We start from the raw sequence: 72089 nt of genomic DNA, 5'->3' as shown, positions 1-72089 counted from the left end.
GTTTGCAAACTTGTTGCCATTTAGACGGCAACTCCATTATCCCCCTCTTATAAACCCCCCCCCCCCCCCCCTTATTCGCAAAAAAAACTCAGCCAGTCTTTGCGAGCCTCTGTTGAGGCCAATTTAGTAACACCAAGAGCGTTTAGCATGGACCGGAACAGATGGTAATCACTTGGTGTCAGGACCGGACTATACGGTGGGTGCGGTAGGAGATCCCGTCCGATCTCCCGTAGCTTCTGCCGGGTCATCAAAGATGTGTGAGGCCGAGCGTTGTCCTGGTGGAACAGAACACCATTCCTATTGACCCATCCTGGCCGCTTCTGGTCAATTGTCTGCTTCAAACGGTCGAGTTGCTTACAGTAGAAGACCGAATTGAGAGTCTGGCCATAGTTGAGCAGCTCATAGTGGATGATTCCCTTCCAATCCCACCAAACACACAGCGAAACCTTCCTGGCCGTCAATCTGGGCTTGGCGATGGTTTGGGCCGGCTCACCGCGCTTGGACCACGATATTTTTCACTTGAAATTGTCGTACATGATCCATTTTTTACCACCAATCACCATCCGCTTAAAAAATGGGTCGAATTCGTTCCGTTTCAGCAGTGCATCGCAGGCGTTGGTTCGGTCCAAGAGATTTTTTTCCGTCAACTCGTGTGGCACCCAAACATCTAGCTTTTTTGGAATCCAATCTTCTGCAAATAGTTCCAAACGGTTTTATGGTCCTTACCCAGTTCCTGGCCAATCGAGCGAATGCTCACATGCCGGTCTACTTGGATGATTTCGACGATTTTATCGATTTTTACGACGATTGGCCTACCAGTACGGGGTGTATCTTCGACATCCAATACACCAGAACGAAATCGAGCGAACCAAAGCTGTGCTGTGCGAATCGTTACAGTATCGGACTCATAAACTTCACAAGTTTTTTTGGCCGCCTTCCTTGCATTTTTACCTCTCAGGTAGTAAAAATGTAAAATATGACGAATTTCTTCCTTGGTGGACTCTATCTTTGACGCGCTATGACTTGAGATGGAAACGTACGATCATAAAACTGTCAAAGAGACACCAGTAGCGCAGATTGTCGTCTTCAAATCGCCATATAGCATGACCCGATGCGATAAGTACAACCTAATATATCCAAGGGCTGCAAATTGAGTAATGCATTTAGAGCTGTGGTGGATGTTTTGCTCATTGCACTGATAATAAATTGCGAGAGCTCGCTTCGTCTTTACCTGTACTTGTTTGTTCCATAGAAGCTTCTAATCTTAAAGAACTTCACCTACTTAAAGTATCATCAACACAATACCTTTGGCGGAATCACTACTTTTTTGGAAAGGCGTACACTGAAAAGCCCCTTTAATGTAGACGAATATTCCCATCGCGTAACTTTGAAGTGATTAAAGGACAGTATAGCAAGTTTTTTAGTTTAGTTGAGGGGAGAGACCCATAGCTCCGAGCCCTCAGACCTTTGTTAGGGCCATTGTACTATCCCCGTGAATCGTCTATTCAATGGATTCCCACTTATGACGTTCGCAGGATGTTGCGAATCTCAAAACATTCTCCAGAAGCAGAGAGTGTGCAGATTCGTTATTGAAGAAAACCTTACCGAGGTGTCTTCTTCTGAGCTCTGAGGAGGCCGGCAGCTGCATATGATGTGCAGGACCTTTTCTTCTTCCTCCCCACATTGGCTGCATATGACCGAAACCACCATACCAATCTTTCCTATATGGTAGTTTAAGGAACAGTGCCCACTTAAAAGCTCTACTAGGATTTTCATGTTCCACTTTTTAAGAGACAATAAAAGTGCAGCTCAAGCGGCCCCAGGTTCTTTCACAAGGATTTTTGGATGCTGGAAAGAGTTAGAATTTCTCCACTCGGCTGCGCGAATCCTTGCAATTTCACTCTTGAGTATCGACTTGACAGTGAGTGGTCGGATGTCAAAAGCTGGTTCTGGACAACAGTTTTTGTAAGCTGAAATATCCTCTGTTGCCAGCCAACAATTGTGCGCGGATTTGATCACCCTAGCTGTTATCGGTTGTGATTTTCGACGCTACATAAGAGAAATTATCAACGGTCTCGAAGTTGTAGTCTCGTATCTTTGTTGTTACTATTTGACCAATTCGATTTGATGTTGTTCGGTGGTTGGTTTTTGGAGCTGAAGCTGCCACCATTGATGTGCAGCCCAAGATGTCGCCCCGCCTGCTCGATCTGGATGAAAGCAGTTTATACGTCTCGAGTCGTTCTTCCCATGATGTCGATATCGTCAGCATAGGCCAGTAGTTGAGCAGACTTAAAGAGGATCGTGCCCCTCGCCTTTACCTCAGCATCACGGATCACTTTTTCTATGCCCAGGTTAAAACGGACGCATGATAGGGCATCTCCTTTTCTTAGAATGTTTTTGATGTTGAATGGTCTTGAGAGTGACCCTGCTGCTTTTATCTGGCCTCGCACATTGGTCAGGGTGAGCGTGAAGTCGATGAAAAGATGGTGCAACTGATGGGCATCCTTCAACAGTTTTTCCAGCGGTTGCAACTGAGAGAAAATCTGATCCCTTGATCATTCGCCTGGACCAAGCATGTTCTGCGCATATGAGGCTATCCGGCCTAGCAAGATAGCGCAGAAAATATTATAGATGGTACTCTGCAAAGTGATACCTCTATAATTGCTACGGTGCGTGATATTCTCACTTTTATGTATGAGACAGATAATGCATCATTGCCAATCCTCAGACATTGATGCGCTGTCCCATAACTTGAGTATAAGTTGATGAACCGCTTGTTACAGGTCATCTCCATCTTTAACCAGCTCGGCTGTATTTCCATGGGCTTCTGGCGACTTATAATTTTTAAGCCGATGGATTCCACGGACATGTCTATGTTTGACGGTGGAAGCAATTGTCCCCCATCGTTAGCTGGTTGTTGTTTGGTTTGGTGTGGTTGTTGAGCAGTTCATCGAAGTACTCAACCGCCAATATGCCCATTCTGTCGGAATTCAGACTTGCCTTTTTGTCTCAGCAGGATGAGCGAAGAGATGTATAAGGCTTTATCCTCCTGACTTGTTGGTAAAACTTACGCGCCTGGTGTGGTTGCTCCCTGTACTTCGAGTTCACAGACGGGTTTGTTCTGCCAGGATTTCTTTTTTCTTCTGTGAAGTCGAAGAAGTTCGTCATAGGTCTCTGTGCGTGCCTGCATTCTTTGAGAGCGCAACATTCCCCAGTACGCGGCATTCTTCCGTTGCGTTGCTAGTTTACACTCATCATACCCGGGGCAGGTTTCGAGGTTTCGCTCTATTGTCTCCTAGAAAGTATCCTTCTCCGGCTCTACAGTTTATTCTGAAGAGCCATGAACATTAATGAGGTTTAAATTGCGAAAATTTCCACGCAAAAGCAGAGTGCATATTCTCCTATTTATGTGTTCAAAGTCGTGTAGTGGCTCTTCTCCAGGAAGCCAGTCCCTGCCCAGCGCACCTAATGCAGCCATGTTATATAAGCCCTATATTGGGACAAGGTATCGGCTAGCTGCTTGACGGTTCCTATTCTGTTCCATGAGAAAATGCGGAAATCCTTATTCCGGTTTAGTTGCCCGGCTGGTCGTTGTGTTGTCAATCCAGCCCGAGGCTCCTTTTATGGTTCCGCGATTTTGGTTCTTCGTATAGGGTGTATCAGCCCTACCCAACCCTCGATCTGGAGGACCAATTGCAAAATTTGTCCCGTTTTTATGGGTGGGAATCTCGCCATCATCCTTCTCCGTCTGCAGTTTTTCATTAAGAAAGAACTCTCAGCGATCATCATGTTGGTGTTGGCTCAGCAGGCATTTCCCAGGTTTTATGCTCCATCACGGATACCTTTCCACGCTCCTCCCTAGGACCTATACTACCCTTTGACCGTCGCAGATTACTATAGCACCGGAAAATTCCTAAAATTAGTGAAATGAAATATAATCTAACGTGAACATAGTGCAGCCTGAAGACAACAATATATGCTTCGAATTTTTTGAAGTTATTATCTGTTTTCGACTGTGCTAAATGCTACATCGGGAACAGGAGGTAAGGAAGTTCAACAGACCGTAGCATAATTCCTCATACTACTCATTGAGGCACTGGATGTAAACAACGAATCAACCAGTAGAACTCAAATACCAATAAAACAAAATTACAGTCTGACTCGATACTTCAATTCTTCCAAAATATCGAAGATGTTTCTTCCAACTTTGGTGAAAAACTCGATATCACTTGGTGCACTAACAACCCTAAATTCATCTTTACTACTTTGTCCAAAAGCTACAAATGCAACTATCTCAACACTAACATCAAATTAAAGGAGGGGAGTGAATGAGAACAGATATGAAAACGCTTAAAAAGAATCAGCAAACTTGCAGAGTGATACTTGCCATCAAGGAGGACATACTGGCAACTCGTTCCAAAAATATTATTTCGGAAATAAGCAACGAAATAACGCCGGAGCAGCAAATGTGATGTTATAGTAGGTGCTCGTAGATGGCCAAGATGAGGAACCTTCCCGTTGGCGCCAGCTGGGAAACACTAACCGACAGAGCTCGTTGGCTTGATTAATCAGCAAATGCCTCCGGACACTGTCGTGTTGGCTATCAACGCCTCAACTTTTCAGAAAAATCTGATATTGTTGGGCTTTCAATTATATGTTTGAGAACTCCAATTTACTGGGGCTGAAAAATGCCCATCCCTTTAGGTGTACTAAATATCATATGTAGACATGACCCTCCAGGTTAGAGGTTGGGTGACGAGTTAATAGCTCGTCCCTGTCAAAAACACATTGTTTCGTAACCTGATGCAATGCCACGGTCGGGATGGATTCAGTGGCGACGATTTCGCAAACAAAAGGTGGATTAATCTTTGGTAACTTGGAATGTCCGACACAAAGTGGATGAAGTGATAAATGAATTAGAAGAATTGATAATTATCAATATAATATAATATATTGAATGACTGAGTACGAATGTAAGCACACAAACAACTCCTCCGCTAATGAAGTCTTTAAGATGAACAACGACCTTCATATTATCTATTAAGTTTCCATTCCTTTTTCCTCCTTTATGAAATTCCGCTCACATTCAGAAATATTTGCATATTACATCAACTTTCAAAATATGCACATAATTTAATCTACATTTAACTCGATATTAATAAATTTCAAAACCATAAGACGCTTTTAATATGATGAAAAAGCATCGCCATAAAAAATAAGATTAGTTCATTTGGTGAGCGAACGGCCTCTCAAGTGTATTCATCAATGAAATGCAATTAGCGACAAAAAATGGTCTTGAGAGCATTTAAGAATTCGATCGAGGTGGAAATGTATGCACGCAACTGCTCAATATGCAAATCTTACCGTTTGAAAACGCATGACAAAATGCAGTCAAGGTATCCTGACCTTGAAAGAATAGCTAAAATCCATTAATATGTAAACATTTATCATAAATTAGAAGAAGTGTAACAATCAAATAGTATTGAAAGATTTTTTTGTGCGCCTATTTGATTTTTTACATTTGCTCCGTTTAAAAGCTGACAGCTAATTTATTCTATTCAATAAGCTGGCAGACATAACTTTGCGCGAAAAAGGCTATGTGATGCGCCGATACAGTGGTATCCGCAAAGCTGTTCTCTTTCTCTCTTTTTCCTTGGAGAGATGTATTGAAACATAGCGACAACTTGCCAGGCATATATGCATATATGCAAATATATTATTCGGGGTGGCACAATAGAACGTGGATATTTAAAATACGTAATAATAATGAAGCAAAACGATTTATCTATTACTGGATCAACGCAGTTTATTTTCGAAAAAATCACCATCTAAATGAAGGTACCCGCGGTGTCCGTACTCTTCCAATTGAGAGCGGGGATTCGCGAAAACTTTTTTACAGTAACGTACTGTAACCTCATTCTACAAATTGTCTTTGAGGTGATCAATGTTCCTTGGATTATCACTTTTTGTCTGAGGTATCTACAAAATCGTTATCGAGGGCTATCAAATATGGATTACGTGGAGACCAGAAAATATCGCCTATTCTTGAAATCAGTCTCCTTGGGAATCTAGTCCGATAATCACTAAATCCTAAATAGACCCATGTGAAATAAAGCTTTCCGGATAGCGAACCAATTGCTCTCCGTGATTTATATGTGCCTGCCGAGAAGGCAAGGCTCTTGTTTACAAAGGCCGTTAGTGGTTTTTAATAGCCATACCCCATACGAGGTAACTTTGCTATTAAGAAAGTGCTGCGGATCTATGCTGAAAGCCGGAAAATACCTTCCCCAATCCAGGATTTTATATGAACCATGCCCATTGGATAGTTTGCAGTCAGAGCTAGCTGACTGTGTTTGAACTTTCTATGTGCGGCTGCTTCATACTCATGGGATTCAACTGAGTACAAAAAATTAACAAGTCCGAAAACCGGAAGCTCGGCGCTTCAGATATGAAAGGTTTTGTTTGCTTCTTCTGTGAGTATATTTGAGTTCAGAACTATCCCATTTGTATGTAGCCCGTTACGTATATGCATTTAGCACGTCACACTATTCACTTTAGTGTGATATTGTTATTTAGTTGCAATAAATTTACACGGTAAACTCAATTTTGAGCTACTGTAATTTTGTTAGTGATAGCATGATTTTGAACATTATAATCTATACTACTATAAACTTTTATAACTCTGGCATAAACTCAAGGGGGTTTTTACGCAATTTCCCCGAAAATATGGTAATATATTATACTATTATTAACTGAGTAGATATCCATATGGGAGTATTTCGAGGCATAGACACCATACAGAGGCAGCTTCATGATTTTTTTTCAGATTTCTCCGTTTGGTAGTTTCTGAGAATGGGTCCGTTAAAAAAAATCATTACTTTTCACCCCTCCCTTTCTAACGAACCTCAAAACTAAGAGCGGCTTCGAAAAGTACTAATCGAGACCATTGATTTGATACCCAACATGACTATATTCGGTGAAAAAAATTTCACACCCCCCTTTTGCATACATGCGGACCCCCCTCCCCCCCTAAATCTCAACGCAGAAGAATATCAGTCACTGCATGTCTGGGCCTTCACAGATTACACCTTTTCACCAAATTTTGTGTCAATCGGAGTAGCCGTTTCTGAGAAAAGTGCGTGTGACCGACAGTCAGACAGACAGACAAGCATTGAACCGATTTTAATAAGGTTTTTTTTTGCAAACAAAACCTTAAAAACAAAACGGATATAAAAGAAGTAAGTGGGATCCATTACCGCACATAGACTGGTCAATCAGGCAAGGACAGATCTACGTAATACTGCAAACCAGGTTCCTTCAAAGTAATTGCATTCAGGCACTACACACTTGTGCTAGCGGTTTTTCCAGTCCTCGTTGCATGCAAGATAGTCGCTTCCAGATATAGTCTCCAGAGCATGCGTCGACTCACGTTGAATCGAATCAAAACGATTTCCTCCAAGCGGCCTTTTGATTTTGAGGAACAGCCAATAGTCGCACGAAACTAAATCAGGCGGATATGTGGCTGGTTAGTAAAAAATCAACTCTTCGCAGATCTCTTTGGAAAAAATTGAGCAATTTCGGCACCAATCGAGACATTACCCGTCTAAAGCCCACATTTTCTTTTAAAATGGTATTTACCAATCCTTTAGAAAAATATCAACATCATCAGCAAGGTCCGTAATTGTCAATCAACCATTTTCGAGCACTAACCTTTTTATTTCCTTGACATGGGTATCGTCAATTAACGTCGGTGGTCGACCGGGTCGCGCCTTGTCTTCAACAAGTTCTCGCCCATATTTGAAATATTTGTGCCACTTGGCGACGTTCCTTGTCGATATTACCTGCTCCTCGAAGACCTTCAGCAATATGCTGAACATTCCCGCATACAGCGATGTATTCCGCAAACAAAATTGGATACACGATCTCTGCTCAACTAATTCAGACATTATAAAAATCGACGAACTTTCCGTCTTACAGAATCAAGCGTATCTCAACAACAAACGAAATTTAGCAAAGATACTGCCAACTCACTGGAACAAACTAAAAACAATACAATTTGCCTCATCATCATCAACGGCGCAACAACCGGTATCCGGTGTAAGGTTCATAAGGAACTCCAGACATCCCGGTTTTGTGCCGACGTCCACCAATTCGGTATCCCTAAAAGCTGTCTGGCGTCCTGACCTACGCCATCCCTCCATCTTAGACAGAGTCTGCCTCGTCTTATTTTTCTACCATAGATATTGCGCTTAAAGACTTTCCGGGCTAGATCATCCTCATCCATATGGATTAAGTGAACCGCCCACCGTAACCTACTGAGTCGGATTTTATCCACAACCGGACGGTCATGGTATCGCTAATAGATTTCGTCGTTATGTAAGCTACCGAGTCGTCTATCCTCATGTAGGGGGCCAAAAATTCTTCGGAGGATTCTTCTCTCGAACGCGGCCAAGAGTTCGCAATTTTTCTTGCTAAGAACCCAAGTGTCCGACGAATACATGAGAACTAGCAAGATCACTGTCTTGTACAGTAAGAGCTTTCACCCTATGGAGCGACGTTTCGAGCGGAACAGTTTTTGTAAACTGAAATAGGCTCTGTTGGCTGACAACAACCGTGCGCGGATTTCATCATCGTAGCTGTTATCGGTTGTGATTTTCAACTCTATATACGAGAAATTATCAACGGTCTCAAAGTTGTAGTCTCTTTGTTCTTCCCGTTTGACAGTCCGATTTGATGTTGTTGGTTGATTGGTTTTCGGTGCTGACGTTGCCACCATATATTTTGTTTTGCCCTCATTGATGTGCAGCCCAAGACTTAAAGAGGATCGTTCCCCTTGCAATTATCTCAGCATCACGGATTACTTTCTCGAGGGCCAGGTTAAAGAGGACGCACCATAGGGTATCCCCTTGTCTTAAGCCGTTGTTGATGTTGAATGTCTTGAGAGTGATCCTGTTGCTTTTATCCGGCCTCGCACATTGGTCAGGGTCAGTCTAGTCAGTCTTGTGGCGCGGCAGGATTCGCAGCATTCGAAATTTATTTCGAATGTTGCGAGCGAATAGATGGCGCGGATCTATCCACTTTGCGTGGCACACCAAGGGAGTGGAAGATCGCAGTAATTATGTTTTTCAGACCTGTCACTGAATTTAATTATTAAGTTGAAAATTGCTAAAGAATATGGAAGTCCTTTTTGAAAATAGAATTTGAGTTGAGTTTACTGTATAGAATTCGCGTTGAGTTTGCTGTATAAAATTCGCATTGAGTTCGCTTAAATATTTCAATAAAAATAATAAGTAATCATAATTACTTAATTGGATTACTTAATTGGTGACCCCGGAACTCGCACCAACAGCATCAACAACTGCGATCCCGAATTCCCAGAACCTGCAAAATTGAAAAACTCAAGCACATCATCATCCCCATCAACAAATCGCAGTCTGCGCAAGCACAATCGCCCAGCAGGCAGCCGCAACAACCGATTGGAGATAAATAAGAGTTCCGCAGCCGCAGCCGCCATCGCTGCCGCAGCCATTTTCGCCGCCGCACTCAACTCCACCATCGCCGACATTGGTGAAGTTCTATTAACGACAAAAATTCGTCCGAGCAACACGGCAGAAATAGAACTTCCAAGGACTGAGAAATCCTTCCAAAACATCAGTAGACCGTACGGCAAGCGATTTTCACGCGTTCGCATCTACAGTTGAGTGTGGAGTGCCGTGGTAAACATCACGAAAACGTGTCACATCTCCACATCCCGAGTCGGAGCAGAGGCAAGAAAGAAAAACGCGAGAAAACCTTCTCTACACAGTGTACTGCGCGACACACGTCGGACCCTCACCAGAAGTGGATTTTCACGCGACTTCCCGTACGCACGCCCTCCTGCACAACACCTTTCACGCACCGAACTAGTCATCATTACCACAACGATCAACAACGGCAACAAACGGACGTCCCCAGCACCGCCAACGCCGCAGCTACAGCCGACAAACAACGAGGAGTTATTCTTAAGAGAAGTTATTATTCATTTATATATAATATATTATTTATTCAGTTAAAAAAAAAAATAGTAATAAAAAAATTGAAATCGCTGCAAGAGACGGCGTGCAGGTGTTTAGCATCACGAGTCCTCCATTCTCATTGGTGGTGTTTTTGGTCTGCGCTGGATAGCGTCCGCTTCGTTTTTTCTCGTTTCGTGCGTGCATTTGTGGGTGCGGCCTGCCGTGTCGGTGTAAAGTTCACCGCGTTTCAGAATAAACTCACCGCGTTTGCATTTCAATCTCGTACTTTTCGTGAAACAAGATGTCTTTTGACAATAAAGACGCAGCAGGCCCATCGAACCCGCAAGTGACCGCCCTCGCCGTACGCGTTCCTCCGTTTTGGCGGCGGAACCCCGAACTGTGGTTCGTGCATCTGGAAGCACAGTTCCAAATGTCCGGCATCACATCGGACGCGACCCGTTTCAACTACGCGGTGATCGGCCTGGACGAAGAGTCCATACTTCTGGTGTCCGACGTGGTGAAGTCGACATCGTATGTGCAGCTCAAGAGCGAGTTGATCAGGCGCCTGTCGGCAAGCGAGTCGGCAAAATTAGACCACTTGCTGGCAGGTTTAACCTTAGGTGATCGAACTCCCAGCCAATTGCTTCGTGAAATGAGGCAATTGGGTGGGAGTAAGATCGGCGAAGACCTGATCAAGTCGCTCTGGCTGCGTCGGCTCCCGGAGGGCACCCGGGCGATCCTCGCTTGCGTCTCCGGTTCCTTGGAGGAACTGGCAGCGACGGCCGACCAGGTTCAGGAGGTGTACGTACGCCCAACCTTGGCGGCCGTTCAACCACCGTCGGATGAGGTGGGTGAATTGAGGCGCGAGATTGCTGCATTAACAGCCAGTATGGCCGAGATGCGGGCGACGTTGGACGCTCAGCGTTCGGGCGCCAGATCGCGAGCACGCTCGCGGTCTGCCATCCGAAAAGGGCGATCAGGTAGCAGGTCGTCAAGACAGTCCACGGACCCAGGGATTTGCTGGTACCACCGCAGATTCGGGGATAAAGCGACAAGATGTACGCTACCGTGTAGATTCTCTTCTACCGCAAAAAACTAGGTCCGCGGGGGGTTTTGGCGGCGGCCACCCAGAACGCAGCACCACGTCGCCTAACTATTTTTGACCCCCTCAGCAGGCGCAACTACCTCGTCGACACGGGTGCGGAGGTTTCGGTTCTTCCCGTACCCCAGCATCATCAACTTTTCCCTCAATCGCTCAAACTTGCGGCAGCAAATTCCTCCCGCATAAACACGTACGGGTATAGGCAAGTGGACGTGAGTCTTGGCTTGCGTAGGACGTTTTCGTGGCGTTTCATCCTGGCGGATGTCAGCTTCCCCATACTAGGCGCAGACTTCCTGTGTCACTATGGATTGCTGGTGGACTTGCAAAACAAGTCTCTTATAGATTCCACGACCAACCTTAATACGTCGGGACATATGGTATCTCACCCAGGCAATAATCTTTCCGTTCTTTTAGAAGACATTACCGACTCTCGTGTTCGGGCACTTCTCCAAAAGTTCAGCCAGATTACTACCAACTGTAGTCTCTCCAAACCAGTGAAGCACAATGTGCAGCACCACATTATCACTACTGGTTCCCCGATCTTCTCGAAGGTGCGTCCTCTACCATCTCAGAAACTGGCAATTGCACGGAAAGAGTTTGAACAACTCGTTCAACAGGGTATCTGCAGGCCCTCAAACAGCTGTTGGTCTTCCCCACTGCATATGGTCCCTAAGCCAAACGGCGAATGGCGCCCATGTGGGGATTACAGAAGGCTAAATGCACAGACTGTTCCTGACCGATATCCAATTCCACTCATCCACGACTTTGCGCATCACCTCGCGAATTGCCGCATCTTTTCGACCTTGGACTTAACCAAGGCTTATCACCAAATTCCAGTAGCTCCTGAAGACATTCCAAAGACGGCAATATGCACACCCTTTGGACTCTTCGAGTTCACCCGGATGACTTTCGGATTGTGCAACGCGGCGCAAACCTTTCAAAGGTTCATTCACTCAGTCCTGCGAAACCTCGAATTCTGTTTCGTATATTTGGATGATGTTTTGGTCGCTTCTTCCACTGAGTCTGAGCACTTAGCCCATCTCGAGTGCATTTTTCAACGTCTCCTTGAGGCCGGTTTAGTCCTAAACGTTGAGAAATGCAAATTCCTTCAACAACAGGTGAGATTCCTCGGCCATTTCATTTCCCCTGAAGGAATACAGCCCGACCCAGACAAGGTGCAAGCAATCACAAGCTTCCCGCGTCCAAAGACAGTGAGGGAGTTGAGGAGGTTCTTGGGCATGCTAAACTTCTACCGTCGTTTCCTGCCCAAGGCCGCCCATCTCCAGTCCATTTTGAACGCGTACGTGTCTGGCCCCAAAACTAAGGACACACGAGAGATCGTGTGGTCTGAAGAGGCTATCTGCGCGTTTGACAAACCTCGTCAACAACTGGCTGACGCTACACTCTTGGCATTCCCTCTGCAAGATGCACCCCTAGCCGTTTTTGTTGATGCCTCTGACATCGCAGTAGGTGCTGCCCACCAAAAGGTGGACCAAGTTTGGCAGCCGTTGAGCTTCTTCTCGAAACAGTTGAATCCCGCTCAACGGAACTACAGCACCTACGATCGCGAACTGCTCGCCGCATACCTGTCCATCAAATACTTCCGTTTCTCCCTAGAAGGCAGGCCGTTCACAGTGTTCACGGACCATAAGCCTCTCACGTTCGCTTTGAAACAGAAGCCCGACAAAGCGTCCCCTCGTCAGCTTCGACACCTGAGCTTCATAAGCCAGTTTACGTCGGACATCCAGCACGTGTCCGGGAAGGACAACATTGTTGCTGACGCTTTGTCTCGTGTCTCCGAAGTTAACATCCCCGCCTCACTCGATTTCTCGGCTATTGCCAAGGCGCAAGTGGATGACGCAGCACTTCAGAGCCTCAAGTCCAACCCCAAATACAAATTTCGGGAGTTGCCCATCTTCGGCTCAAACCTCTCGCTCTGCTGCGAAGACTCGGAAAAGGGACCTCGGCCATACATTCCGGCCACATTTCGCAAGGAAGTGTTCCACGCAGTTCACGACTTGGCGCACCCCGGCATCAGGACAACAAACCGGTTAGTCACCGGAAAATACTTCTGGCCCTCCATGAACAAGGATATTAATTCCTGGGCCAGAGAGTGCATCGCATGCCAAAAATGTAAGGTCTCCAGGCATGTTAGGAAAGAAGTGGGCTCATTCCCCCGCACTACCAAGCGTTTCCACACCATACACCTCGACATTATAGGGCCTTTGCGAGACTCGCATGGTTATAAGTATTGCCTCACAATCATCGACAGGTTCACGCGGTGGCCTGAGGCAATACCTCTGAAAGACATCACGGCGCAATCATGTGCTGAAGCCCTCTGTCGAGAGTGGATACCTCGCTTTGGCGTCCCTGCAGTGGTCATCACTGACCAGGGAATGCAATTTGAGTCCACCCGTTTCTCCGAGTTAGGCAAACTCCTTGGTTTTAAACGCCAGCGGACTACGGCATACCACCCACAATCCAATGGGATGTTGGAACGTTGGCACCGGACGCTGAAAGCCGCCATTATGGCACGCGACGACCCGTCCTGGACGCAAGTCTTGCCTCTCGTCCTACTCGGCCTTCGTACAACCCGCCGAGAGGAATTTGCTGCCAGCCCCGCGGAGCTGGTTTACGGGGAGAACCCAAGACTCCCAAGCGATCCGGTCTTCGACAAGAGATCGGGTCTCACGGAGTCGGGGTTGGTGCGTCTGCTGAGGGACAATCTCCGGCGCATCAAGGCGACACCACCCACTCGACACTCGTCCATACCTGCTTGTTCGCCCAAGGAACTGGACACATGCACGCATGTGCTGATCAGGACGGATGCCGTCCGGAAGCCGCTGCAGCCTCCATATGAGGGCCCGTACCGCGTTCTCGAGCGGGGAGAACATTTCTTCCAGCTCGAGATCGGTGGTCACAAAAAGGCGGTCTCTTTGTCCAGGCTGAAACCCGCGTGCGCCCCGAAGCAACGTCGTGTCCGCTTTGTGGATTAACGGCGAACGAAGTTCGGGGATCAGTCGCTGAAACCCCCTAGGTTTCATCTGGGGGCGGAGTGATGTGGCGCGGCAGGATTCGCAGCATTCGAAATTTATTTCGAATGTTGCGAGCGAATAGATGGCGCGGATCTATCCACTTTGCGTGGCACACCAAGGGAGTGGAAGATCGCAGTAATTATGTTTTTCAGACCTGTCACTGAATTTAATTATTAAGTTGAAAATTGCTAAAGAATATGAAAGTCCTTTTTGAAAATAGAATTTGAGTTGAGTTTACTGTATAGAATTCGCGTTGAGTTTGCTGTATAAAATTCGCATTGAGTTCGCTTAAATATTTCAATAAAAATAATAAGTAATCATAATTACTTAATTGGATTACTTAAGTCTTATCAATTTCGTCGGGAGACCGAATTCTCTCATGGCCGTGTACAGTTTTACCCTGGCTATGCTATCATAGGCGGCTTTAAAATCAACGAATAGATGGTGCAACTGTTGTCCATATTCCAACAGTTTTTCCATCACTTGCCGCAGAGAGAAAATCTGATCTGTTGATGATTTGCCTGAAGTGAAACCTCTTTGGTATGGGCCAATGATGTTCTGGGCGTATGGGGCTCCGGGCTAGCAAGATAGCCGAGAATAACCTATAGATAGTACTCAGCAAAGTGATACCTCTATAATTGCTGCACTGTGTGATATCTCCCTTTTTATGTATGAGACGGATAATGCCTTGTTGCCAATCGTCAGGCATTGATTCGCTGTCCCATACCTTGAGCACAAGTTGATGAACCACTTGGTGTAACTGGTCGCCTCCATATTTAATTAATTCGGCTGTAATTCCATTGGCTCCTGGCGACTTATTATTTTTTAGCCTATGAATTGCACTAATTGTTTCTCCTATATTTGGTGATGACAGTATTTGTCTGTCGTCTTCAGTTGGCGGGACCTCCAACTCGCCAATGTTCTGGTTGTTCAGTAGCTCATCAAAGTACTCCACCTATCGCTCCAATATGCCCATTCTATCGGAAATCAAATTTCCCTCTTTGTCTCGGCAGGATGAGCATTGTGGTGTATAAGGCTTCATCCTGCTGACTTGTTGGTAAAACTTGCGCGCCTGGTGCGGTTGATCCTTGTACTTTTCGAGTTCACAGACTTGTTGGTTCCCCCAGGCTTCCTTTTCCGTCTGTGAAGTCGCTTCTCTGCTCGACGGAGTTCGTGATAAATCTTTGCGCGTGCCCACGTTCTTTGAGAATGCAACATTAGTCGGTATGCGGCATTCTTTCGTTCCATTGCTAGTTTACATTTATCGTCAAACCAGCCGTTCCGACTTTATTTGCGGCTGGGGCCAAGTATCTTTGTGGCCGTATCAAAGATAACGTTCTTCAGGTGGTTGTGGAGATCATTTGTTGATGCTTCATCTCCAGGACATCTGTTGACTGCGGTTATTGCGGCATCCATTTCCCTGTTATAGGTGTCGCGGAGGGCTCTGTTGTGGATGGCTTCAGTATTCACTCTCACCTGATTGTCAGAGGGGATTCTGGGTGGTGTCGTAATTCGAGCTCGGAGCACCATGCCAATGAGATAGTGATCCGAGTCTATATTAGCCCTCCCCTATATGTTCTGCATTCATCAAGGCTTTGAGGTGGCGGCGTTCAATCAGCACGTGGTCAATTTGGTTGAAGGTGGTCCCGTCTGGAGAGGCCACGTATGTTTGTGGGCCGCTTTCCGCGCAAACCAGGTACTTTTAACAACCATTTCGTCTGACACTGCTAACTGAATAATCCGCAGTCCGTTACCATTTGTATTTTCGTGTAAGTTATGGGAGCCAGCGTATCGCCTGAATACCGGCTTCGTCCCTACTTAACTGTTGAAATTTCCAAGTATGATTTTGATATCATATCTGGGACAGGCTTCGAGGGTCCGCTCAACTGCTTCGTAGAAGGTATCCTTCTCCGACTCTGTAGTCTCCTCTGTACGGGCATGAACGTTAATGAGGCTTATATTTCTAAACTTGCCTCTAAACGCAGAGTGCGTAGCGTTTCGCTTATATTTTCAAAGCCGATAACAGCAGGTGTCATTTTTTGGCTGGTTAGGAAACCTACTCCGAGTACATGGTTTACTGGATTACCGCTATAATATATGGTGTAGCGACTCCTCTTCAGGAAACGGGTTTCTGTCCATCGCATCTCTTGCAACGCTGTTACATCAGCTTTATATTGGGACAGGATATCGGCTAGCTGCTCAGCAGCATTCGGTCTATATAAGGAGCCCACGTTCCATGAGAAAATGCGCAAATCGTTAATCCGTTGTCGTTGCCGGGTTCGTCGTTGTAGGATCCATCCTATCCGAGGCGCCTTTCGTAGCTCCGTAAAATCAGTTTTCCATGTAGGGTTGTCAGCCCAACCCCCAACTTGAAGGACCAGTTGGTACATTTTGTCCCGTTCTTAGGCGCGGGATACTCGCCTTCATCCTTCACCGTCTGCAGTTTTTCATAAAGAAAGAACTCCCAGTGGGAGCTGTGTTAGTTGAGCATGCGTTTCCCAGGTTTTATGCTCCATTGTGGGTACTAATCCACGTTTCGCCTTGGGAGCTATACTACCCTTTGACCATCCATAGCCCAAAGAAAATTGGCTGGTGATCGCTGTCGGTATAGCCTTCGCTGACTCGCCAGGATATAACATAACAATTGAGGAAGACCTTCTTTCCGAAACGTGTTAATATCACTTTCGTTGACTAGAACTATATCCAACTTTGTAAAAGCATCTAACAGACTGTACCCTTTGCATTTACTTCTTCGTTACGACTTCTAAAACCCCAAACATTGAAGTCACCACCAATTGCCTTAGTACTACATCTGCTGACGTTAAGAACAAGATTGTCAATCATATCCTTGAATTCAGACATTGTCAGACTTGGTGGGGCATAGCAGTTGTACACATATATCCCATTTATTTTCCCTGGCATAAGACTACCTAACTCACACTGACCGTTTGAGTATTGCCAAAGACCTTTCGAAAATTAATTGATGGACTGTGGTATTATTCCCAAGTGAGTTCTTAACTTGAGTGCGGAAGCCATCAATTTCGCTCAGACCAAACATGAGGTCACCCTTCAATTGCCTCGGGGCGAATTCTTATCTTCGTCTTGTTGTTTCTGTCACTTTGTCTGTCTGTCCGTGCAATTTTCTCTGAAACGCCTGTACCTTTTCACACTAAACTTATTGGGAAGGTGCTAACTATGAAAGCGCACGCTTGCAATTTTTCGTTTTCGTTAGCTTGTTGACGGACAAAAAAAGTAAAAGAAATACCCTAACCTAATTCTGCACTTTACATCTTAAAAAAAAAAACTAGTTCTAAAATTTAAATTTATTGTTAAGGCTAATATGAAAATTTATACAATTTATTTACCTTCAAGCAGCCCCCCAGTCAAGTCCCGGGATATTCTATTTTATTGCCGGCGACTCCCCTATCTATATGATACATTACCGGGCCGCCGGCAGAATCAAGAAATAAACTGTTCCTATCCAGATGTCCTGTCGTGAGACTTTTATCGAAATAACCGTCATTTGGATAGAACGGCTGCGAAACCTAGCGAAAGCGGATCGCACTATGTGATTCTGAATCAATCTAACGATAACTGTGTCGGTTCTCGGCACAACAGAATTTGGCCCGCTTATAACATAGCCCGACCACGAGAGCTCCTGCGCCAGACGCGTGCAAATGCATTCAAGATTACGGCGGTCTGCACGGGGCACTGGCCCATAGTGGACCATGCCGCTAGGCTTGGGATACCCTACAACTCGCATTGCCGAAGCTGGAGAGAAGGAAGGGAAACCCTCGTGCACTTTCTCTGTGATTGCCTAGCTCTGGCTAGATTCAGGCTGCGGACACTGGGTAAACTATTCTTTACGGACCTCAGAGAGATTTCTAGCTGCAGGGTGGGAGAGCTGCTTTCCTTCGCGAATGCTACGGCCTGGCTCTGAAGATCCGAGCCAGCTCGACTCTGCCTCCCTGCTCCCATAACAACAGTCACGGTCTTAGGAGTTTGTGGCATCAAAACGGCGCACCAAAGTGCTAATTGGGCTCCTCGGAGCGGCCACTGATACCTACCTAACCCCACCTCGGCGCAGCAGCAGCTGCATACATCACCTCATTAGTTACGTAATGTTCATAATTTGAAGAAACCGTTCTGTTAAACGCGCAGACATTTTCTTTCCAAGATCCTTGTTTTCTCCATCTGGGCAGCACTCAAATTCAACCAGATAGGACACCCGTTGGTGAGTACTGATCCAACCAGAGTAAGGTAGCAAATAATTTAAACTTTCGGCTAAAATATGGAGTATAGAAGAATCTTCGATGAGACATGAATGCCTTGCTTTAATGTACCCTTTAAATTGAAGACGTTCGTCAAGACGCACAGAACCATCCTCGTTGGCGACAATGTGGAAATCTCTCCCATTCCTTTTCAAGTTCTTACTGGTGTACGCCAAGGAATCGCGAAACAGAATCGGTTCACACTTTTGCGGATTGATTTTTATCCGCCAGCTGTTCGTGAAGAACTAAATGTCATTGAATATCCTCTGAAATGCAACTTGCATCTCAGTTACCTTCTCATGCGCCGGCTACCAAAACGTCAGAAGAGGCAACAACGACTTCTCCGGAGATTTATTGAACTCAAAGAAGTTAAGTAATACGCCGGCAAATGCTACGAAAAGTGTAGGCGGAGTCACTGTCCCTTGCTGCAATCCATTCAGAACATAAAATTCTCTACTGGTAGTGAGATTTCCATCTGTGATGACAAAACATTTGCTGTACAGCATGCCACACATCATCGCTACGAGGAGATTGAGAAATTCGCTCTTCAATTCTTCAAGAGTCTGAAGATCAGGCCCTCCAACCAGACGGTATCAAGGGTCTTTTTCATGTCTATAAAGCAAGTATCTACGCACTCACCATTGTTAATCCACCAGCAAATATCAGATGTTACCTTCATAGTTGCATATATTGTCCAGATCGAAATCCGAATTGCGAATTCGGCAATAATTTCTTGCTGTTGATATGCCCGTTCTAGACTTTCAATACCAAATCCTCAAATACCTTACTAATGTTAGGCAGCAAACTGATTGGGCGGTAACTCTTAGGACTGAATGAATCCTTCCCACTTTTTAAGATCGGGAACACCCCCCCCCCCCCCCATTGTCCTGGAAAATACCTGAGGACCACGTGGAGAATGCCATCTACACCAGGTGATCTCTTATTGTAAGGCAGGTTCCCTTGCACACAAAAAGGGGAGTAAAATGTTTTTCACAGAATATGGAGTATCAAATGAAAAAAATTGGTAAGTATTTTCTGTAACCGATCTTGATTTTGATATTTGAGGTAAAGGTGGGAACTACGGGGGCTGTAAATAGACCATTTTATTTACGGAACGATTCTCCAAAATCACCCCACTGAAAAATCTGAAAAAGATCGAAAAGCTGTCCCAAAATCAACTCCATATCGATATCTACTCAAATAAAGTTAATATGTAATAGATGAGGCATTCGATAGAGCCAAATGACGAAACCGATCACAACGAGCTGACCCTGTGAACGGGACAAAGGCTGAAGAAAAAACAAAAAAAAGAAAGTCCTATGTTTTTAAGAAATCAGTTAAAGACCTCATTCACACTAAAATTAAAAATTCGATCAAAAAAGTTTTACCCCCCGCCCCTTTTGCATATATGTGGACTACTTTAAACTCATCGTTTTGTTAGTGACTGCACACGTGGAGGTTTACAGTTCATACCCTCCCGCACGTATCAATAGGAGTATCCGTTTCTGAAAAAAGTGCGATCAACCGGTTTGAATAAGGTTTTACATAACATGAACATCATTTACAAAACATCTTTCTACCAATAGTACAGTCCTGGAATCAAAAAAAATTTGTTCCTATTATTTTTCTAGCATAATATATATCTGATTGATCATAAAATGCTGCCGGGGTGAACTAGCAATAATTGCCACAGCAAAGTAGAATGGCAAATAAGTCTCAGGGGGCAATAGATTTATATCGGAAAGGAAATTTGGTTCTATTATAACTTTGTTAGTGATAGCATGATTTCCATTAAATTAGTATTATGTCCTATGGTATTGTTAACTTAGGATGAAGTTCAATTTAAGTTTAGAATAACAAGTGAAGCAACATTTTGTTTCAAAAGCAAAACCAGAGTTTTTTCAATATTAACTAAATTGAAAAATTGAAAATTGAAAACTTCCAATTTTATTCCAAATTGGGGCAAGAAATGCAAATTTTAGCAATAAAAACTAAGGAAATTTTGAGAGCATGTTAGGTCATTCATTAAAAATTAATTTCAGAAAAATTCAATTTTTTCAGTGAGTGACATCGAAAAAATATGTATATATGTACATATATTGAGTAAATGAGTAAATTTTTGTTGGCTGATTATTTGAGACTATTTTTTTAGCTATTAGCATAGCAGTAAAAACTTCAACAAAAGTATCAGCTTTCATGTGTGAACTATGAAAAATTTAAAATTTCGTAGGCGTGCCAACGAGCCTTTTGTTGGTCGTTAACGGCTAAAGTTCAAGGTGTTTGAATTATTTTCTATGTTTACTTAACTTTAAAGGAATATTCATTTTTATCGTATATCTAGAGAGAAACAAAGACTTTTTATGGTAAATTGCTATGAAACTGGTGATTTAGATAAATCTTGTAGAATACGTTCCCATGAAATACGTGATGAGCTTCAGTTTCTTCTTAAACTTCTTTTTTCAAAATTTGCATGTACATATGTGCCTTTACCTCTAATATTTTGCAGTTTTTCGCTGAAATTTGACTGAGAATATTTGCGTGTTTGATGGCTAGAATGTAATGCGCATACATAGGAGACACTTTTAAAAGCTTCCGCCTCATGGTGCCATTATTGTGCGGCATTAGAAGCCCGCCGTTCAATTTATTGTTTGTCTAAAAAAAACTATTCTGCTGCTTAACATTCTTAGTTATTATAGTTTTAATAATAAATGCGCGTACGTTTTCGGGGACCGGAAAGGAACTAATGTAATACACTCATTGCTTAGAAATCCTATGGCGAACATGAACCAAAAGAAACACCATTGAATTTCTTTGAAGTTAGCTTTCCAGCAAATAATTTGCGACTTTCGCTGTTCATTGTTATATCGTAGGTCAGTTCTGATCTTTTGAAAGCCATCATACCAACTGCAAAGCCGTCTGCATACCTCTCGACAGACTCATATTGCAAATTGCAGATATTACATCCCAAATTTCCGCGAGATCAGACGAGCTTGCAAAGTATGCATATTTTGAAAGAAATAAATCTTAATGCGTCGAATTGGAGCACACGATTTTGATTATTATGAATTTATCGCTTTTTGAGATTTTGTAGAATGAAAGTCTTATTGAACATCCCGTTACGAAATTTGGTGGTAAAATATATAGGCATACATATGTACAAGTAATCTGAACTTTATGCATGCGATGAAGAAAATATATGGATCACTTTAAGAACCAAAGAACAGTCCAGTAACACTAGTTTACACGGAAAAATGTATATGTTTTCATAGATTCTAATCTTCTTTCAAAAATATTTAATAAATAATAAAAAATGAAAAGTGAAAAAATTATTTACTTTAGGTTGCTGTTTCCAAACAAGTTTGCGGCTTTGTATCTAACATTTTGTATGGCAACAATTTTGGAAGTCGATCAATAATTCTCCTAAGCTAAGTTAGCAAAATTAATTGCCTCTGCTTTGGAGACTCGTATGTTCAGTTCCTCGTCTCCGGAATCGGAGCTACTCGATAAGTTTATAAGTTTAGTAAATTCAAAAATGATATAATTTTATTTTACAACCCAAGCTTTCGTTACTTCCAATAAAAATCAGGAGTTCTTACATTGTGTATTGTACAATCTGGAAAACTTAAGATCTACATGATTCAGAAGTTGGAACAGTTCTATTTTTAAGATTTTGTGTCAAACAAAACCTAATTAGAATCGAGTCGATGTCTGTCTGTCCGTCTCTCTGTCTGTCTGTCACAGCCGATTTATTCGGAAACGGCTGGACCGATTGTCACGAAAATTGGTAAGATTATGTGATCTGTGGTTCGTTTTACATGCAGCAACTGGCGCCATTTTGTGTTAAGGTTAAGGGGGACTCCCCATACATGTGAAAGGAGGCTGCAAATTTTTTTTCATAGAATCTGGTCATATGGGGTATCAAACAAAAGGGCTCAATTAGTACTTTTCGAAACTGGTTCTATACGTGATATTGGGTGAAACATAGGGGAGTGAGGGCTCAAAATATGACTCCCAATAAATGTAACAGGTCCCATTCTCAGAACCTACCTAACCGAAAAATCTGTAAAAAATCACAGTGGTGCATCTCTACGTCTAGGCCTCAAAATACATCCGGTTCCGATATCTGCACAAATAAGATTAATAATAGTATATTTCCACACTTTAGAAATTTACCCGGCACCCCTCCCCCTTATGTTCATCTCAGAAGTACACAATGGCATGCATATAATGAACAACATAATGCACAGCTTGGTCAAGTTTGAAGAAAATCTAAGAATTATTAACAAAGTTATAGAGGGTAAAACTTTACCATTTTTTGTGAATTTCGTGCACATTACAACCTTCATGACGTCAACATCTTGATATGTGATGATAACGTCATCAATACCATAACGAAATGAATTCTTATGAATGAGGTCGCAAAGAATTTTTTTGTTTTAGTTTTTTAATCATTTGTATAGGAATATCAATTACTTCAAGCAGACGTGTGGGTATGTAGGTATATAGTATATGCGTGCTAATGAAGTTTACGGGTAGTATCTTATTCAGATAGATATATTTGTACATTAAGCCAGCCGTATCTAATATACGTACTATATGTGTACATATATATGCTTTTGTACACGAAGTAAATCGGAAATGTGGATACGACCAATTTATATACGTGTATATATATATATAAAGTATTCGGTAATAGGCAGTTTGTTTGTTTAGGATGAAGATAATATTCATGGCTTTAATATGTACGTATATCATGTAGTTTGGAAGAGAATGAATGAATGATGAAGGAATATGTTAGATTTGTAACTATATAGGAATACAAAAATGTGCGTTGAATTTCTTACATAAGATGAACACAAAACCTTTATACCCGAAGCGCGAGCTTGCGGTATTCCGACTTATTTCTTTCCTAGCTTTAGAACAGCAAACGAAATATTGTCTTCCTATTAAAAGTCACTTCCTCGGTCATACACATGACAGTGCTATCGGTACAGTGCTCCAAAACTTCCTTCCAAGTCCATTGCAGTAGAACTTGTGAAACTGCATCTAAAGCGGACTTTAAAAACAGAATAGTTTATACTATGTTGTGTAGTTGAAGCAAGTTACAAACTTTCTTCAACTATACAACATAGTATAATTAATTATTTTTTTTGCTGGTCTTCCTCATCCTCACATCCAGACTTCAAAGCAAACAGATTCTAATAATGGCGGCGAGAAACGAAGCTCGTACTTTTAAACACTGAGTCCACTCTAACATTCCAGCACACAGACTGGAAAGAAAGCATTCCCCATGAGACCTTCGCATTGGAATCAATGTCTTCAGTGAACGAATTGCGAGTTCTGACAGACTTTCAGGTGAACGACCATGAATACATCGCGTTCGGAGCGGTTGAAACACTTTTCCCACACGCACCAGCCTGGAAATCTCCCTGCGTGTGGAATGTAGCGAAGGGGAACATTGGCAGATTTGTAAAAATTTGTGGAACATGCAGCGACGCTCTGGAGTCACACTTCGGGAGGTGGTAGCGCCACTGTCAAAAATTGCGTTAGCAACTTGATAACGACGGTCTATGGGAAGATACCTTTTATTGCCGACTGCTAACCATTTCGTCCAGAGCAGAGACAACTCATGAGAAGCTTCCTCACTTCTGCATCCTGTCCCAAAAAAATTGGCGTTGGCCTAGCTTGGGTCTAAAATAATGGCGGTTTTATGTTGAATATAATTCACACCCAAACCATTTCATCGTACCGAGGGGTCCGTGGACAAGAAAAGTGAGAGTAAGCTGCTCTCCATATGGTCAGATATGACATGAAGTAGATGCGAACTTGGGATCCCACATATCTCAAACAGAAAAAAAGACGAGTGTTATAAATTTTGTCGTTTGGAACAACCTTTAGACGACTGGGAGGTGGCAAGCACCACAATGACAGGTTACGGATCAGCTAAAAGGAGGCTCCGTAAGATGATAAACGAAAGCTAATTTCGCTGCTGGACATGAGCTAGTCAACGGGGTAAACAGGAAACCGTGGAGATTCGGTTATGGTCACTTAAGGGCAAAACCACATTAGAAGGCTTATTTTTTGAAGTACTTTTAGGACTTTTTTAGTGGGATCAGGTGATTGGAATTCAATCAAATTTGGAAATTATATTAGTCATATTTTGGGGCAACTTTTGACAATTTTTTTAAAACATTTAAGCCACAAATAACAAAGTGACGGGGCATTAGTCGGCTAAAGTGCGTAACTATATTTCTCGAACTGGGGAATGTGTAGCGACTTCAATTTCAGTCTAAAACCAAAAAGGTTGCAATTTTAAATTACCAGCTAATTTTCTAAGAATATGAACCTCAATGCAGGTGTAAACAATCAAAATAGAAACTTTTGCGGCTTTGCAAAAACACGTAAAAAATCGGATATCATCTAAAATGTTGATTCATGTTCTTCATAGTTTGTAATGAACCTTAGGGAAATAGAAGGATCAGACCATCATCCTAAGTGGTCGAAAACGACGTTGAGCGAAGAGCTTTTCCAGCAACCTAAAAAGATGGCGAAATTGACCGTGAAGTTCCGTCCGCAAAGACTGAAGCTCCGTCAAAGTGCTCGGTTGACACGTTCTTGCACGCCTCTGTGCTAGCCAGGCTCAGGTATGGGGGGAGGGTCATTTGAGCACTTTGATCCCACACGTGTAATTAATACAAAATTGACATGTCTATACCGATGCATGGGTCCGCACCGGATTTCAAAATAGAACACAAACAAAGAAATTAGCGACGGCCTAACGATGAAACCCAGAACGCGAGCTAAAACTGGAAAATAAAAAAAACGGGTCGACCGCGAACGTGAAGCCGTGAGTCTCCGGACCCGACTGCCGCGATCGAGAAGGAAGTTCTACGAAGGATCACGATCCCGATCATGGTTTCTTCTGCCTCAAATCGTTATTGAATCGCGGCCCGTGAGATTCCCTCCAATCCTTGACATCCTCTGGCAATTATTGTAGAGGATGTCCCTAGATGGGGATGTCGAATTGATGGACCTCGGCGCAAAACCCAGATGTCTGGAGTTCCTTATTAAGGCAGGCCCAGACCGGATACCGGTTGCTGCGCCGTTGGTGATGATGATGTCCCTAGATGGGAACGTTTTTATTCGAGAGGTAGACTCCGGCTCCAGAACCACTTCTTGTTTTTGAGTAATCGGTGTAGAAGACGTCAATATATCCTGAAGCTTATTCTTCTGCTTCGTCCAAGTTTTCTATTCGTTTCAAGAAAACTTCAGATCTTCTACCAAACAGATGTATGGGGATCCGAGCATCGGAAGGCATTGCAAAAACTAAATTCAGTTCTCCGAATGACTCTCCCAATGCTCTGTGCCCCCCCCCCCCCCCCTTGGTTTCCCCATAGATCTAACCGAATTAGTCTATGAGCCGCTGTCATTGCAGTGTTCTGAATAAACAAATCCAAGGGTTAAAATTGAGTAATGCCGGATGTTGTGCTCATTTCACCGCTAATACCCAGGCACAGAGTTCTTTGCAATGTGGTGAGTTTACAGCGGATGCATAAGCGGATATCAGCCTAATCATAGCGATATGCATCCACATTACTACCAAAGGCCTAAGTCCGACGTTGAGGCAAAGGTCCGCCTACACAGCCCATAAGCTGTGAAAGCTCATTTCATCTTTATCTTTACATATTTATTCTAAAAAATTCCTTGTCTAGAATAACTATCAGATATTTCACTTCTTCGGACAGTTGAAGGGTTGTACCCCTGCTCTGTGGAAGGCAAAAACTATTCAGTTTTCTCCTTTTTGTAAATAATACCCTTGTGGTTTTATTTGGATTTACTGAAAGCCCGCTACACCATATATTATATTCGCCATCCAGTAAACCATGTGCTCGGAGTAGGTTTCTTAGTCAGCGAAAAAATGAAACCTGCTGTTATCGGCTTTGAAAACATAAGCGAACGGCTATGCACTCTGCGCTTGCGAGGCAAGTTTAGAAATATAAGCCTCATTAATGTCCACGCCCCTACAGAGAGACTGCAGAGTGAATGAACTACTCTGGATTGCAAATAGGGCCCAGAGCCAGCAATTGTAGTGTTATCACAATTGGCTAATATTTCTATATAGAGCTATCTCTAGGGGAAAAACTTTCCATAAGGGGAATTTGCGGAGCCTTCATGCTGCTAAACATAGCAAACTTTTCCTGACAGAACCAAACAAACAAAAGTAAATCTTAATCCTGTCGAAAAGCAGAAATAATTGTGAGCATTCTGTTTAATCATATTCATTTGTTGAACATATGTTCATTCGTGTACGTGAATGTCTCGCCTATGAACGCATCAGATATCAGGTTTTTAGTGCTAATGTGAGATTTTGCTTCACTCCCACCTCAGATTTCAGCCCCTTAAGGGGGTCATCCCGTGTGTCGGGTTGGAGAAATCGATTTTTTTTTGCATGAATTGTATCTATATATAATGGAGACTATGTGGGCAAAGGGATTTTCCGATATTCCGAGTCCTTCAGAAATTACAGGGTTAAACACGATGAGAAAGAGCATCGAATCGTTTTTTACCTGGTAGTTTTTTACCTGAGCCTTATAAATTCGAACACAGGTATAAATATAAAAAGATGGAAAACCAATCAATTTCTAAACTTATTTACTGTTTGGAATAAAAAGGATAATCCAGTCTAGAGTGAGCACTGAAAGGCGTTCAAATTATACTCAGTTATATTTTCTTGTAAGTATTGTGCTGTTTGTGTGTTCAATGATTTTTTTAAATGGATCGTACGAAGGGAGATCGCTTTAATGTTCAACGTCATGCTTGCACTAAAAAACGAGTATTTCATGAGAATCGATAGTTATCAGAGAAGAAAAAGGACTTCGCATCAACATCAGCAAAGAAACTTTTAGCAAGCATGAACATGGATGTTCCAATTGCGACAAGTTTTGTATATTGTATATTGGATTTTGCTGGAGTTTTCTCCGATATTTCTGCAAATTTCTGCAAATAATAAAATATACGTAGTAGTAAAAAGGGAATACGTAGGACTTATCGAAAAAAGAATGGGAACGCGGCTTAGAAATGCAAAGAAGAATCACAAAGGCATTGGTGGAAAAGGGGCTGGAAAACTTACTGATAAGGTTATAAACGACCTCACTACATTTCCTGGGCTGGCTATTGGTCGACACGCAAATTCAATAGAAGGAATGAAGCAAGAAATTTGGGAAACTTTCTTCCATAAATGTTCTACAGACGAAAATCCTCAGTATCAAAATTGTCCAGCAGGCGAGGACAGTTGGTGCAAATGACGCAAATATAATAATAATCGTTGGCGCAACAATCCATATTGGATCAGGGCCTTGAAGTGTGTTAGAGCACTTCATTCAAGACCGAAACGGTACACCACAGTACACTGTGGGAGGCAATGTGGTCAGCATTGCGCTCGCCCGAGATTATTACCCTGATTTGACTCAGGTACTCATTCACAGCTGAGTCGACTGGTGTCCGACATCCAGTCACGATAACAAATTCCTCTGCCCCCAGCGAGATTTGAACCGCGACCTTCCGCTACGACAGCCCAGCGCTCTAACCACTTGAGCCATCCGGACGCAAAGCGGAAGCTAAAGGAGAACTGGATAGTTTTCACCACGAGAAGGCACCTTTGACTGAAGAAGTTCAAACAGTCATCAAACCAATCTACGAAGATTTGTCACGAGATGATCTCTTGAACAGATGTTTAGGAGCAGAGACCCAGAATAACAATGAGTCGTTAAATGCATTGATCTGAACTTTCGGTCCTAAACACCTTCATTCTGGGGCCAAGGTCGTAGAAATAGCTACTTTTCTGGTTGTAATTATTTTCAATGAAGGATTCAATGGCATTCTCAAAATCCTAGTGACAATGGGATGTCAAGTTGGTCACATATGTCAGGTTTATGCCGACCGCCGTAATGAAGCGCGAATTTGGCGGTCCGAATGACGATCGACTGACCTCGCTAAAAAAGCCACAATTGACACCAGAGAGCAACAATCGGCCTTACAAGACTTTTTTGAAGAAACGGAGGGTGCTCTCTATGGACCAGGTATAGCAGATTAATGGTGAGTTAAAATTTTACTGTTGATAATCACATTTAAATTTTCAAATGCGTTTTTCTCGAAACTGCATCTTGAAAATCGGCTGCCACCATAGCTCAAAATCTATCCAACCAAATTCTTTGAAATTTTCACGACTTCTTTAATACATATTTCTGCAGTCCGTAAACTAGGATAATTGCAATCGGACAGGTAGTTTTTTTTATTCATAAAATAAGTCGCAAAAAAACACCAAAATCCAAAAAATTAAGTTTAAAAGCCCACCAAAAATTTACCTTTTAATATTTTCTAATTATCCTAGTTTGCGGACCGTGGAATATTGTCCATATTAAAATGCCGTTTAGGTTTTTTCCCTCAGATGAACATAGCGCCCTCCAACGTGGCAGCAGAAAAACACCTTTTTTTGGAGATGGGTGCATAAATTAACACCTATTCCAAAAATTAGCTACAAAATCAAGCTGAAAAATTTAGCACATATACTAGAGATATCAATAAATATATGGTGTAAAAATCACGTTTCTATCTTTATCCAGTCCTTCAAAATAATTTTTCAAAGAAAGGCAAAAAAAACGGCCTTCACACGGGATGACCCCCTTAAGCCTTTGTCAAGAGAGTATTCTGACTCAACATAATATAGAACGAGACATATTGATGAGAAATCGACAATGGCATTAGATAGGTCATACATTATGTTCCCAATGGCATCGTAACAAGCGGGGGATGAGGCTTTTGTGATACATGGAAACATTCTAGAATCCTACTTAAAACTTATTTAATGATGTCTTCAGTAAATAATCCAAAAAATATAAAAGTTTACAAGCAATGTACTCCACAAAATGGCCAATAATCAGCCTGATTTTGAAATTCTATCATTAATTTAAATATTTGATTTTTGCTATTACTCCTGAAATAAAATAAGGTTATCAAAATTTACAAATGAATGGAAGCTGGTTGGCATAAAAATCTTTAAACTATATTTAACTTTAATCCTCCCACTAACGATAAATTAATGCAATATGATTCATTCACATTGACATAGGAAATTCCGTATATTTCAAGGACTTACTCATATATCCGTCAAGCCCATAAACCGAAATGTAAATCACCAAGATGACATTATTAGAAAAAACACATTCCCAATTCATTTTCTCCCATTATGACAATAAACACAAAATATTTCATTGCGAATGACGTTCTAGCCAATGAACGTTAGACCGTAAATTATAAACTCGATCCGTAAGTTTAAGGCTGCACCGAACTATGACTTCATTTCACATCGAATTTACGACTCCAGATGCATCGAAAATTCCATGCAAATGGCAATTCTCACATACAATTAATCCGTATAGAAATGGAAGATAATCTGAAACGAATGAATTTAATTATATTCAAAGGCAATTAATCTAGTGTAGCCCGCTTCATGAAAATCGCTATCATCTTACAGATTGGGGTTACATTTCGATAATTAACGCCGTTTGCAACCCAGATTCATTCAAATTCTCAAATTAAAAGTAGTTGGATATTTAACGATAATCAGTGTAATACCAAATATTTATGTAAAGAGGGTGCAAATTCACACTCGCTCATTAATTAAATCAAGCAATAAAACTATTACGCTCTGTCTGACCCCATATCATATTTTGAAAACTGACCATGTAATCCCATCTCATTCATGGATTTCTTCCGGTGCTCTTTTTAGTAGTTTATGTTACAACCGTTTACGGGAATAATTATGTGTTACAGATAAACTCATCCAATTACATATAACAAATTTAACTTATAAACTTCACCTGTTCATGGCGTCGCTCATGTTCATTGCTGCTCATCGTTTTCTTTTTCAGTTTATTTGATTAATGCACAAAACTACTCCAAAATCAACATAAACCACTTAAACAATTAAGAGAGGAGGAGATGTTTTTTCTACTGGGAAGTATGTAGCCATGATTTATTATTTACGCGGTGCTTCTGTGGGTGGGCATACTTCAATATATCAAATCATGGCTGTTTTGCAAAATTATGAACTAAATATACATAATATAATAAACGATCTTGTATCGAAGTAAAAGTTACTGCCTTTGAAAAGACAGTACAAAGTAACGGTTTGAAATCCCACCTTAAAACGAATAAATTAAATTTTGAAAATTTCATATAAAAGATCTAGTTACTTGCACTATCAGCATCAGTTCCACTGAAACATCTTACAAACTAAGAGGTGTCCAAATCTTAAACCCAGAAATCACCATGTTCAAGATTGTAAGTTGACCTTGCTATCCATTAATATCGTTCACTAATGCAAATTAAATGCAATCTCCCACATTTTGTCGCATAGATCGTTTTGGCTGTCGTCATCGGATTAGCTGCTGCTCAGTACCGACAAGTATACAATAGCGCTGAAGCTGGCGCACAAATCCGTAGCTTCGCCAGTGATATCAGCCCCGATGGATCCTACCGATACTCTTTCGATACCACCAACGGAATCGCCGCTCAAGAGCAAGGAGTAGGTGGACATCAAGCACAAGGATCATACTCTTATGTCTCGCCCGAAGGTATCCCAATCCAAGTTTCCTACACCGCCGATGAATACGGTTTCCATCCATCTGGCACAAACATCAGACATTAAGTGAACATAGTGTTCGATTGTTTGGACACCTCAAAATTTTAATAAAATATTTATTTTTTTATCTTTAAATGCGGCATATTTTATTTGCATTCTTCTGTGATCGTCAGCTCTCTCAGCTTTTCATGGCTCAACTCAAAAGTCTTGCAGCGCCGAAGATTATCCAGCCATTGACGCTTTTCATCTAGATTAGAGATGACGGACGGTTATGCTACTTACGTAGGGCTTCTCAGTCTAATAGGCCACCCCACTCTTAATATTTATGTATATCAACGAGCAGAGCATTGACAATGTCAATCAATTTGCATTTCTAGGAATTTTAGTTTCCGCCGATGATGCCACCGAATTTGATACCACTCGACATAACAATGCTAGAACCGCTTTTTCTGCTTTGTCCAACATCTGAAAACGCAGCTTTTATCATCAACATCATGTGTAGAATATTTCGCGCTAATGTTCTTTTGTGCAGCTACATGTGGGTGCTGTTCAGAAGCTCCAAGCATTGTCAACACCTGTTTACATTACTATGTATCATCGTTGTAATCTACCCTGACATAATTTAGATCGACGAATTCATGTCCTTCGAACTTCTTAACACAGGGAATGCGGAAAAAAGTGGAAAAGTTCAGATAGCAGGAGCTGAGAGCTGCAGTTGTGAACGGTTTTGCATTGTCTTTTTGTGAGGAAGTTGGAGTACCATTACGACCGTTCTATTCATGTGTAAGCTAATATAATCGAATCCTGCCAAGGAGAGTCGCACTGCATCTTAGAAGAACTATTGTGCCCTTTTATTGATTATAGCATATATATTAACCCGTCATTCAAGGCTGTAGCCGCAGTTTCGGGGAGAAAGTGCGAACCTCCTAAAGATGATATGGAAGCCTGGAGAAAGGTGACTCTTCGGAAAAATAGAGATAGGAGGAGGATACAACCGGAGGTTATAATCATCTCCAACCGTGGCGAAGGGTCATATACTGACATCCTCAAGAGAGTGAAGGCAGACCCCGAACTTACCACTTTGGGAGATAATGTCAGCCTCATTGGATGGTCTCAGAAAGGAGACCTTATACTGGAGCTCAAAAAAGTCCAAGAATATAACGGCGGATAAATTCTTCACCCAAATTAGAAAGTCCTTGGGACATGAAACCGAAATCAGGGTTAGCAGACCTCGTGTGGAAGGGTATAGATGAGGTCACCATGATGGAGAAGGTTTGTAAGGCTTTGGAAAAGGAATTCGACCTCATAGGACTTCAATAGTCAGCGGTAAAGACGCTACGGAAAGCCTACGATGGGACACAAACCGTCATCATCAGTCTACCAGTCAAGGCAGGACTCAAACTGTTGGCAACAAGGAGAATTCAAATAGGCTGGGTTATATGTCGCCTTAAAAAGTAGGTATCGCTGATGCGGTGCTTTAGATGTCTTGGCTTCGGGCATATAGCGAAGGCATATTTCAGTGCGGATGACAGGTCGAAGCTATGTCGCAAACGCGAAGCGGGAGACCACATCAGCAAGGATTGTCGAGCAGACCAAAATTGCCTACTGTGCAAAGGAAAGGAGGAGGTGGACCATCTGTATATTGCAGGCAGCAGCAGATGCCCGGAATGCAGGAGAGCCCTTAACACAAATCGCAGATGAGATAGATAGAAATCAACCTCAACCACTGCGAGGCGGCTTCACTCTCGCAAACAATCCGAGAGAAAAACATCGATGTGGTCATAATTAGTGCGCCAACTTTTAAGAGGGACACGTTTTCCGCGGCCCTCAAACCCGACATACCCCCGAATGGTACGGCTAGAAAAAAAGTCACCCAAATCACCCAATAGACGACGGAAGCATAGGATGCTACTATGCCCAGAAGGCGATTGTTCCTGGTGGAACAACGAAATCGCAAGATTGAAAGCCGCATGTTTCTGGGTAAGAAGGCTTTTCCAGAGACTCAATTGCGTGGCCGCCTAAAAGAAGCCATTCGGAAGAGTAAAAAAAATTGATTCAAATAGCTGTGTGACTATGCCGACATAAACCCTTGGATTAAGGCCTACAGAGTGACAATGAAAAGGCTACGGAGACCACCCCACGCGACCTCTTGCAACTCCTGCAACAGATTGTTACCACTCTGTTCCCTCACCACGAAAATAAGCGCGAAGGCAAAAGGTTGTCCAGCTAAATGAGGATATAATATCTCCAGTAACCGTGGAGGAATTGCGGGAAATATGTGGTTGGATCGGTAACAACAAGGCCCCAGGTTTGGATGGCATCCCCAACCGCGCTTTGAAACTGGCAATAAAGACTACGCCCGAGCTTCTCACCAATATCTTCGAGGCGTACCTTAAAGAAGTAGTATTCCCCATCCAGTGGAAAAAACAAAAGTTGATGTTGCTTCCGAAACTTGGCAAGCCACTTAGAAATCCAGCATCATATCATCCTATCTGCCTGTTGAATACAATGGGGAAGATGATAGAGAGAGTTATCAATAACAGACTCCTACCCATCGTCAAAGCCAGCAATGGTTTATCGGAACGCCAGTTTGGTTTCCGGCGTGCCCGCTCTATGGTGGACGCAATTAGCATGGTGGTAAGCCAGGCAAAAGGCGCACTGATTTCTGGCGGTTGCTGTGCCGTGTTGGCGCTGGATGTCAAAAATGCATTCAACTCGGACAGCCGGAATAGAATTAGAGAGACGTTGGTTGACATAGGTGTCCCCGGGTATTCAGCGAATTTTGAGCAAAACTACGTCGCAGAGAAGACTCTCTGGTACGGGACGTATGAGGGCCCCAAAGAGTGCATCCTCTGATTTGACTCAAGTCGACTGGTATCTGAAGTCAATTCACAATACAAATCCCACTGCCACCAGTGAGATTTGAACCGACGCCTTGTGCTCTAACTACTCAGCTATCCGGACACTTCACTCTTGCATAGCTGATAAAAATTTTATTAATTTGGGATTAATGCGATACAGATGTAGGACATTAATTAGCCAACTAAGGAGATTTCTTTGGCTTCTAGTTGCCTGTTCTAGGACTGACGAGGTGATATTGAGTGGCTCTTTCTAACTCCTTGATCCAATGCCACAGTCCTTCTGCTCCACGAACAGAAAGCTGCTGGTCCCGATGGGCCCATACCCTTCCACTAATAATGGACAATATGAAATCTGTAGAGGGCTGGCAAGTAAATAATCGATTTTGTGTCTGAGACGTCCGAGTCATTTTCAGGGATAATCTAAGTAAGGAAAGGTGAAAGTTCCTCCTACCGACTAATGAACTAGTTTATACAATATGCCAATCGACTGTGTATTCTGGTAAACTTTTTATATCAGAAATTCTGCATCTGATCCAGCCCCGGGCCCCTCTAGTTCTTCCAACTGCTTATGGCTCGTTGAATCTGTTCTTCGGTAACATCTGCAAAATTATAGTCCGGGATCCTTTCATTGTATCTCTTCGATCACTCAAGCCAATAACATAAAAGTGAATCTTCTAATGCAACATGACAGTCAACCAATTGTATCACAATAGACAAGTGATTGTAGATTGAATTACGACATACTCGAGCTGCAATCTCATAATTGATTTAAGGTAGAATTCTCTGAGTTGCTGAATACAGTTCCGAAAATTCAATCCACGCTCTTTTGAATCCGTCCCAAACCTCAGCGGGGACTTCAGTCGAACGATGCTCCGGCGAGTACTGAAACTGTTGCTAGCTAATGCTACTGCTTCTCAACTCTTAGTCACCAGTTTCCGCGATGAACCTAAATCAAACACGCTCGTTGATTTAGGTTCATCGCGGAAACTGGTGACTAAGAGTAGAGAGGCGGTAGCATTAACAACACCATGCTGCACTGTTGGCAACAGTTTCAGTACTCGCTTGTTGATGGTGGCTGGGATCGCCTCGCCGTGAGCGGTACTATTCGGCTACCCGCTACATAGTTACGCACGCATATTGTAGGAAACGCTTGACAAATATTTAATGCACCAAGAGATAGCGCCTAGATGAGAATCGCCTCACGATTAGCGGTTTCAAGATGCTGTCTACTTCAGGAAAGGGACCCAGTTACCAAGTCAAACGGATCGCTTGCTATCTATTACGGGACTTCGATCCAATCAACGAGTAGTAAGGCTCTTGCAGGTTATCCGTACCGGACCTTAAATTCCTTTTTCTTCTCATTTCTGGTAGCGTCTTTTAACTAACTACCGGGTGTGGTGATAGCTAAGTTGCGCTGTTTCCTTACCTACCCCGTGAGACACTGCGTTGGCGGGGGGTAGTGTATTTCCACCGAATATAGTCATGTGAGGTATCAATTCAAATGCCTCGTTTGGTACTTTCCGAGGTTGGTCTTCCATATCGATATCGGCTCATATACGGTTGCTATTCGTCCCTTGGTGGGGCATAGCGCGTCCGCCAGATTTACGCACTGTTACACACGCTTCGAAACGCCCGCACTCCTCCTCTATTATTCTGCGCCAATTGTTCTTGGGGCGATCCTCTTGTTGGCCATTTTCGGGGAGTTAGTTCTAGTGCATGGTGTAGCTAGCAATGGAATTGTCGCCCACTCTTAATGTGTGATCTATCCATTGCCATTTCCACCTTCTGATTACATCACCCACGGGTAACTGGCCGCAATGATACGTCGCAAACAAGAGTTGACAAAGGCTTGGAGCTTTTGAATAACAATGATGGTCACTCTCAATATGCTTCTCCCATAGCGCACCACAAATAGAAAATTAGCATCGGTTAAAATAAAGTTAATAATTTTATGAACATTACTATATTTTAGAGTAAAAGACTCCTTTAAGTCCAATCTCGGAATCATAAAATTGCGGTAATAGATGCTATTATTTGGAGTAAGATTCCACGAAGTTTGATGGGAATTCTGCAGTAACAAAGTTATAATATAAAAGTCTGAGCGACTGAAGTACCCAAAAAGATCCCCCCACATACCCGAGCTTGGCTAGGACTGAGGCATGTAAATGCATTCCAAAGAGCACTTCAGTGGAGTTAAAGCATATAATGTAACTTCTTAGTCAACTTCACTACATTTTAGGTTATTAGGATAGCTCTGCCTTCTTGGTTAAACTTCACCAACTCCAATGGATTTTTGATCTCCGACCGACCGGATAAGCCATTACAATTTAAAAAATTTACTTCGAATGACCTGAGCTACCTTCTTACTGGTTCCCTCATACCCAGTTCCTCATAGAAGCCAGTGGTTGCTATAGATATCATTTGCACTACTTTTGATTGAATTGATGATTCCTCAAATTGTCTTGGATCCGCTACCACACCAGAATCGTAAACGAAAGAAGAAGCCTTAATATGGTGTTGAAAACGAACGTGAGCCAGTAGTGTATAATTAGGATGATATTTAGGTCGGCGAAGAACCTGCTTTTAGATGCCTCAATAATTGTAAAGATACAAAGTTAGCAATGCAGGGTTAGGGAAACTGGAAGGGCGACAAGTAGTTGATCCCAAAAACCAAATCCATCATGCGAAGAAATATCTAAGTGCGGATCTCAGATGACAAGGTTTTAGTCAGTCTTAAGACGACCATTAATATAAATAATTAGTGGATAGCGTTAAAATAACAAGGGATTTATGACGACTATAATATTTGGTGAAAAAAAGGATTATATTAAATACATAATCAAGTGTTAATTTTTCGAAGAAAATAATAACAATAATAAACTTATTATTTTTTCTTCGAATTCAAAATCGGTAGTTAACTCACTCCGGAATTCTCATGCCTGAACTTGAGCAAATATGTTTTCATAAGACTTCCCTCTAGGAACAAGAAAAAACATTGAGGCAAGCAGTCCAACATAGTAAATTGCAATTATAAAACAAAACCTTATTAAAATCGGTTGAATGTCTGTCTATCTGTCCGCCCGTGTGTTCGTCTCTCCGTCTATCCGTCTTTTTTCTTTCCACGAGGTGGAAATCTTTCAAAGACACTGGTCTGGACACACCAGCGTGTGGGACTTTGACTCACTAAAACCACCCCCCGACTTCCTCCCTGCCCCGCAGGGGTATTGCATCACGGAGCGGAATCAGTTCCTTCTAGCTTAGTCACCTTTCTTCTATACGCGGCGCAGTTTGGTTTGGATAGATGCAATCATGAAGTTGACCGCATCCTAACTTTCTTGATGTGCTACCATTTTGCCACCAGATTTTCTGGTACAAGCACCTCTCCTAGAGTCTCCTCTAGATTCCTCCTTTCTTCCACAAATCTCGGACAGTGGAAGAATACATGCTCTGGGTCCTCTGGGACTCCATCGTAATTTGGACAGTCGGGTAAGGTCTCCAATTTAAACCTGTGCGGGTATTGCCGATATCGTCCATGCCCCGTGAGAAACTAGGTGAGATTATAATTAACATCACCGTGTCGTCTCTCCAACCACTCATTGATGACAGGAATGAGCCTGTGAGTCCGCCGACCCTTTCCCGAGCGTTCCCAATGCTCTTGTGATCTATTTGTGGATCTCTTCCTCTCAGCGTTCTTCATCTGCAATAAGGAAGAGATTGACTTCGCGTGGTATACATTCGCACACCCCATCTGCCAAAATATCAATCGGCATCATTCCAGACATGACGAATGCTGCATCATCTGAGACAGTCCTGAAGGCAGAGCATACCGTCAGAGCTGCCCTCCTGTATACTACCTTCAGTTTGCTAGTATTAACTGACATCCGCAACGCCTCGCTCCAAACTGGGGTCGCATAGAGCATGATTGAGGTCACCACCCTGGCTATAAGCAACCTAGAGGTATGCCGTGGCCCTCCCAGGTTCGGCATCATCCTCGCCAGGGCCATACTAGCAGTGGATGATTTATCAGAAACATACTGTACGTGTTGCTTATAGCTGAGCTTCCTGTCTATCACCACCCCCAAGTTTTTGATGGTCGGCTTGGAAGTGATGATATGATTCCCGATTCTAAGACAGGCGTAATTTCTCTTCCGGCGCTTCGTGATGAGGACCGCTTCTGTTTTTTCCTCCGCAAGCGTCAGACCAGAGCTCTCTAACCAGCATTTGACAGCACTGATTGCCTCGCTTGAGTATAACTCAACAGCTGTCTCTCTGTCTGTCCATCTATCTGTCTGTCTATCACATGCATTTTTCTCGGAAATGATTATAGCGATTAACACCAAATTTGGTTGAAAGGTGGGAACTGTGAACATGATGAATCACACATACAGTCAGTGACATCATTTTACGTTGAATTTAAGGGGGGTCCCCATACATGCAAAAGGGGAGGGTACAATTTTTTTTCATCAAATATAGTCATGTGGGGTATTAAATCAAAGGTCTCGATTAGTGCCTTTTGAAGGTGGCCTAGTTTTGACATTTGTTGGAAAGGTGAGGAGTGCGGCGGGTTGAAAGGGAGTACATAATTGAAAGTCAATTCCTAAAAGTTGTCAATATACTATTAGCAAGTTTCTTTGAGCAGATATCGGAATGGGACACCTTTTGAAGCTTAAATTTCGCATAAGTGTTTTACACAAAACCTTAAAAAGGGCTGAAGAGAAGTAGATCCTTCGTAAATGTGACTTTAACATTTCACGCGAATGTCAATTATTCTCTTTAGTTATGACCTTTGGATCTCGTTTGAATGACTTTGGAAGCAGTAAATTTGCACGAAATTGCTACGTTTGAACTGCTATAACTTTGGCGCTAATGGTCGGATTTTCATGAAATTTGCCATGTGCTAATTAAATATTGTCATCTATGTTGGCGCGATGATAGTCCAAAGGGGGTTTTCCCAATAAATTTCTAAAAGTTGGTAGTATACTGTTAGTAAGTTTATTTGAGCAGATATCGGAATGGAACATATTTTGAGGCCTAAATTTAATCTAAGTACGCCTTCCTGTTTTTGGGTTGTGCATTTTCCGAAAATGAGTCTTGTCTGACTTTAAATGCGTACATTTTGACTTGTTACTCGCGCACTGTTCATTTGATAGTCCACATGACTATATCCGATGAAAAAAAAATTTTACATCCCCCCCTTTACACGTATGAGCCCCCGTTTAAATTGCACGTAAATTTATGTGACTTACTGTGTGCGTAGGATTCCATAGTTCCCATATGTCCACCAAATTTCGTTCGTTCTGGAGAAAAGTGCGTGTGGCAGACAGACAGACATGCAGTGAATTCTTTTGTTTTACACAAAACTTTAAAAACAAATTTCATTGTCTACCGCAAAATATACCTGTCGTGACTCCCGACTTCCACGAGGTCGACATGAGGACGCCATTTTAAGAACATTTTCACACAATGCGGACAAGCAGATGGTCCTGCGCCTCAGTCGATTTTCTCGGATGTCCGGTACACTTCTTTCATCCAACGGGTGTCTTACATCAGTTGCTAGTTCAAAGGTCTCCACGTTCACGGGCAAGTGTTTCCTAACAACAGAATAAATCAACAATAAACTAAGAAAATTACTATGAGTACATTTTTCCCCGATAAATCAACTATAAATTCGAAAAATTATTTTGGGCACGTTTTTTCCGCCCTAAAAATGAAGAAAATACTGAAAATGACTACTTTGTGACATTTTTTCAAAAATTCAAAATCATCTTATTCTATATAAAATATGTTAATAAATCATTTATAATAATATAATTAAAAATACAATCATTTTTTAAGCGGAAAACATCAATATCGCAGTAAAGTGCGTAGTTTGGCATGCTAAATGTAGATATACCTTACGGGCTATGTACAAATGGGATAGTTCTGCAATCAAATATACTTCCAGAGGAAACAAACAAAACCTTTGATAGATAAAGCACCGAGTTTCCGGTTTTCGACTTGTTTGAGTTTCCCATGAGTTTTCTTATTTTATTTATATGTGTGCACACATGACTAGAGAAAGGAAAATATTACTTTTGCATAAAAAGGTGGTAGTTTCTGATTTTCACTGCTACTTCCCTTTAATTGTGAGAATCGCACCTTTGCTGCACAAAATGAAGATATGAAAAAACTGAAAATTGCTCATTTTTGGATCAAATATCCAGTATATGTACATATATATAACATATAAACCTAAAAACAACACTCTTTTAAATAAGTAAAAACTTGGGTTTGATATTTGCGACCCACATTTAAAAAAATCTGAACGCACAATTTTGTGGTGTTTTTTTCCAAGTATAAAGTGAAATGTTATTGCATGTCGTCAGCTCCTTAGGTAGGAAGACCTTTCAAAAAAGTACATCGAACCATCCCATATTGAAATATGTAAATAGATCTGATTTAACTTAACTATAAAAGACGGCAACATCGAACCTATCGTTGTCAGTCAAACATCATCATTTCACTTTCAAAGACATCTTTCGCCAAAACCAACATGTTCAAATTTGTAAGTCTAAAAGGTCCAATTGGATCACTAATTTCCATTCACGCATCACATACATACTTCCCATGCAAATTTGATGCATCAATTTCTTCACACAGGTCGTTTTTGCCGTAGCTGTTACGTTGGTCTTTGCTCAGCAACCACAGCATTATCTCAGTCCAGAAGGAGCTGCCGAAATCAAAAGTTACGCAAGTGACATCAGCCCAGACGGATCATACCAATACGCCTATGAAACCACCAACGGAATAGCTGCCCAAGAACAAGGTGTTGGAGGCCGTCAAGCTCAAGGAGGCTTCTCTTACACTTCACCTGAAGGAATTCCAATTCAAATTGCCTACACTGCTGACGAGAACGGATTCCACCCAGAGGGTGCCCATTTGCCAATCCCTCCACCAATTCCACAAGAAATCTTGAAGTCTCTGGAGTGGAATGCCGCCCATCCAGAAGAAGAGGACCCACAATACGAAATCGCCTCACGACGTCTTTGAATTGTTGAATTTGATAGATTTGTAAATAAAACTATTTATTAGTCACTTTTTATAGAAATTCGCTGCTTTATTACTCACAGTTTTGGGGAAGGCTTTTTTCTTCGTCGCTTAAGACGGTCACCGGCCGGTTGGACTTTCGCAAGTGAAATTTAAGAATAATGGGGCAATGAGTAATCGAAAACCTTTTTGAGAGCGGTCAAAGACCACTGAGTTTGAATAATATGCAAAACCGGCACAACCATGAATACGCCGCGTACATACACATTCTGCGTTAGCAACTAAAGTAATGGCTGAAACACTGCATTATGTAAGCCTCTTTCGAAAAGTGAACCCGATTTTATTACTAATTTAATCTAGTTTCTGGCCGGCTTACTTTTGCCATAATTCGCGGTGAATTTTTATCGATTTCGGGAGGTATAAACTTCGACCTTCATCCCACTCCCAGAGCAGGAGAATTTTCAAACCTGATACTTGATGCATGTGGAAATGAGTGGGAAAGAAGTTGCAAGAGTGTAATTGTTATGCATAATTTAAAACCTAATGATCCACACACAAGTCGATGTGCACATGGAATCCGCGGATCAAATTTTGTAATGAACATTTCACGCTTCTTCTGATATATGTATATTACTCGCATGCTATACATATTTTACGGAAATGTGGAGAATTTAAATTTGAGACAATTAGCTATGAATCGTGCCTAACTTCGTTTTCATTTCATGCATTTGTATATCACTTGATGCGTGGGCTGAACTAAAAGGTTGACTATTCACATTCGACCACATTCTAGATTTTACATTGTAGATTTTGCATATATGTACATATGTAGATGCTTTCCAATGAAAATAAGATCACTGTACTCGAATTTGCTTGTCTTTCCCGCGGGTGTTATTGGAATGCCTTCTACTTCCGTCAATCGAATCCGTGAAGAAGTAACGATACCTTCAGCTGGCAGATCGAATTTATTGAGACTCTTTTAAACTCTTTCAGAAATAGCCTGCATATTGCAGAGACTAAGCTCATATGCATAACTAAATAATACTTCCGTTTCTGAGGCGTGGTCGCCAATTACTTATCAAGATTTTGTTAAATTCCCTTAACGTACAAACTCACAAATAAACGGATATTTTCACAAAACACGGGGTTTCTTCTTTTTTTTCTTCAGTCTTTGTCCCGTTCACAAGCGGGGTCGGCTCGTCGTGATCGGTTTCGTCATTTGGTTCTATCGAATGCCTGATCTGGGTGCAATCTTGAGGCTTTTGAATCCCCATCCAGCGTATCAAACCACCGTTGTTTCGGCCTGGCTTTTGGTCGTTTACCATCGACTTCGATGATCAGACCAATCTTGGCAAGTGAATTGTCATTAGCACGAATTGCGTGACCATACGATCGAAGACGTCTACCTCGCAATTTTTCCACAATCGATGCAACCCCATAACGATCACGGATATCCTCATTTCGGATGTGATCAAAACGTGTCAAGCCACTATTCCAACGCAACATCTTCGTCTCCATTACCGCAACAGGCCATTCATTGTCTTTTATATTCGGCCAACACTCAGAACCATAGAGAGCGACAGGACCGACGACACGTTCGTTTATACGTCCATCACAAAGAACACCAGTTGTGAACGCCACTTCATCCAGGTTGCGGTAATGCGTGAAGCAATTTCATAACACAGTTCACCATTGGCTGATAGCGTTGACTCGGGGATTATGGGTTAATAACTTTTTTTATCAACTTTTCTGATATAAAAACAATTCTCTTAAAATTTCTTAAAAATTAGAACCATTTTTTAGTAAATACGACTTTAATAAATTCGAATATATGTCAGCGCTCTGGTCATTGTGTGAAAAATTCAACAAACGAATTGCATAGAATTTTGTTTTAAAAATGGTTTTTCGGGTACCCAAACATCTGATATGTTGAAAAGGGCATTTGGCGGTAATGTTTTGTCGAGAGCCAGTGTTTTTAGTTGGTGCAAATTGTTCAGAAAAGGCGGAGAACTATTGAGCATGATCAGCGTCTTGGTCGTCCTTCCACGTCTACTGATGAGAACGACGTCAACCACATAAAGTATTTAGTGCTCAAAAATCGTCACTTGCCAATTAGAAACTTTGTTGACATTACCAACGTATCATTTTTTAGATTTCGATTTTAAAGGGCCAATTAGGCCTCAGACACGTCATTTGGTCTTCATCACGATAGTGCACCTTCGCACACAGCATTGGTTTTCCGTGATGTTTTCATCAAAAATTCAACCCATATCGTACCGCAGGCGCCCTATTTGTCCGATTTAGCTCCATTTGATTTCTGCCTATTCCCCGAACTGAAATTACCATTTGTTGGCATCGTTTTGACTCTATTGAGAAAATTCAAACCGCATCGAAGAAGGCCCTAAAGTCGATTCAGGAAATCGATTTTAACGACTGTTTCGAGGACGGGAGAAAACGTTGGCATAAGTGCATGGCATTCGGAGGGGATTACTTTGACAAAGAAATAAATTTGGACGATTAAGTAAACCGCTTTTGTTTCATTTACTCTCCAATTTGTGAACGGCCTGCCGTGACACGCACCATATCACGGCTTCTCCAAGCTCGCCTCTTCTGTCTAGAATTAGGCCGCCGGGGAGTCGTATGTTCTCCCCATACAAGCAGAACGAAAGGTAATACCTCCGACCAGAATGGCTCATTGTGCGCCATAAAGGCTGCCTTCGCGTCCTATGACAATGTTCTAGCATCCCATTGGACTGCGGCATGGTATGCGGTTGTTCGCTGGCGTTTGAATCCAAGAGCCACCCGAGCTCTGAGAAGAGATTAGATTCGAATTGTGTTTCCTGGGTAGAGCACCAAAGTGCGGGGAGGACAGGGAGAGGGAGGGGAGGACAGGGGAGGACAGGGAGCTCAAGACATGACTGTACTGTAAACCACCGCATAAACCCATCAATGATCGTGAAGCAATACTTGTAGATGGGCGAGTCTCGCAAAGGGCTTATAATGTCAAGGTGTATGATGTGGAATCGCTGCTTCCTTCCTGGCATGCCTAATTACCTGACACTTTCAGCATGTGGTGCACTCTATGGCCCAACAATCCATGCTCTTGTTCATGGACGAAGAAATATTTGCTGGAGACTAATCGGTTCGCTTTCTGAATGTCCGGGTGCATAAGATCGTGCGTCGAGTAAAACACTTCCATACTGAAAACGACCACAATATATGGCTTAGTTCCTTTTTTGCAAATCTCGCAGTAAATAGAGACCGAAACTTGTATTTGGAGCCTGACTTCATGCTCTGAGGAACTGCGTCATCCTTGTGGGTTGTAGCGATCGCCGAAAAATCGACTGCGGCTAGGACATTGTTCTTGAGGATCCGAGACAGTAGTCTTTACAGGATACATGTTGAATACCCAATGTTAACTGGCTTATGTAGGCTAAGTGCCGAAATTAGCGAGGACACGCTTTGTTGGGCTTTTGTCTTAAAACAAAAGTTAGAGGTTTTTGTTCCATCGGGGCTACCTTCAAAGGAAAAACGAAAGTACTTGATGCCCAGAGACGTGGCAAGAAAATCACGACCATAGACACTGTAATTCCGTCGAACGCGAATCAACTGTTTTGAAAAACCTAACGATTGCCAGCTTTGGGTCACCACCTGATGAAAGGCAGCGCCTACGTCGATGTCGAAGGCATCGATGAACATTGTTAGGAATACCAAAAGTGTAGCGTCTACCAGCTGTTCCTCGGTGGTTTTAAACGCTTCAACGACTTCTCGAGACCACACAGTCACTCATAATTCTTTGGTCCAAGGACTAAAAAGGAAGGCATTAAGTAAAGCCTGGTCGTGAGCGGCTTTGGGCACAGAACGACGGTAGAAGTTTATCATAGCCAATAAGCTTCTAAAGTCTTTGACCGTAGGCCAAGTAGACGAAATAGAAGTCCGAATTTCGTAATACAGAGTACCGCATTGCATTGGTCAAAAGTCGGAAACTCCCGAAAACTCAAAGAGTCGGAAAAGGTGTGCAAATTTCAGTCTTTAGAATACACAAGTTTGCGAAAAAAATTTTGAGTACTAGCCCAAATGACGTACCTGCAGAAATTAGATAACGGCAACTTCTTCAAGCAAATAACAAATCCTCTACCAGAGTCGATTAAAAGAGTGGAGAAAACCATAGGAGAATGTCTTGGTCTTGTCAGGAACATAGCTGCCTAATCCCTCTCTCTCTAAGTTCAGAATACAGCCCAAGGTATATAAAAATGGTAACAAAATACCGAGATTATCGCGAACACTAATTCCCCCACCTACAATATTGCGAAATAGCTACTAGAAGAAGTCAATGCTCTCAGTGATTACCGTAGCAAATATGCTGTAAAAAACAGCTTCCAAGTGGTCAAGAAGCTGAAGGATGCTAAGATTAGGCAGCGTGGAATTCTAGTTTCGTTTGATGTAGAAGCACTTTTTCCGAGTGTACCCGTCAAACAGGCCCTACACAATCGCGAAACGTGGCTTAACAAACACCACAGCTCGACCCAGGAATAGAGACAAAATTGTCAACATACAAAGCTAGCGTCAATATGTATGAGTGAAAACAACTTCACCTTCCGAAATGAATATTACAAAGCCACCACAGGCACGGCAAAGGGTAACCCACTTTCCCCTCTACTAAGCGAAACGTTTATGGCAGGTCTGGAGGAACTAATGGAACATCGTTGGATGATGCCCACCTTTTGGGTTAGATATGTTGATGATGTACTACCCATCGTGGACAAATCGCTGTTGAATGGGTTTCTAGAAACAATCAATCAGCTCCATAAAAATATAACTTTTACCATGGAGACTGAACAAATGGGAGAAATACCATTCCTAGACATCAAAATAATTAGAACCAAACAAAACTTTGAGTTCAGGAAGCCCACAGCCACACAACGAGTCATTCCTAGCAGCTCTTTCCACTCATACCAGCATAAATTCGTGGTTTTCCACAGCATGATACATATAAACATCCCCCTAACCAGACCAAGATATATTAAAGAACTAGCTTATGTAAAAGACACCGCTAGAAAGAACAGATACAGCGCCAACATTATAGATGCAATAATAAGGAAGAAACTGGTTGTCAATAACAGGGAGCAATTGGCGTCGTTGCTAAGCACGAAGGACAAGACAACAATGAGACCCAGCATTACATACAACTCGTTGTGCCCCAGGATCACTAATGGGTTTAAATAATTTAAAATAGAAGCAGTCCCAACAAGCAGACATGCGCAACTTACAACTCGACTTAGGAGCGCAAAGGACCCGAAATATAGGAAGGAAGAGAGTGGTATCTATAAGAACACATGATTGCAATGCACCAATATATCTATAGGCCAGACTAAGCAGTAGGTAAAAATACAATTCGAGGAACAACAAACGAACGAACTAAAGGAAGCGGAGCTGGTGGCAAAAAACCCATCACAGCATGTCAAGCCTGCAGTCACACAAATAGTAGGTAGCGGCCATAATATTTACTGGGACAACGTGGGTATTATATAAAAAATGCGTCCTTAAACTAGACTAGCAACGCAGAGCATCTTTTTCACGATGTCTGAACCAATAAAACTATAGTCCAAGTCAAACTAATAAATTTTTGCATTTGAATCGTTATCCAAATAGTTCAGCAGCATTTTTAGGAAGATCCAGATATCTCAACAATCCATTTGTCTCTTCTTGGGAGAGCAATTATGGTCTAGTGTCATTTTCAAAGTCAGAACTTGAGTCCTGATCGTTCTGACTTTGTACTTTACCTTCATCTAAGTCTTATACCTCTCCTAACGTAGCAAAGGGACATGGCACCAAAGTTTCTGCATCGTGGAGATGTACGTTATAACTCATGTCTTTACTGATACTGCATTCGGCTCCTTTCATCTCAATCTTAACCTCAAGTTTGAAAATTAGCTGACTAATATTTCCCTTTTCTTATTTACTTTTGGTTAGAGTTCATTTAGCAAATTCGTTTCATATGATGCAAATACTACATATGCTGTCAAGATCACATAACTTAGACAAGGGAAAATCTGCCAAATGAGAAATCGCATTTTGAGATAAATCCTGTCGTCTTATACATTTTGAGATATCATTTTCGTTTCCAGCACACCAAATTACATAAGAATCAGTTGAAATTATTCAAACAACTATCCTGACTTACGGCACCACTCCATCTCAGGCAGGGTCTACCTCGTCTTCTTTTTCTACCATACATATTGCCCTTATAGACTTTCCGGGCTGGATCATCCTCATCCATACGGATTAAGTGACCCGCCCACCGTAATCTATTGAGCCGGATTTTATCCATAACCGAACGGTCATGGTATCGCTCATAGATTTCGTCATTGTGTAGGCTACGGAATCGTCCATCCTCATTTAGGGGGCCAAAAATTCTTCGGAGGATTCTTCTCTCGAACGCGGCCAAGAGTTCGCAATTTTTCTTGCTAAGAACCCAAGTCTCCGAGGAATACTTGAGGATTGGCAAGATCATTGTCTTGTACAGTAAGAGCTTTGACCCTATGGTGAGACGTAATTGGTCGCCTCCATATTTAACGAATTCGGCTGTAATTCCACCCATTTATGTTAATAATATATATTTGTATGGTTGGGGTATGGGGTATAGCGCGTCAACCACAACTACTCGCCATCGTTCGCTGTTATAGAAATGCCCGTCAACATTCCACCACGACTTCCCGAGACGCCCGCATTCCTCCTCTACTGATCAACGCCAAGTGCCTTTAAGGCGACCCACTCGTCGGCCATCTAGGGAAGCCAACGTAGCCCGCCATGCAATTGTCGCCTCTCCTTATAGTGTGACCTATTCACTTCCATCTTTCGATCACAGTGCGCACGAGTGGCAGCCCTTTGCACCGACCAATTTCTTCGTTTGAGATAGTATCAGGCCAGGGTACTTCGGTGATACGACCCAAACGGGTACTGACGGAAGCTTGAAGCTTTTCGGTAACAGTGTAGTTCACATCCCAGGTGCTGCTACCATTTAGTAGCCCAGAAAGAACACTAGCAGAGAATAGTCTGAACTTGATTTTGGTGTTGAGATTCAAATTTTACGCATGAGAGCGTTAATGCGTCAGGCAACATCCAGTTCGGTGCCTGCGTCGGCAGAGGCCACGCCTGCTAGATACACAAATTGATCGACGTCTCCGATGATCTGCCTATCAATGCATATAGAGAGCGCCTGAGGAGTCAGACCGCAGAACTGTAGTTTTGTTGGTGTTTATATTCAATCCAATTCTATTTCCCCCCTCTATTCAAATCTAGAGCCATTTGGACAAGTTCAATGACCCGGTGAGCGAACAAACAAATGTGATGAGCGTAGCCTAGGTGTTCGAGGAAAAATATCATTGTCAATTGAACTCCTCCATGCCCTTAGGACAAGGTAGTATAAAGAACGGCACCGATAACAAGAAGAAATAATATCGGTGACAAGATATAACCCAGGCAGACTCTGCTTTGGAACCCAAATTCCCCTGAGATTTTGGCTCGATACAGCACGTAATATTTTGCGTCAATTTGTCGCTCTGATACCCCTCCTACGTAGAGCACTCCAAATACACTTTCTGCCCATGCTATCGAAAGCTTTCTCGAAATCAATGAAGAGCGGGTACAGCAAAAATCCAAACTCAGGATACTGTTCCAAATGATTCGTAGAGTGTTGATGTGGTCAATGTACATAGTAGGATCCGGAACGTAAACCAGCCGATCAAGCTTTTAAGGTGTTCCTTGATGCGTTCCAAGATCTAGTATCTTTTCGACGGTAGGGAGCACGCAGATACCCGTTTAGTTGTCACACTCAAAACTGCTCTCCTTCGTTCGGATCTTGACGATTATCCACTTCTTCCGCTCTCTGGGAAAGGTCTGGGAATCGCTAGATTTCCGTAAAAGTGGAAGTAACAGATCTACAATAACTGCAGGTACAGCGATAAATAACTCTGCGGGGAGACCACCAGCTTAGATTTAGTCCGTTTGAGTACATTGGTGGCCGAAATGATTTCTCTCCTGTTTGGAGGAACAGTTTATATTAGCGTGTTACAGCGACGGACGGAGTTTTATCCATAAGAAGAATAACTTCACCGGATATGATACGACTAAAAACTGTATTCTCTCCACCTCTTCACTTATTTATTATCGCTGACGTCCTTCACTAGACCGTCAAAAGGTTTGCCGCCACCGCAAATATATTAATAAGTACTTGTAAATGTAATAGAATTCTTACAAGACTTAAATTGGCTTCCTTGTGCCTTATGGTAATAAATATCGATGAAAAATATACTCGTAGATTAAGGAATCTTCCAGAAAGACCACGCTTGACATAGAACAAAGTCAATATGTCTAAAAAGGAAAATGGAACTTTCCACTGAAGAAGGAAATAATAGCTCCGTGTTTTTACATGAAGCTGCTAATCCAGAAACTCCTAAACATTTTTTATTAATAAGGGATATAAGTGCGCCAAGACCTAACACGTTACAAAATGGATGCGATTCCCTGAGTTTGTTTTAAGGATTGCCTGCCGAAATGGCCTCAATCGATAGGATATAAAGGGCAAAGGGTATAAAGAGGTGATTATGCCCTGTTAAAAAATATCCAGGAAAGATTTTGGAGGGAAGCAGCACTTCATGGAGATAAACTAGTAAAGAATGTCTGGGAACACGCTAATGGCAGTGCCAAGGCAAGAAGAAAATTCTCAGATACATATAAGAATACTGACACCTGTACTACAATTTTATGCTTTTAATCGCCATTTCATGTCAATTTGAGGTAAGTCCACTTGAATTTCAAAACCTTTGTAAAATAACTATCCATTTATGGCTCTCACCCACATAACCTCCATCGTCAACATGCATGAGGTTCTTTCTTATCGATGCGTCTGTTTTCGTTGGAAAAGCGATTACACAATGTCGATTCATTCATGAAGTTCATTACAAGACAATTCCGATGCACAATGCGGCACGGAAAAAAGTTCGTAAAATTGAACTTTTGCGATGCGTAACAGGTAATAAATTGTTGACACTTCACGTCATTTGGAATATGGCGGCATTTTTCGCTTGAATGTAATTAATTTGAATGGATTTCTTCTGAGAAATGTGGAAGGTGCTACTTACGTTGCAAGTACTAATTATTAATGTCACTTGCAATAGTCCCATTGCTTCCATTCATAAAAATTGAATTTGAACCGGAGGCATGTGCATTCTTAATGGCAAGAATCCCCGAGAACTTTACAAACAGCCCGTGCATGCCGAACGTGTGACGGTTTGGTGCGCAATATCGAGAGCCGGCATTATTGGACCCTGTTTTTTAAAGAAAACGATAAGGCAATTACAGTTACTTCTGAGCGTTATATCCAGATGATTGAAGAATTTATCCTCTCTTAACTTGAATAAATAAATCCGAAGGATGTGTAGTTCCAACAAGAAGGCGCCACAGCTCACACGGCACGAACATCAATGACTCTCTGGCGCGATTATTATCTTCAAGGGGCGATCTTAAGCAATGCTGGACAGACTTAGCAAATCCTTGATGTATACTAATCGCCCGCTGAAAACCAATATTTGTGCTGCTATCGCTGCACCGACACGGGCACACTGGGCGAAGTGAAACAAAATTTTCAATTTCGACCCTCTCAAAATATTGTTCCACCATGTCATCTGGCCCCCCATGAAGAAAAGAAGACGTGGCCCACTCGTCGCCTTGGTACCAGAATCAGCTCAGGACTAGTCCTTCCCCGTCCATCCGCGCTTTGATTGTGCCCCCTCCCTTATTAGCCCGTTAGGCAGTTTAGGTCTCTTGCTGAAGAAATTTTCGGTGGTATCAACTCGCCTCAAGACGTCACATCTCTAATATAGTTGTTTGTTGCGGGTGGGTTTAGTTTTTTTTTGTATTATTAAACTCTGTGAAAATCTCTGCTTCCTGACAGGGAGCTAATATTTAAGAACCAAGAACCCTGGCCCTAATCTTGCCAAATTGCTAGCATTCGGGTTAGCTCCAGTACGCGCCGTCCCGTTCTTCATATTATTTCGCGCAGTCGATATTTACAACTGGCAAAACCTCTAACGGGTTTGATTGGTTGACAGCCTTGATGACCGTGGGTGCCAAGGTGATGCAACACCAACTCTCATCGTAAAATAGGTAACGATCAACGCCCACATCAGAACACAACAATCCTTGCTTAGCATAGCTTTGATTCGAATATCATCTACACCATGTCCACAGTCAGTATCCACGAACACCCCCATCGCGTACTCACCTTTCAGCTTTCTCTTAGAAAGGACACTTTGGTACAATACGGGGAAGCACCTAAGTAGAATTCTGTCTTGGCAGGAGTACCACAAGACCCAGTGCTGGATCCCATCTTATGGAACTTAATGAAGGCTGCTTGTCCCCCCGTGCTAAAGGCGGCTATGATAATCAGCTCTGGTTGTGATTAGCGTCGTGCAACTACATGAAAATGCCAAAGTCTAAGTTAAGGAAACCATCAGGGCGACAAAAACGTGACAGAAAGGGGTCGAACTTGATCTAAGGGAACCAAAGTGTGACTACATCGTCACTCCAAATCGGTTATTAAGCATTTGGAGTTTTTTCTACAAAACTTAGAGAAATAGATTCTTCTGGATACTCTACCTATGAAAATCAAAGAAAAGAATCCACTGGGCAACTTTAATATGGTCTCATAGACACTGTTTCAATAATAGTTAAAAGATTTAATAGATCCAGTGCATTCAACTGATGAAGCACTTCAACACTGATTCTCCACGAATTATAATTCCATAGGGCAGATAATGAATTGATTTCTCAAAAAATGCAGAAGGTTAGCACTTATTTACCAATTGTGTAACAGACTAAGTTTTCAATTACAAAATTACAATTATTATTATACAAACACTGAAAACGTGAAGTTTTTACCATACATATGCACACTCAAGAAAAGAGAACTCATCGCAACTAAGGAAATGATCCACATTAATCGTGAATGCAATTGAAAAGGGAGGGAAACTTACTTAAATCGAATAAAGTTCAATTCGATTTAGATTTAATGAAATTGTCGAAAAAAATAAGCGTATTAATAGCATTATGGATGCAAAAGAGATTTAGGTCTTCTGACGTGTGCGTAACGAACAAATTTACATCAAGTCAGATACATATCTCAAAAGCAACGATTACTATCGAGTAAAATCTGTATTGAATAGTATTTTAATTGCATAAGATGGATTTGTTTGGTAACTTCCATTTGTACCAGAACAATATGCACAAGAATGGCCCAAAGAGAAGGAAATTTCTTAATAACCTTGAATGAGATCAAACCCGAATTATAAGTTCTGAACCAGAGAAGTTTTGGAGATGGTACAAAGTATGCTTAGCAATAGAAAACAACTTGATTTACCTTATGGAATTGTGCAGATACGAGTCTTATTATTCATAACGAGAGAAAATTCTGTGAAATCTTAAGAACGCTTTCAACAATGAGTACTAAACCATGTCGTACCGGCTCAGTAATGCAAATCATTTTCCATTCATTTACAAAAGGCATTGGAATTCTTAGTGAAATGAACCAAAAAGGAGGAGGAAGCCAAAAGTAATTAATTAAAAATTTGATATGCTTCATTGAGCAGAATTTGTGCTTGGTGTGAAAACACTAATGCCCATCCATTGTTGTGCTTAGCAATTAAGTTAGAAATAAGTATATAATTAAGTTACAAAACAAGCAACTGAAGCTAACTCTATAGTCATAATGTTGATTTTTTATCAGTGAAAAATTCCAAATGCACTCTCCTAAGGACGACTCTGCAATATTTTAACATTGAGATGGCTAAATTTGAATACTTGGTCTAGAAAAGCGTAAAATCGTTCACGCCTCAAAAAACAGCGGCCGCTAATCACCAAGGGCTCACCTGGTGCAACCAAAACCATCCATTCCAAAACACTGAATACAATGCAATTAAAATTCATGTTGGTTGCTAATATGAAGCATCAAATTAAATAAATGCCATTATCAAGCTTCCGTGAATAAAGCATATAACCTTATCCGCTGAAGAAAACAAGAGCAAATCATATTTTGTAATGTTTTATGGTAAAATTAGGAGTCATTGTTATTAAAATAAAAGCATAACGTACAACACATACACATATAAGCGTCCAGATATTGCAAGCTGTATATTTTTATGTAAGGAAAATGCAAACAATTTGTAAAGAAATCATTTGGAATTATTTCACCTGTGAAATAAATAGATTTAAAGAAATCGACATATAAAAAGCGGCGTTGAATGCACCACCATCAACAGTCTCACAGCAGCTTTTCATCTTGGAAGACATTTACAGTCGGAATCATCATGTTCAAATTCGTAAGTGAAATAATAATAATTGGATTACTTTTTCGATGAGGAAATCATACCACTACGCATAGTGTTATAACGCGGTCATTCGGAGTTCGTTGCGGCTGGCAGATTTTGGTCTTGAAATCGATCTTGAACAATTTAATCATCTCTTGATGTTCGCGGTGTGCGCTATCCCCTCAACCAGACTCTTAGTTGGAGGGTAGTGAGTCAAGGACACAAGTGGAAACTGTAGAATTTATTCGATTGTTTAGACTTGGTGAAAATAGTTGGAGTTGTTACATATTCGCTCTTTCAGAGAACTTGTTATTAATGAAGAGACTATAACATTTTTAACCAAAATATCATTCATTCTCCATTTAGATTGCTTTCATCGCATCTGTTGCAACAGTACTTGCACTTCCCCTTCATGATGCTCAGTACAACAATCCCGAAGCTGGGGCTGTAATTAAGAGCTATGGAAGCGAGTCACAGCCTGATGGATCCTACCGTTACGCCTATGAAACTTCCAACGGAATTGCTGCTCAAGAACAAGGCGTCGGAGGTCATCAAGCTGCTGGAGCCTTCTCATACATCTCCCCAGAAGGAATCCCAATTTCTGTTTCCTACACAGCTGATGAACACGGTTTCCATCCAGAAGGTGCTCATTTACCCGTTCCACCACCAATCCCAGAAGAAATCTTGAAATCCTTGCAGTGGAATGCGGCTCACCCAGAAGAAGAAGACCCACACTATGAAGAGGCTTCCCGACATCTTTAAATTTAGCAATAGCAAATGTGTGTAAAGTAATGCAAGTATTTTCTAATTATAAATCTGTTAAATAGAGCTAGAAAACCAATAAAAGCAAGCAAATATTACAATTAACTAATATCTGGTTTTTTTTTATTATACACTTGGGTTAGCTGATCTAATAATAATAAATACATTCCTTTGGGCAGTCGCTTCTTATTACTGAATGTATGTGCGAGTACTGGCAATTATAATCCTCCGAATGGTCTTCCAAATCTCTTTCTCAAAAATGTGAACAATACATTCCTCATCCCCTTATGGTTATTTCCACGAAAAGTTTGTTCAGCGCTACCTTTCCACATGGGTTGACAGAGGTTCGTTGACGTTCCTTCACAAAACAGATCATATTAGTCGGGCTGAAAACTACCGCCCGACATCGCTCTTTTATTTTATCTCTAAAATTCTCGAGAGTTTCATATGCAAATGGTTGGGTTTCTGGACATATAATCAGTCGGAATGTCGAAAATACTTCTACAAGTCTTCCTGATTTTCGCAATTAGCTTTACAGTATTTTTGAGGGGATCACATGATAGGCCTGTCCGCCAATCACTCAGATTTCTGTCAGTAGGATGGCAAATACCGACCGTCTTATATTCTCCAAAAGGACAAGCCATTTCACGCTCTTATATGAGAGATAGAGCCTTCCTCTAGACCCCTTTTCTGTTTTTTAACCATTCTGATGTATAATATATTCGGTGCTCTGAATTCTCAATTTGTACATTAAGGAACCATGGTTTCTGCCGACGGTAAGACCGAACTGGATGTTCTTCGATGTGTTAACAACTTTAGTGTCAACAAGTTGACATTGTTCTCTGCTAATGTTCTTTCTTTGTCGAGTATCATTGCTACTCAAAAGCTCCAAGTTTTCGACGTATCCTCAGAGTACGTTGGTTTGATACTATTTCGCACAAAGAACTTGATCTCTGCACAATATAGTTACCCGTGAACGAATTGATGCGAAGGCGGAAGTGGCAATGGACACATTAAGGATGAGATAATTACATTGCTGGCTGCGCCATGCAGTAGAACCCACTCTTCCAAGTTGACTGACGAATAGGTCCCCCCAAGAGCACTTCGCTCAAAAGAGTAGAGGTCGGGCACGTCGGAAAGTCCCGGAGGTCTCCATGTCAAGATAACGATTTGCTTCTACCTGTTTGTTCCCAAGAAAGTTCTTATCTAGAATGACTTTCAGATATTTCACTTCTTCCGAAAGTTTGAAGGTATTCCTATCATCTTAGAATTTTAGTAGTCATCCTTTCCAGACTTTGATAAGAAAGCAACTTTAACCATCTGCCTAGATAGAGACACATGGTTCAGAGCTGGTTTGAAATATATTACCTGGATGTCTGACAAGGTGCTCTATACCCTCGTTTAGCGTCGTCTTAGGTTAAGTGATGGTCTAAGGGTAGTGTAGCAGCCGGTGCTTTTTAACTGGATACCACCGCTCTCGCATTGTTCAAATTGTTTGTTGCTCTCCGATATAAGGTACTCGCTCATCATGGGAGTTTATGGAAGCTGGCTAAGAGGGTCCAATTTGATACACTCATTCCTTTTTGAGGACCCTATGAAGCCTTGGACTCTCCTTTCTGCCCTCCAGTTTCTCACATGGCTGCCTCTAACAACTTTGACATCAGGACGCAGGTTCTTGGTCCCTAGAATGTCTCATCGAAAAAGATTCCCCAACGACCCCCCCCCCCCCCCTTTTAAAAAACAACCTTGCTGCCAGGAGATAGGAAGAGGCTTTGGCATGCTGCAGATTATCTGACTTACCTTTATATCTAATGCGAAAACCACTGATAACTAAAGAACCTGCTGCGTCTATTGTGGATCTAATCGGGATTATCAACTTGTTCACACCTTTCGGCGAAAGTTCAGCTTTCTCAGGATATCGCCACTTGGTGGCGTACTAACGCCCGCAGTCAAGTTTCCAGGTCCAGTTGTTGTACTACCCTTTCTGCCTGTCCGTAGACACTGGAAGCAAACTTTCCACTAAAGTGGAGAGCATGTCTCCTACAGATTCCTCCGTAGAGGAACATAAATCTGGCAAGACTTCCAAAATCCATGTTTCGACTACGACCTGATTTCTCAAAGCGGCGAGTGCATTCGAAGTCTGTGACTCCTTACTACTTAAAGAGTTACAATCTATTGCTTTCATCTTCATGTGTAAAACAAAACCTTATTAAAGTCGATTCCCTGTCTGTCACACGCACTTTTGTCCAAAACGGCTAAACTAATCCGAACGAAATTTTGTGGATAGAAGGGAACTATGAAATCCCATCCATACAGTGAGTGACATAAATTTAGGGGGAGTTTAAAGGGGGGCTCCCAATACAAGGAAAGGGGGGATTTAAACAAATTTCGCCGGATGTAGTCGCGTAGGGTACCAAATTAAAGTTCTCGATTAGTACTTTCCGAAACTGACACTAGTTTTGGTATGAATTGCAAAGTGCGCGAGTAAGGAGTCAAAATGTACGCACTTAAAGTGAGACAGGACTCATTTTCGAAAACTTCCAACACAAAAATCCGAAAAAAATCAGGGTGGTGCGCTTAGATGAAATCTAGGCCTCAAAATATGTCCCATTCTGATATCTGCGCAAATAAACTTACTAATAGTATATTACCAACTTCTAGAAATTTACTAGAAAACCCCCTTAAATTCATCCTAGGACTACCAAATTTCGTACCAGCATAAAACACCATATTTTGCATACACATGCCAAATTTCATAAAACTCTCGCCATTAACGCCAAAGTTACAACAGTTCAAACTTAGCAATTTCGCACGAATTTACTGCTAAAGCCATGCTGACGGCATAATTAACGAGAATAATTGACAGTCGAATGAAATATTAAAATTCCATTCATGAAGAATCTACTTCTCCCTAGCCCTTTTTAAGGTCTTGTTTGCAAAACACAACCTTATTAAAATCGGTTCATAGTCTGTCTGTCTGTCCGTCTGTCTGTCACAGGCATTTTTCTCAGAAACGGCTATACCGATTGACAGGAAATTTAGTGAGAAGGTGGGACCTGTGAACCGCCAGACATGTAGTGATTGATATCCTTCTACGTTGAAATTTAGGGGGGGAGGAGGGGTCCTCATGCATGTAAAAGGGGGGTGTACATTTTTTTTTCACCAAATATAGTCATGTGGGGTATCAAATGAAAAATCTCGATTAGTACTTTTCGAAGCCGGTATTGGTTTTGAGATTAGTTAAAAAGCTTTGTATCTGTTGTAGGTTAAAGTCTTCGCATTAGCTAATAATATTAAACCCAGAGTCTGAAGTGTGTGAGGTTGACTATTATCAATACAGGGCTTCCCATCATTTATTTAAATCGCTTTCAAAAACTAGAGGGCAATGGAATTCTTGACTATGTGACATGGAGCTGTCATGCGCTCGCCGATCCTTACATCTTCTTCTTTTTCTTCAGCCTTTGTCCCGTTCACCAACGGAGTCGGCTCGTCGTGATAAGTTTCGTCATTTTATTTAACCAAATGCCTGATCTGAATGTAATCGCGAGGCCTTTAAATCTTCATCCAGCGTGTCAAGCCACCGTTTTTTCGGCCGGCCTTTTGGTCGCTTACCATTGATTTCGATGTTCAGACCAATACTGGCAAGTGATTTCTCGTTAGCGCGAATTATGTAACCATAGCAACGAAGACGGCTCACTCGCAGTTTTTCCACGATCGGTACAACCCCATATCGATCGCGGATATCCTCATTTCGGATGTGATCAAAACGTGTCACGCCACTAGTCTAACGCAACATCTTCGTCTCCATTGCGCAAGACGCCGTTCATTGGCTTTTATAGTTGGCCAACACTCATAAGTGTAGAGAGCGGCAGACGGACGACATTGCGGTAAATTTTAGATTTGAGAAGTTCGCTAATGCGTCGATCACAAAGAACACCAGTTGTGGAATGCCACTTCAACCAGGTCTCATTAATGCGTGAAACAATTTCATTACCCTGTTCTTTATTGGCTGATAGCATTGACCCAAGATAAATAATTCGCTCAGTTCTGGGGAGGTTACAGCAGCTAACAGCGTTGAGCAATTTAAATGTCTCGAGTCAATGCAATGGCTCCCCATACATGTGAATGAAGGGTGCAAATTTTTTTTTCACAGAATGTAGCCATGTAGGGTATCAAATGAAAGGTCTCAATTAGTACTTTTCGAATCTGGTTCAATATTTGATATTAGATGAAACATAGGGGAGTGAGGGTTCAAAATATGACCCACAAAAAGTGTAACAGGTCTCGTTCTCAGAACCTATCCAACCGAAAAATCTGAAAAAAATCACAGTGGTGCATCTCCACGAAATCTAGGCCTCAAAATATATCCGGTTCCGATATCTGCACAAATAAAGTTAATAATAGTATATTTCCACATTTTAGAAATTTACCCGGCACCCGCCCCCCCCCCTTATGTTCATCCCAGAAGTACAAAATTTGGGAATTGGGTCGCAGAGGATTTATTTTGTTTTAGTTTTTTTAGTTATTTGCCAACCAGACATGTGTGCATGTGTAGGTATATAATATATGCGTGCTAATGAACTTTGCGGGTAGTGCCTAATTCAAATAGATATAAGAAGTAAATCGGAAATATGGGTACGATCAATTTATATACGTGCATATATGTGTCCAGTATTCGGAAATAGGCAGTTTGTTTGTTTAGGGTGAGCGTAATATCTATGGCTGTAATATGTAGGTATGTCTCGTAGTTTGGAAAAATATGAAGGATTATGTTGGATTTGTAGCTATATACGGACAGAAAAATGTGCGTTGAAGTTTCTCACATAAGATGAACACAAAACCTTTATACCCGAAGCGTGAGCTTCCGGTATTCCGACTTGTTTGTTTTTCTTCTTGCGCGTGGAATTGTAATGCGGTTTCTTTCAAGAATTGCATTTCCATTCATTTTCTGATGTTGTTGCTCACAACGGTGTGTTATGGTTTTGCGTAAAACAAAATCTTATTAAAATGAGTTTACTCTCTGTCTGTCTGTCTGTTTGTCTGTCTGTCTGTCAAGCGCATTTTTCTCGGAGACAATTATAGCGATTAACACGAAATTTGGTTGACACATACAGTAAGATACATAATTCTGCGTGGAATTTAAGGGGGCCCATACAAGCAAAAGCTGGGTGTAAACTTATTTTCTATCAAATATTGTCATGTGGGGAAAAGGTCGCGGTTAGAACTTTCCGAAACCGGTCTTAGTTTTGACATATGTTGGAATGGTGGGGATTGTGGGGGGTCTAAAGTGATCATTTATTTAACGGGTCCATTCTCAGAAACTACTCAACCGAGAAATCTGCTAAACACTGCGACTATATGGTGCTTCGGCTCCGAAATACCCTAAATACCGATATTTGTTCAAATAAAATTATATTACTATAATTTTTAGTAATTGTCTGCAAAACCCCCTTTAAGTTCACCCTAGCACCACGAAATTTCAACAATGTAGGCAGGATGAATTCGGTGGAAATCGCACTATTACTAATAAAATTATAATAGGCCAAAGTTGTGGCTTCTTTCCAAATTCAAAACTTTGAATGAATATCACCCGAAAGTGCATATTCTCAGAAATGCAGACTCAAATGTCTTAATAAAAGGCATACACAAAACCTTTCATACCTGAAGCGTCCAGCTTCCGGTTTTGATTTGATATGATTTGATATTCTTCTTATTCCTTGCGAAGGAATTTTTTAGCTTCAACAAAATGTTGAAATCGGATATCTCGTCGGATATCAAATTTAAAGTAGTAATCACTTCTGAAGCTTGTAGTCTCCAATAAGAAAAACCGGTGACTTTTAAAAACAGGTAGCATTTTTCCTCCCTGTTCCGATATAATCTCTGCATTTCATTTTTCAGGGGTCTATTTCGAGTCAGCTAAACAGTGTCCTACCTTAATGATCAGCGCCAACGAATCTTTCGAGGTGGGTTTTTTTCTGCCACTCAAACCAATGGCATGAATTCGAATCTTGTCGCCTTCTAGTCCTACATAAATTACAGTGGAGACGTAATCTCTTCTTGATTTGAAATAGAAAATCTGGAGTTGCTGAAAATGTACATGGCCTGGGAATCCAGCGGAAGCTTCAGTATGGTGATGAAGAACTATCGTTGATTTATTTCCTTTTTTAACGTTGTAGACAGTTTGTTTCGATATTTAATGAAATTCGCTTAAATTTCTGATAGGTCGTTGAATATCGTGCCCTTTCTTTCAGTATCTCGATTAAAATTAGTTTGTCGTTAATTAGAAAATTTTCAAGGGCTTTCAGATTGATTTTGCTTTTTGTTTTTAATTTTTGGAAGGTACAGCTGAATTAATCCATTGCAAAATGGAATATCCTCTGTTGACTTTCCTCTGTTTTCTTCTAATTCATAACTACATATTAACATAATTATGATATCTCTTGCACACACTTCCACACACCTACCGGCAACACGATGGCAATAATGATTAATATTGCTCCAAATTTCCGCCAAATTTTCCCAATGAACAACACAAAATTAACTCATGGCTTCAATTTACATGAATACCCCGACCCAAATTCTCAACATTTTTTTTTTACCGAGACAATAACAGCAATCTATTATGCATTTCCTCAAGAGATTTTTTTGCAGATAGAAGATTGAATCATTCCACGAATATTAATTTCACCCACTTTTCACTTTCACTTGAAACACTTGACAGTATGTGCATAATATGAACCGGAATCAGAAACTTGGTGCCTAATAGTTCCGCTTCCTAGTACCTCGGAGTATTAGTGTTGGTTCCAAGCTCCAACGTTGAAATTCACTTCTACGTACGGAAGATACTGTTTTCATTTAGGATATTCGTTATTGTATTCGAAAGTCCACCTCTCCAGCAGATCCTGGTTTTTGTAGTTGTTTATTGCAAAGATGTCCACAAAACTCGCTGATTGGAATTATTGAAACCTGTAATCATACACATGTGAGGATTATTATTGACTTCCGGTATTTACTCTGGGATTTAAACATCTTAAGCACCATAGGCAATTACTTACATAACGCATTCGCGGTTGAATCTGAAATGGTTGAATTGGATACAAATCACTTTGGGAGTTAACTTACATTAGTTGTGTTTCAAGTATTCGATCCTATTGATCCTATTTTCCAGTGAGAGGATAGCTTATGGGTTCTTGAAATAGGAAACAATGTTTCAGGCTAATCCATTTACTATTAGTCATAGTTATTCGTTAGTAAACAAAATTAAACAATTATTAACGGAATTAATTGGAAGTTTTTATTGGTTTTCTAGCTACAAATAACATATTTATAATAACAATTGACTTTCCCACTTCACACACAATTCCTAATGCTAAATCTAAAAATGTCGGGAAGCCTCTTCATAATGTGGGTCTTCTTCTTCTGGATGAGCGGCGTTATATTCCAAAGATCTCAGGATTGCTTCTGGAATTGGTGGTGGAACAGGTAAGTGAGCACCTTCTGGATGGAAACCATGTTCATCGGCTGTGTAGGATAATGAAATTGGGATGCCTTCAGGTGAAATATAGGAGAAACCCCCAGCAGCGTGATGTCCTCCAACGCCTTGTTCCTGTGCACTAATCCCGTTGGAAGTTTCGTATCCGTAACGGTAGGATCCACCATGCGAGTCACTTTGATAATTTTTGATTACAGCCCCACCTTCGGGATTGCTGTAGTGGACATCATGTAGAGGTAACGCAAGTATGGTTGCAACAGAAGCGATGAGCACGATCTAAATGTGCAGTGAAGATTATTTTAGTTTAATGTATACCTAATAAAAAAAGATAAATAATTTTGAAAGTATCTTCATCACAAGTAAATCCTTTGAAGGCACGCTTGGTACGCAGCCAGTGGTTCAAATTATTTATGCATGTCCTCAGTCCACTCCCTAGGCATTATTAAGCGAACCGTTCGCATCAAGTGATCACTTAGTTGGTGAAGACAAGCTTCAACTAGGCACATTGAACACAATGCATATTATGGTATACTCTGCTATGCGTCATGATATAATTTCCTGATCAAATAAGTAAATCAATTATTATTATTCAACTTACGAATTTAAACATGATGATCCCAACTGAGAATATCTTCGAAGGTGTAAAGCTGTGGTGAGACTGTTGATGATGGTGCGTACAACTTGGCTTTTATATGTCGATTTCTTTAAATCTATTGATTTCGCAGGTGAAATAATTCCAAATGATTTCTTTACAAAATGTTTTTATTTCCCGTGCATTAAAATATTCCACAATACAAGCAATATGGGGCCGTCTGTTCATGCGCAATTTTGCTTTTGAATTTAATCCAACCATTGTTTTCGGTCCTCGGGCGGTTGCTCTGAAAAACAAATAGCTTCAAATAATGCCACAGGTATGTATGAGATTCTGCTCTTCGATATTACTACGGTGTAATATATGCTATCTGAACCAATGCATTATCACTTTTGAGGTTTGGAAATGTCTTCACGACTTTGTGATGTGCGATGCTCAGTATTCTGAACGGTTTGACGACAAAATAAATCGAAGCGCTCATCCAGCCCAGTTGACATTAGAACGATTCCTCGGTTTGCTTGCGAACTTTATAATCTGTTTTCTAATACCACGCCAGGCTACTTTCTTATCATGTTGAAAAAACTTTCCTTTATACTGAATCAATCAAATACTCCGGGTGGTTATGTTTATTCCTCCTCTTCAGTTTCCTAGTTAGTATTTTTGCGCAAATTTGTAGCATTTAAATATGGTGTATGATTGTGGTTCGCTACGTGCTGTTGTTGTCAGTTAGCAAAAATGTGTTTATTTCCCTTCAGCGGTTTCCGAAAACCGTGCATTCTTTTTATACTGTTGTGTATATGTGTGACCCATTTGTCGACAAGAGGGGGGCGATAGTTCATTGCATCTTCCGCGCTGCAATTTTTTCAAGGGAGAAAGACTTCAGCCAGGCCAAGGTTACCCTCTTTAGTGTGTCTCTGATATCGAGGCTAAAATGGTTTCGGACTCTCCACGGACCTCGCCTCAGGCAACCATAATTATGGGGCAATACCTGGACGAAGGGAATATGCCTACCTCTTCCTTCACATGTTTAGTAATTTAGCACTTCTGGCATGTGATTTAGGGTCTGGCTCAAGAATTAATGTTTGTTCATGGACGCCCAGAGATATTTTTCTGTGACTAACCGATTCTTTGTTCGCATGCCTGACTGCTCTAGATCGTGGACTTGCGGAAATCGGCCGGAATATATGCCTTTGTCCATTGTGTTAGCACTCGAGATGTACTAAACGTTGAACCGAAGATAAGAAACTCCCCGAATGTGATAGAGTTGTGTTGAGTTGTGTAGAGTTGATCCTGAGTCTCTAAAGAACTGTATCGTCCTTCTGCAATTGCTTTGATATCTATGATACGTGACAAACCGTTAGCAATTACGTTATTCTTTCCAAACACGTGTTAAATGTCGGAAGTGTACTGGCTGATAAATCTCAGATGTCGAAGCTGACGAGGAGGCGCTTCGTTCGACCACTTTTCAAAGCAAAAGTGAGTGACTTATAGTTCATGAACATTGTGAACGGCCTACGGAAATACGGAAAGTGCCTTGTTGTAAGATAAGCGACTAATAACTCACGATCAAAGGTGTTATAGTTCCGTTGAGCAGAGTTCACCGGTTTAGAATCTCAATAGCTGCCAAACTCACTTTTTCACTTTTTGGTGAAGGGCAGCATCTATGACGATGTCTGCGGCATGGAGGAATACGCTCTACCTGCCTCTAGGAATCACGCAATCGGCAAAACCTACCCAACCAAAAAATCAAGATGTTGCCGTTGTATGGTTCCTAGGTTCCGAAATACCCTCCAGACTGATATCTGTTCAAATAAAGTTAATAATATAATAGTATATTACGAAAGTTTTTAAATATTACTATAGTTTTTAGTAATTGGCTGGAAAACCCCCCTTAAGTTCATCCTAGGACCAGCAGTGTAGGATATAACATAGAGCGTGATTCTACCAAGTTTAGTCGAAATTGCACCATTACTAACAAAGTTAAAATTGGTCAAATTTGTCGCTTCTTTGCAAATTCAAGACCTTGAATGTCAATATCACCCAAAAGTAACTATTCCCACATAATGTATGCATATATTACGTGTTACGTACTAATGGGACAAATGCATATCCAAATGTCTTTATGTAAAAAATTCACAAAAACGTACATACCTGAAGCGTTCAGCCTTCAGTTTCCCGACTTGTTCCTTCTGTCCAGAAAAGTAAGTGTTAAGGATCAATTTTTGTTGAGCGAGACTACGCTCGGTAGGGATGTTACAGAAGTTTTGGCGAAGTGTATGAATATTTGGGTGAGCAACGTCTTCAACCCATGGAAAGAGTATGGGTTGTGCAGGTTAAGGTTCTTCCTGAGGACCCGATGTAGGTTGTGGGGTCAATGAGAGATCTCTAGTGTAGATCTACCAGCAATTCGTAGTGGCACAGGACGTCTGCGCCTGAGACGGGGAAAGTCCTCAGACTAATGTCTAGCTGTTTGTAACCATAAATGTCGGTCGATGAGAAATTTACTGCCGTGATTTTTAAGGTTTGTATCGTTAATTTATGATTCCGACATCCACGTTTGTATCGGCCAGGTAGTGATGGCGGCTCAACAAATCATAAATTGTGGGGCGACAGGGTGTAGCATTTCGTATTGCCGTCGCCACAGTGGGAGCTGTCCAATTTTTGTAAGAAAAAGTACAGGTTATGGTACATTTCGTAGGTTTCGCAAAATTTCGGATGTATTAACACACTACGCCATATGTCAACGGTCCTGACCACCTTCTACCCGATGGCAGTTTCAGGAGGCGGATCTAGACAATGATCTCATCCTACTTCCTAAACGCAAAGCACCGACTATCTCTGCCAACTTAGAAACAGTCACAGCTAACCCTCCCACCGCCTGCTGCAACAGAGCCACCTGGACCTCCTAGGTTTTATCGGTGTTGGCAGCCAACGTGTCGAGAATCTTCAAATAATCACATGCGAGAATGCCCTGCGTTCTCGCCGAAATCCTTGCAGCCACAAAAATTGTAGCAGCTGGATGTTGGGTTCGTTACCAGCTGACTACTTCATTTCATGCAGCTGTCAGCATCGCGCTCGGTTACCAGGCGTTAGCTCTATCTGTCTGCTCCAGGCTTTTGTAGGAGCAGTACTCAAGAACGTCAGAGACCCGCCCAATTGTCTCCTCATCCAACCTGACGAGCATGTGGCGCCCATTGTAAAGCCTGCCATCAAGGTACAGTTTTGGCTGTCAGTTGCATCTGAATAGTCCGTATTTGACTAGCGGCCGTTAAATAGATGGGATGCAATTGTCTGTCAGTTTTACCTGTTCTGGCGGCCTTTGTTCGAATGAAAAATGATTCAGCAGCCGGCCAGATATGTTTGTTTAGGCTTTAGGCGAGGATTTCGTGTTTGTTCAGGCTGTGAGCGAGAATTTTCAAAGGCATCTTTATCGCTAATGAACATTTTCGATAAATGCTCACACATAAGAATATCTTAAACTCTCCTCTCAAGTCCTTCCACATCCAGAGTTGAACTAATGATGTTGCGGTTTTCCGGTACGTGGATGGTGTATTCGGTTCAGCTGATGAGCGGCTACATTGCGGCCTCTTCCGGCGTAACTGACAGGCCGATCATGATAGCGGGCACAGTTAGATATTAGACACCCACCACACTCCGCCTTGCCCCTCAAGGGGAGAAATCAATGCGGGTACGCACGATTTCAAATTGTTTTGCCCTTGAGTATGAGCGAGATGTAACGAAAATCCGATCAGCTGTGTTTGACATACCGCCCGGACTTGCCAATGTATAATCGGCAAGTTTTTGCTTATGTATACGTGGATACATGAAACAACTTTTTGCTAGATGGGTGAACCCGGCAGTAGTACCAGAATAGCAAAAGCTCACCGATCTTTCTCTTACCAATACGATTTGACGAAGATTACGCCTTTTCCTTGTTTAGCGTCTCTGATGTGTACAGATAAGCTTCTGCAGCACATTCGCAAGTCGGGTCATTTTAGTGTGGGTACTGCCTATAGTAGATCTATTGTGATGGTGGGCTTTATGCCAACGCCGACTAGAGCAAATCCCGTCTCGAACTGGCGGAATTGTGCTGATGAGTTGCGTTTTGTCTTGAAGTAGGTACTTTGCGCGTCCGAAACGCAGTTCACAATTCAGTGCTGTGGTTCACATTCTGGGCGAGGATACAACTTACGAGCAACTGCAATGAGGCAGTCCTTTCTTGGTTCACGGTGGTTGCGATTACGAAACTCAACTGTAGATGTTCCATGTACTGAGGCTCACGGACGCGTTTCTTCTTCTTCCTTTCACGCTTAGCTATCGTTTAAAGGCTGCGGTTACAGTTGACTACGTCTGGTTTCAAAGTTGGCGAAGTGAAAAATCGTTGGAGTGAACCAGTACCAACTGCTGCATTAGCCGCCGCAACAATTCGCTCTGAATGCTTGACAGACTGAATTGTGTTTGGCGGCAGGGGAGCTCTAATGCGCTCCGCAATGCCTTTTTGGAAGCTGCACAAAGCCAATCCGAGTCCGCGGCAGAGACGGAAATCTGCCTAAGACCAGGAACTTTTCCACGCACACCCTCGATTAACCCAAATCTAGGAGTTTTCTTGATAGACAGGAGGACAACTCTTTGTGGGCGAATCATTTCAAAACTAAAAGCAAATAACAATAATTTGATTCCGGATGCTAACATTAAATTACACAAAAATCAATTCAGCACAAAGTTGCGATACCTTCATAGAACAGTCGTTGCACTGAGGATGTGGCGAGTGCGAAAAATCGTACAAATTCGACAGTCCTTCGCTGTGGGGGCACCTGCGATAGATCGGCGTCACCCTCTGACCTTCCAACGGCTGAGAGGACGGGGAGTGGTATCCAAGATAATCCCTCAATATCCAATAGGTAGCCCTGCACATGGATAGAAATTTCTAGTTTCTCTCCTTGTGCCGACACAGCACTGCCTTAGGGATAAGTCCCTGGAACTAAGCTTTTTAAGCACCGTTCTCTGTAATGTAATACATACAGATAACAGCTCAAGGTCTCATAACGGTCATTTTCATAACGGTCTCTAATACAGTGTTTCCCCATCACATCACCAAGGATTTGTTTTTATTGGAGCACATCCCGGTTTTTAGGTCGCCTACCGCGATCAATTTCTCGCCTCCTGGACTACATTTAAATGTTCATAGAAGCTTTCTTCTCTGCTGAATCGGAATGTTAATGTTAATGTATAACATCAACCTTCGAAAAATACTTATAGAAATATGACCAGGATAACGTTCGCTTTCGTTCGCTACCTCGGTTTTCATGTTGAAACCGCCGTCAGTGGTTATCATACCCTGAAATATTGAAGTGAATGGAATAGTAAATTATAAGGCATCGTAGTTGAACTCGAAATAACTGGGAACAAGTTTCTCATAATGACAGGTGGCAGAGCCTAAATGCTGCTCGAGACACCAAACTTTTCCTGCCAGAACCGAAAATGCGTACCGCAAAGTTTATCCTGTCGAAAAGCAGGAGGACTTGCAGGTGTATTGTGGGCATTCTGACAGGCCATAATTCACTAGCTGGGCATATGTTCAGAATAGGAATTACCGAAGATGATACGTGTCCCTCCTGTAATGAGGAAGCGGAATCCACAGAGCATTTCCTATCTGAATGCCCCACCTATGGACGCATCAGGCATCGGATCTTTGGTGCCGAAGTTCTCCAATTGCGACGGGTAGCATCACATCCGCTAACGGAAATCCTGCGATACGTTAACGAATCCGGAATATCCCGTTAGACGGGGGAGGCGAGTACAATAGGCCAACACGGCCTGAGTGCTCAGAAGCTGTAGCTTCTCCCCCACCATACACACACACACGCACAGTTGACCTCAACTTTAATATAGTAAAGTCACTATCGTCGATATCCAACTTACATTGCTGTTTGCTTGTGTGTTTTCCCCTCCTCTCCTTTTATTAGTTGCCTGTTCCTCCTCTGGTGGACTGAGCGTTTGCGCCAACGATTTGCTTATTCCTCCACACCAACGAAAAAGAAACAACAAGTTTTTATTATTTCAATTATTCCTCAGTTCTATTATGGTTGATCTTCTATGAGTTTGGTTGGTGTTCCAGTAGTTCCTTTGTTTCCATTGTGCCCTTCTGGATATCCATGGGGGAGCATTGCTGTATGATCGGAGTAACCTTCACCACACGGAACTTCTTCTCTGTCCCCGTCTTCCGGATGAGGTTCATCCTCTCCGGTGAGATGGATTGCGTTTCCGCGTTGGCAAGTTCGTCATTCGAAAATGGGGATGTTTTTCACTGCTAGTCCTCTTCTCCGCAAGGACAGTAAGACTACTGATTTATAGTAGAATCCTTCGCTTTAGTTAAAAGAAACGGTGAACATAGCGTATTGCCGCTGTTTCGAAAATTTCGGCTATTACCGGTTGTATTATCACCATCGTTGTTGTTACTAATGTTGTTGCTGCTTTCGTTGTAGTATAGGACGCAGCTGCACGCGCCATCTTCATTCTTCAACATGTTGTCGCCTTAAATGACCCCCGTGATTGTGTACGCGATCAGAATTGCCATATCTTCGCTTTCAAGGTAATTTTAACCGTGTGATATACAGGGTCGGAGGTAGCTGCACCATTCGCTTGATAGCCGTTTCTAGGGGATGTCAGTCGGGTGTATTCAAATACGGACTGGCACAGTTGTCAGCTTAAATGTAACACAGTGACGATAATAATCCACGGTAGAGTTCAAACGGGTTCAACAGTCCTGAACGAGTTTGTTGGTGATGGAGGGATTGGTTCTCCTTCAGCGCCTTTCTCCGGGAAGTACATTCCTGCTTCAGCACCATGTTTTATTTTTGAGACATCAATTTACAAAATCTCAGTATGTTCCGCCACGTATTATTCCGGTTCGTTCCAATCTCCTCTACATTTGAGGATAACTTCGGAAAGTTAGAAAGTTATTCCCCTCATTTTTGGTAAAGACAGTTTAGTTTTCTCTTTTTTATAAATCGTGGTTTTATTCCGAATTGTTGAAAGCCCATGTTTGTGGTCAACTGCCAATTAAATTGATGACTCTCTATAAATTTCTACACATCGTTCAACTGAAAAGTCATCTCTTTCCCAGATTTCGGTGTTAAGACTACCTTAACCTTCTGTTAAGAGTTAGATAAATGGCATATATGTCACGTGCTTTGAAATCCGCAAAGGATCAAATAGCAATTCTTGACCTTTCACTGGCTGCCACAGATCTCGGAGTATTCTAGATTCCTTCGCAAAACTTTATTATTGTTTTCATAAACATGAATCAAAAGCCCTCTGGGTGATTTCTTGAGTTTTTCCAGTTCTTAATTCCACAAAGCAACCATTTTATTGCATTTGCCTCGGGTAATAAGGTAACCCGCAATTAAGAATGTTAAATTTAACTTCAATTGCCAAAAGAATCTTCAGTAGATTAAGGAGCTATACTTTGCTGCTAAAAAGTTCATTGATCTTTACCCATTCCATTTTTCCAGGAATTTTGTCTTCGCATGTTAGTTCGCCTGCAATTATCAAAGTAAATCCTAAGCATTATTATTATTTTGTTAAGGGAAAGTCGCACCGCGTCCTTGAAGAACTATTGTGCCCCTTTTACTGGTTATAGTGTACCTGTTGATCATAGTATCTCAAGCAGGCCAGTAACCGTTAGGAACTTTAGTATGTTCCCCACTTCCAGAAGTTTCAGCTTTGCATCTGGTATTAAGTGTTCTCCCAGATGTATCGACCTACTTTGCACAAGTGCTGGACACTGTCCCAGGACGTGCATAGAGGTTTCGTCCTCCTCCTCACAGAACCTGCAGGCAGTGTCCGTAGATATCCCTAGCTTCCCTAGGTGGTAGTTCAGCCGACAATGACCAGTGAGAATTCCCACTATGATTCGGAGGTTCTTTTTGGTGAGGTTTAGGCAATCCTTTGTGCGCATGGGTTCGTATCCCCCAATAAGCACCCTGGACTGCTCCATCCCTGGTAGGCCCGCCCAATATAGTTCCCTCAACCGTTTTTCTTCGTTTCTTAGATTCATAGCCATGAAACCGTTTCCGATTCCACAGAAGGGTTCTGGCCCGTATAAAGGCATCCCTGCTCCCTTCTTGGCTAGTTCATCCGCTGCCTCATTGCCTTCCAGCCCAGCATGGCCTGGAACCCAAAGTATCCAGACCTTGTTGGACGAGCCGAGTGTATTCAGTCTCTCAAGGCATTCCCATACCAGTTTAGAGTTCACCTGGTTGGACCTAAGTGCCTTGATCGCTGCTTGGCTATCGGTGAGAATAGCTATGTTCTGCCCCCTGTAGTTCCTTTGCAGATTAAAGGAGGCACATTTGTCTATGGCGTAAATTTCCGCCTGGAATATGCTAGTGTACCTGCCCATTGGCTCAAAGTACATTTCCCTTGGACCAATGACACCGGCACCCGCTCCCTCTCCTGTGAGGGATCCGTCAGTGTACCAAGTAATCAGTTGCTGGTTTAAGCCGTATGTCGCAGCCACGCTTTCCCAGTTTGTCTTGTTACTCCAACGTGTTTCAAACTTCTTATCGAAGTGAAACCTCGTTGTTATGTTGCCCTCGGTATCAGTAATTCGGGATACCGCCTAGAAAGGATGTCAATCTTCCTTCGATTTAGGCAGCTCCCCGCCTCACTCATGCTACCGGCCATCCTGAATATTGATCTCCTTGCCTGCATCTGTATGTGCAGATGGAGAGGGGTTAATCCCAGAAGGACCTCCAGGGATGCCGTTGGGCATGTCCTCATTGCCCCACTGATACACACGCAAGCCAGCCTTTGGAGCTTATGTAATTCCCTGGCTTGTGTGCTGAGTTGGGTTCTTTCTGCCCAGATTACCGCTCCATAGGTAATCATTGGTTTTACTATTGCAGTATATATCCAAAGTAGTATCTTCGGGCTACACCCCCATTTTTTTCCTGCTATGGATCTGCAAGTCATCAGAGCCCTCGTGGCTTTCCGACAAGTGTTTCCGACATGTGTCCTCCAGAGTAATTTTTGGTCTAGCGTGATTCCCAAGTATTTGACCTCTGTTTCTCGTTTCACCTCCATATCATGTAATGTTATGGCTTTCAGGTGATCCAGCTTACGCCTCCTAGTGAATGGCACTATGGTGGTTTTGGTTGGGTTGATCCGCAGTCCCACCTTTCTGCACCAGGCACTAGTAACCCTTAATCCAGTTTGGATTCTATCACATAGGGTATCTTCATATTTGCCCCTACAGATTAGAACAATGTCGTCCGCGTAGCCCTGGACTTGTATTCCAGTATTAGTTAACACGTCCAGGAGTTCGTCCACTACCATACTCCACATCAGCGGCGATAGTACTCCGCCCTGTGGACAGCCTTGAGTGGTGTTCATGATAATAGAATTTGTACCTGTTTGTACCTCTATTTGTCTGCTTTCTGGCATTTTGCCCATCCAGCGTGCCAGGGTGTTTCCCACTCCTTTGCGGCTCAGGGCATCCTGTATCTCTGTGTGCAATGTGTTGTCGAATGCTCCTTCGATATCCAAAAACGCGCACAGTGCAATTTCTTTTGTTTCAATGGCGTCCCGTAGTACCTCTGTCAGCTGATACAGAGCAGTTTCAGTTGACCTACCTGCCCGGTATGCGTGTTGACAGTGATGTAAGGGATTACGCTTTAGAACGTTAGTTCTAATATAGTTGTCTATGACCTTCTCCACCGTTTTGAGTACGAACTATGTTAGGCAGATTGGTCTGAAAGATTTAGGGTGAAAAGGATCCTTTTTACCCGCCTTCGGAATAAAGACCACTTTTGCCCGTCTCCATGCCCTTGGTATGTAACCCAGTGCTATGCTCCCCCTTACCACCCTCAGAAGAGACTCTAGGATAATTCCTAGGCCTCTCTGGATAAGTGCAGGGAAAATGCCATCTGCTCCGGGAGATTT

At 42.0% G+C, this 72089-nt stretch overlaps 4 protein-coding genes across 4 annotated transcripts; 3 read left to right on the top strand and 1 right to left on the bottom strand.

The window, feature by feature from the left end:
• The first annotated feature begins 30584 nt into the window (after positions 1-30584).
• Positions 30585-31181, top strand: LOC119657527 (larval cuticle protein LCP-22-like). The gene is made up of 2 exons (XM_038064470.1): positions 30585-30745; positions 30822-31181. Exons 1-2 carry the CDS (start codon positions 30734-30736, stop codon positions 31110-31112), a joined length of 303 nt encoding a protein of 100 aa, XP_037920398.1. The 5' UTR covers positions 30585-30733; the 3' UTR covers positions 31113-31181.
• A 9143-nt stretch (positions 31182-40324) lies between these two features.
• On the top strand, positions 40325-40994 carry LOC119657182 (endocuticle structural glycoprotein SgAbd-2-like). The gene is made up of 2 exons (XM_038063972.1): positions 40325-40451; positions 40547-40994. The coding sequence occupies exons 1-2, from the start codon at positions 40440-40442 to the stop codon at positions 40934-40936; spliced, it is 402 nt and encodes a 133-aa protein (XP_037919900.1). The 5' UTR covers positions 40325-40439; the 3' UTR covers positions 40937-40994.
• A 12157-nt stretch (positions 40995-53151) lies between these two features.
• LOC119657162 (endocuticle structural glycoprotein SgAbd-2-like) lies at positions 53152-54169 on the top strand. The gene is made up of 2 exons (XM_038063945.1): positions 53152-53310; positions 53665-54169. The coding sequence occupies exons 1-2, from the start codon at positions 53233-53235 to the stop codon at positions 54058-54060; spliced, it is 474 nt and encodes a 157-aa protein (XP_037919873.1). The 5' UTR covers positions 53152-53232; the 3' UTR covers positions 54061-54169.
• Positions 54170-61331: 7162 nt separating this feature from the next.
• LOC119657316 (pupal cuticle protein Edg-78E-like) lies at positions 61332-62299 on the bottom strand. Its single transcript, XM_038064175.1, has 2 exons — positions 62151-62299; positions 61332-61828 (listed from the first exon to the last, which is right to left on the bottom strand). Exons 1-2 carry the CDS (start codon positions 62160-62162, stop codon positions 61436-61438), a joined length of 405 nt encoding a protein of 134 aa, XP_037920103.1. The 5' UTR covers positions 62163-62299; the 3' UTR covers positions 61332-61435.
• Positions 62300-72089: the final 9790 nt, after the last annotated feature.

Source organism: Hermetia illucens, chromosome 5 (genome assembly GCF_905115235.1).
Source record: "Hermetia illucens chromosome 5, iHerIll2.2.curated.20191125, whole genome shotgun sequence".
NCBI lineage: Eukaryota > Metazoa > Arthropoda > Insecta > Diptera > Stratiomyidae > Hermetia > Hermetia illucens.
The sequence above is the reverse complement of the archived record's forward strand: the minus strand, read 5'-3'. Positions and strand labels throughout refer to the sequence as shown.

Coding starts and splice junctions, on each gene's coding strand:
- LOC119657162 (XM_038063945.1), top strand. CDS start 53,233: ATGCACCACCATCAACAGTCTCACAGCAGCTTTTCATCTTGGAAGACA. Junction 53,311..53,664: donor GAATCATCATGTTCAAATTC/GTAAGTGAAATA, acceptor TTCTCCATTTAG/ATTGCTTTCATCGCATCTGT.